The sequence below is a fragment of the Psittacula echo genome (genome assembly GCF_963264785.1).
Source record: "Psittacula echo genome assembly, chromosome: 21".
NCBI classification, from domain to species: domain Eukaryota; kingdom Metazoa; phylum Chordata; class Aves; order Psittaciformes; family Psittacidae; genus Psittacula; species Psittacula echo.
Genome location: NC_137757.1, coordinates 2611185 through 2681226, shown reverse-complemented (window position 1 = coordinate 2681226; position 70042 = coordinate 2611185).

The following is a 70042-nucleotide window of genomic DNA, read 5'->3' as shown; positions in this document are numbered from 1 at the left end:
GCCTCTTCTGCAGAAAGTCAGCTTTGCAACGGTGCCATCCGCATTGCTGTCGCTCCTCGATTTCCCAACTCAAAGTCCATTACAATGGAACCTCTTTGGCACCATTCTCGGTTGCCCAGCATCCCAGAGAGTAGAGCACGAATGGTTGGCCTCTGCTCCCACAGCCGAAGAGCCAGGGCAAAAAGCTTGAGCTGTGCCTCTTCTGCAGAAAGTCAGCTTTGCAACGGTGCCATCCGCATTGCTGTCGCTCCTCGATTTCCCAACTCAAAGTCCATTACAATCGAACATCTTTGGCACCCGTGATCGGCTGCCCAGCATCGCAGGGAGTAGAGCACGAACGGCTGTCCTCTGCTCCCACAGCCGAAGAGCCAGGGCAAAAAACTTGATCTGTGCCTCTTCTGCAGAAAGTCAGCTTTGCAACGGTGCCATCCGCATTGCTGTCGCTCCTCGATTTCCCAACTCAAAGTCCATTACAATGGAACAGCTTTGGCACCCGTGCTGGGCAGCCCAGCATCCCAGGGAGTAGAGCACGAACGTCTGTCCTCTGCTTCCACAGCCGAAGAGCCAGGGCAAAAAACTTGATCTGTGCCTCTTCTGCAGAAAGTCAGCTTTGCAACGGTGCCATCCGCATTGCTGTCGCTCCTCGATTTCCCAACTCAAAGTCCATTAAAATGGAACCTCTTTGGCACCCGTGCTGGGCTGCCCAGCATCCCAGGGAGTAGAGCACGAACGGTTGGCCTCTGCTCCCACAGCCGAAGAGCCAGGGCAAAAAACTTGAGGTGTGCATCTTCTGCAGAAAGTCAGCTTTGCAACGGTGCCATCCGCATTGCTGTCGCTCCTCGATTTCCCAACTCAAAGTCCATTACAATGGAACCTCTTTGGCACCCGTGCTGGGCTGCCCAGCATCCCAGGGAGTAGAGCACGAACGTCTGTCCTCTGCTTCCACAGCCGAAGAGCCAGGGCAAAAAACTTGAGCTGTGCCTCTTCTGCAGAAAGTCAGCTTTGCAACGGTGCCATCCGCATTGCTGTCGCTCCTCGATTTCCCAACTCAAAGTCCATTACAATGGAACCTCTTTGGCACCCGTGCTGGGCTGCCCAGCATCCCAGGGAGTAGAGCACGAACGTCTGTCCTCTGCTTCCACAGCCGAATAGCCAGGTCAGAAAACTTGAGCTGTGCCTCTTCTGCAGAAAGTCAGCTTTGCAACGGTGCCATCCGCATTGCTGTCGCTCCTCGATTTCCCAACTCAAAGTCCATTACAATGGAACCTCTTTGGTACCCGTGCTGTGCTGCTCAGCATCCCAGGGAGTAGAGCACGAACGGTTGGCCTCTGCTCCCACTGCCAAAGAGCCAGGGCAAAAAACTTGAGCTGTGCCTCTTCTGCAGAAAGTCAGCTTTGCAACGGTGCCATCCGCATTGCTGTCGCTCCTTGATTTCCCATCTCAAAGTCCATTACAATGGAACCTCTTTGGCACCATTCTCGGTTGCCCAGCATCCCAGGGAGTAGAGCACGAACGTTTGGGCTCTGCTCCCACAGCCGAAGAGCCAGGGCAAAAAACTTGAGGTGTGCCTCTTCTGCAGAAAGTCAGCTTTGCAACGGTGCCATCCGCATTGCTGTCGCTCCTCGATTTCCCAACTCAAAGTCCATTACAATGGAACCTCTTTGGCACCCGTGCTGGGCTGCCCAGCATTCCAGGGAGTAGAGCACGAACGGTTGGCCTCTGCTCCCACTGCCGAAGAGCCAGGGCAAAAAACTTGAGCTGTGCCTCTTCTGCAGAAAGTCAGCTTTGCAACGGTGCCATCCGCATTGCTGTCGCTCCTCGATTTCCCAACTCAAAGTCCATTACAATGGAACCTCTTTGGCACCCGTGCTGGGCTGCCCAGCATCCCAGGGAGTAGAGCACGAACGTTTGGGCTCTGCTCCCACTGCCGAAGAGCCAGGGCAAAAAACTTGAGGTGTGCCTCTTCTGCAGAAAGTCAGCTTTGCAACGGTGCCATCCGCATTGCTGTCGCTCCTCGATTTCCCAACTCAAAGTCCATTACAATGGAACCTCTTTGGCACCCGTGCTGGGCTGCCCAGCATCCCAGGGAGTAGAGCACGAACGGTTGGCCTCTGCTCCCACAGCCGAAGAGGCAGGGCAAAAAACTTGAGCTGTGCCTCTTCTGCAGAAAGTCAGCTTTGCAACGGTGCCATCCGCATTGCTGTCGCTCCTCGATTTCCCAACTCAAAGTCCATTACAATGGAACCTCTTTGGCACCCGTGCTGGGCTGCCCAGCATCCCAGGGAGTAGAGCACGAACGGTTGGAGTCTGCTCCCACAGCCGAAGAGCCAGGGCAAAAAACTTGAGGTGTGCCTCTTCTGCAGAAAGTCAGCTTTGCAACGGTGCCATCCGCATTGCTGTCGCTCCTCGATTTCCCAACTCAAAGTCCATTACAATGGAACCTCTTTGGCACCCATGCTCGGCTGCCCAGCATCCCAGGGAGTAGAGCACGAACGGTTGGCCTCTGCTCCCACAGCCGAAGAGGCAGGGCAAAAAACTTGAGCTGTGCCTCTTCTGCAGAAAGTCAGCTTTGCAACGGTGCCATCCGCATTGCTGTCGCTCCTCGATTTCCCAACTCAAAGTCCATTACAATGGAACCTCTTTGGCACCCGTGCTGGGCTGCCCAGCATCCCAGGGAGTAGAGCACGAACGGTTGGCCTCTGCTCCCACAGCCGAAGAGCCAGGGCAAAAAACTTGAGCTGTGCCTCTTCTGCAGAAAGTCAGCTTTGCAACGGTGCCATCCGCATTGCTGTCGCTCCTCGATTTCCCAACTCAAAGTCCATTACAATGGAACCTCTTTGGCACCCGTGCTGGGCTGCCCAGCATCCCAGGGAGTAGAGCACGAACGGTTGGCCTCTGCTCCCACTGCCGAAGAGCCAGGGCAAAAAACTTGAGCTGTGCCTCTTCTGCAGAAAGTCAGCTTTGCAACGGTGCCATCCGCATTGCTGTCGCTCCTCGATTTCCCAACTCAAAGTCCATTAGAATGGAACCTCTTTGGCACCCGTGCTGGGCTGCCCAGCATCCCAGGGAGTAGAGCACGAACGTTTGGGCTCTGCTCCCACTGCCAAAGAGCCAGGGCAAAAAACTTGAGGTGTGCCTCTTCTGCAGAAAGTCAGCTTTGCAACGGTGCCATCCGCATTGCTGTCGCTCCTCGATTTCCCAACTCAAAGTCCATTACAATGGAACCTCTTTGGCACCATTCTCGGTTGCCCAGCATCCCAGAGAGTAGAGCACGAATGGTTGGCCTCTGCTCCCACAGCTGAAGAGCCAGGGCAAAAAGCTTGAGCTGTGCCTCTTCTGCAGAAAGTCAGCTTTGCAACGGTGCCATCCGCATTGCTGTCGCTCCTCGATTTCCCAACTCAAAGTCCATTACAATGGAACCTCTTTGGCACCCGTGCTGGGCTGCCCAGCATCCCAGGGAGTAGAGCACGAACGTCTGTCCTCTGCTTCCACAGCCGAAGAGCCAGGGCAAAAAACTTGAGGTGTGCCTCTTCTGCAGAAAGTCAGCTTTGCAACGGTGCCATCCGCATTGCTGTCGCTCCTCGATTTCCCAACTCAAAGTCCATTACAATGGAACCTCTTTGGCACCCGTGCTGGGCTGCCCAGCATCCCAGGGAGTAGAGCACGAACGTCTGTCCTCTGCTTCCACAGCCGAATAGCCAGGTCAGAAAACTTGAGCTGTGCCTCTTCTGCAGAAAGTCAGCTTTGCAACGGTGCCATCCGCATTGCTGTCGCTCCTCGATTTCCCAACTCAAAGTCCATTACAATGGAACCTCTTTGGTACCCGTGCTGTGCTGCTCAGCATCCCAGGGAGTAGAGCACGAACGGTTGGCCTCTGCTCCCACTGCCAAAGAGCCAGGGCAAAAAACTTGAGCTGTGCCTCTTCTGCAGAAAGTCAGCTTTGCAACGGTGCCATCCTCATTGCTGTCGCTCCTTGATTTCCCATCTCAAAGTCCATTACAATGGAACCTCTTTGGCACCATTCTCGGTTGCCCAGCATCCCAGGGAGTAGAGCACGAACGTTTGGGCTCTGCTCCCACAGCCGAAGAGCCAGGGCAAAAAACTTGAGGTGTGCCTCTTCTGCAGAAAGTCAGCTTTGCAACGGTGCCATCCGCATTGCTGTCGCTCCTCGATTTCCCAACTCAAAGTCCATTACAATGGAACCTCTTTGGCACCCGTGCTGGGCTGCCCAGCATTCCAGGGAGTAGAGCACGAACGGTTGGCCTCTGCTCCCACTGCCGAAGAGCCAGGGCAAAAAACTTGAGCTGTGCCTCTTCTGCAGAAAGTCAGCTTTGCAACGGTGCCATCCGCATTGCTGTCGCTCCTCGATTTCCCAACTCAAAGTCCATTACAATGGAACCTCTTTGGCACCCGTGCTGGGCTGCCCAGCATCCCAGGGAGTAGAGCACGAACGTTTGGGCTCTGCTCCCACTGCCAAAGAGCCAGGGCAAAAAACTTGAGGTGTGCCTCTTCTGCAGAAAGTCAGCTTTGCAACGGTGCCATCCGCATTGCTGTCGCTCCTCGATTTCCCAACTCAAAGTCCATTACAATGGAACCTCTTTGGCACCCGTGCTGGGCTGCCCAGCATCCCAGGGAGTAGAGCACGAACGGTTGGCCTCTGCTCCCACAGCCGAAGAGCCAGGGCAAAAAACTTGAGCTGTGCCTCTTCTGCAGAAAGTCAGCTTTGCAACGGTGCCATCCGCATTGCTGTCGCTCCTCGATTTTCCAACTCAAAGTCCATTACAATGGAACCTCTTTGGCACCCGTGCTGTGCTGCCCAGCATCCCAGGGAGTAGAGCACGAACGGTTGGCCTCTGCTCCCACAGCCGAAGAGCCAGGGCAAAAAACTTGAGCTGTGCCTCTTCTGCAGAAAGTCAGCTTTGCAACGGTGCCATCCGCATTGCTGTCGCTCCTCGATTTCCCAACTCAAAGTCCATTACAATGGAACCTCTTTGGCACCCGTGCTGGGCTGCCCAGCATCGCAGGGAGTAGAGCACGAACGGTTGGCCTCTGCTCCCACAGCCGAAGAGCCAGGGCAAAAAACTTGAGCTGTGCCTCTTCTGCAGAAAGTCAGCTTTGCAACGGTGCCATCCGCATTGCTGTCGCTCCTCGATTTCCCAACTCAAAGTCCATTACAATGGAACCTCTTTGGCACCCGTGCTGGGCTGCCCAGGGTCCCAGGGAGTAGAGCACGAACGGTTGGCCTCTGCTCCCACAGCTGAAGAGCCAGGGCAAAAAACTTGAGCTGTGCCTCTTCTGCAGAAAGTCAGCTTTGCAACGGTGCCATCCGCATTGCTGTCGCTCCTCGATTTCCCAACTCAAAGTCCATTACAATGGAACCTCTTTGGCACCATTCTCGGTTGCCCAGCATCCCAGGGAGTAGAGCACGAACGTTTGGCCTCTGCTCCCACAGCTGAAGAGCCAGGGCAAAAAACTTGAGCTGTGCCTCTTCTGCAGAAAGTCAGCTTTGCAACGGTGCCATCCACATTGCTGTCGCTGCTCGATTTCCCAACTCAAAGTCCATTAGAATGGAACCTCTTTGGCACCCGTGCTGGGCTGCCCAGCATCCCAGGCAGTAGAGCACGAACGGTTGGCCTCTGCTCCCACAGCCGAAGAGCCAGGGCAAAAAACTTGAGCTGTGCCTCTTCTGCAGAAAGTCAGCTTTGCAACGGTGCCATCCGCATTGCTGTCGCTCCTCGATTTCCCAACTCAAAGTCCATTACAATGGAACCTCTTTGGCACCCGTGCTGGGCTGCCCAGCATCCCAGGGAGTAGAGCACGAACGGTTGGCCTCTGCTCCCACAGCCGAAGAGCCAGGGCAAAAAGCTTGAGCTGTGCCTCTTCTGCAGAAAGTCAGCTTTGCAACGGTGCCATCCGCATTGCTGTCGCTCCTCGATTTCCCAACTCAAAGTCCATTACAATGGAACCTCTTTGGCACCCGTGCTGGGCTGCCCAGCATTCCAGGGAGTAGAGCACGAACGGTTGGCCTCTGCTCCCACTGCCGAAGAGCCAGGGCAAAAAACTTGAGCTGTGCCTCTTCTGCAGAAAGTCAGCTTTGCAACGGTGCCATCCGCATTGCTGTCGCTCCTCGATTTCCCAACTCAAAGTCCATTACAATGGAACCTCTTTGGCACCCGTGCTGGGCTGCCCAGCATCCCAGGGAGTAGAGCACGAACGTTTGGGCTCTGCTCCCACTGCCAAAGAGCCAGGGCAAAAAACTTGAGGTGTGCCTCTTCTGCAGAAAGTCAGCTTTGCAACGGTGCCATCCGCATTGCTGTCGCTCCTCGATTTCCCAACTCAAAGTCCATTACAATGGAACCTCTTTGGCACCCGTGCTGGGCTGCCCAGCATCCCAGGGAGTAGAGCACGAACGGTTGGCCTCTGCTCCCACAGCCGAAGAGCCAGGGCAAAAAACTTGAGCTGTGCCTCTTCTGCAGAAAGTCAGCTTTGCAACGGTGCCATCCGCATTGCTGTCGCTCCTCGATTTTCCAACTCAAAGTCCATTACAATGGAACCTCTTTGGCACCCGTGCTGTGCTGCCCAGCATCCCAGGGAGTAGAGCACGAACGTTTGGGCTCTGCTCCCACTGCCGAAGAGGCAGGGCAAAAAACTTGAGCTGTGCCTCTTCTGCAGAAAGTCAGCTTTGCAACGGTGCCATCCGCATTGCTGTCGCTCCTCGATTTCCCAACTCAAAGTCCATTAAAATGGAACCTCTTTGGCACCCGTGCTGGGCTGCCCAGCATTCCAGGGAGTAGAGCACGAACGGTTGGCCTCTGCTCCCACTGCCGAAGAGCCAGGGCAAAAAACTTGAGCTGTGCCTCTTCTGCAGAAAGTCAGCTTTGCAACGGTGCCATCCGCATTGCTGTCGCTCCTCGATTTCCCAACTCAAAGTCCATTACAATGGAACCTCTTTGGCACCCGTGCTGGGCTGCCCAGCATCCCAGGGAGTAGAGCACGAACGGTTGGCTCTGCTCCCACTGCCGAAGAGCCAGGGCAAAAAACTTGAGCTGTGCCTCTTCTGCAGAAAGTCAGCTTTGCAATGGTGCCATCCGCATTGCTGTCGCTCCTCGATTTCCCAACTCAAAGTCCATTACAATGGAACCTCTTTGGCACCCGTGCTGGGCTGCCCAGCATCCCAGGGAGTAGAGCACGAACGGTTGGCCTCTGCTCCCACAGCCGAAGAGCCAGGGCAAAAAACTTGAGCTGTGCCTCTTCTGCAGAAAGTCAGCTTTGCAACGGTGCCATCCGCATTGCTGTCGCTCCTCGATTTCCCAACTCAAAGTCCATTACAATGGAACCTCTTTGGCACCCGTGCTGGGCTGCCCAGCATCGCAGGGAGTAGAGCACGAACGGTTGGCCTCTGCTCCCACTGCCGAAGAGCCAGGGCAAAAAACTTGAGCTGTGCCTCTTCTGCAGAAAGTCAGCTTTGCAACGGTGCCATCCGCATTGCTGTCACTCCTCGATTTCCCAACTCAAAGTCCATTACAATGGAACCTCTTTGGCACCCGTGCTGGGCTGCCCAGCATCCCAGGGAGTAGAGCACGAACGGTTGGCCTCTGCTCCCACAGCCGAAGAGCCAGGGCAAAAAACTTGAGCTGTGCCTCTTCTGCAGAAAGTCAGCTTTGCAACGGTGCCATCCGCATTGCTGTCGCTCCTCGATTTCCCAACTCAAAGTCCATTACAATGGAATCTCTTTGGCACCATTCTCGGTTGCCCAGCATCCCAGGGAGTAGAGCACGAACGTTTGGCCTCTGCTCCCACAGCTGAAGAGCCAGGGCAAAAAACTTGAGCTGTGCCTCTTCTGCAGAAAGTCAGCTTTGCAACGGTGCCATCCACATTGCTGTCGCTGCTCGATTTCCCAACTCAAAGTCCATTAGAATGGAACCTCTTTGGCACCCGTGCTGGGCTGCCCAGCATCCCAGGGAGTAGAGCACGAACGGTTGGCCTCTGCTCCCACAGCCGAAGAGCCAGGGCAAAAAACTTGAGCTGTGCCTCTTCTGCAGAAAGTCAGCTTTGCAACGGTGCCATCCGCATTGCTGTCGCTCCTCGATTTCCCAACTCAAAGTCCATTACAATGGAACCTCTTTGGCACCCGTGCTGGGCTGCCCAGCATCCCAGGGAGTAGAGCACGAACGGTTGGCCTCTGCTCCCACAGCCGAAGAGCCAGGGCAAAAAGCTTGAGCTGTGCCTCTTCTGCAGAAAGTCAGCTTTGCAATGGTGCCATCCGCATTGCTGTCACTCCTCGATTTCCCAACTCAAAGTCCATTACAATGGAACCTCTTTGGCACCCGTGCTCGGCTGCCCAGCATCCCAGGGAGTAGAGCACGAACGGTTGGCCTCTGCTCCCACAGCCAAAGAGCCAGGGCAAAAAACTTGAGGTGTGCCTCTTCTGCAGAAAGTCAGCTTTGCAACGGTGCCATCCGCATTGCTGTCGCTCCTCGATTTCCCAACTCAAAGTCCATTACAATGGAACCTCTTTGGCACCCGTGCTGGGCTGCCCAGCATCCCAGGGAGTAGAGCACGAACGGTTGGCCTCTGCTCCCACAGCCGAAGAGCCATGGCAAAAAACTTGATCTGTTCCTCTTCTGCAGAAAGTCAGCTTTGCAACGGTGCCATCCGCATTGCTGTCGCTCCTCGATTTTCCAACTCAAAGTCCATTACAATGGAACCTCTTTGGCACCCGTGCTGGGCTGCCCAGCATCCCAGGGAGTAGAGCACGAACGGTTGGCCTCTGCTCCCACTGCCGAAGAGCCAGGGCAAAAAACTTGAGGTGTGCCTCTTCTGCAGAAAGTCAGCTTTGCAACGGTGCCATCCGCATTGCTGTCGCTCCTCGAATTCCCAACTCAAAGTCCATTACAATGGAACCTCTTTGGCACCCGTGCTGGGCAGCCCAGCATCCCAGGGAGCAGAGCAGGAACGTCTGTCCTCTGCTCCCACAGCCGAAGAGCCAGGGCAAAAAACTTGAGGTGTGCCTCTTCTGCAGAAAGTCAGCTTTGCAACGGTGCCATCCGCATTGCTGTCGCTCCTCGATTTCCCAACTCAAAGTCCATTACAATGGAACCTCTTTGGCACCATTCTCAGCTGCACAGCATCCCAGGGAGTAGAGCACGAACGGTTGGGCTCTGCTCCCACTGCCGAAGAGCCAGGGCAAAAAACTTGATCTGTGCCTCTTCTGCAGAAAGTCAGCTTTGCAACGGTGCCATCCGCATTGCTGTCACTCCTCGATTTCCCAACTCAAAGTCCATTACAATGGAACCTCTTTGGCACCCGTGCTGGGCTGCCCAGCATCCCAGGGAGTAGAGCACGAACGGTTGGCCTCTGCTCCCACAGCCGAAGAGCCAGGGCAAAAAACTTGAGCTGTGCCTCTTCTGCAGAAAGTCAGCTTTGCAACGGTGCCATCCGCATTGCTGTCGCTCCTCGATTTCCCAACTCAAAGTCCATTACAATGGAACCTCTTTGGCACCATTCTCGGTTGCCCAGCATCCCAGGGAGTAGAGCACGAACGTTTGGCCTCTGCTCCCACAGCCGAAGAGGCAGGGCAAAAAACTTGAGCTGTGCCTCTTCTGCAGAAAGTCAGCTTTGCAACGGTGCCATCCGCATTGCTGTCGCTCCTCGATTTCCCAACTCAAAGTCCATTAGAATGGAACCTCTTTGGCACCCGTGCTGGGCTGCCCAGCATCCCAGGGAGTAGAGCACGAACGGTTGGCCTCTGCTCCCACAGCCGAAGAGCCAGGGCAAAAAACTTGAGCTGTGCCTCTTCTGCAGAAAGTCAGCTTTGCAACGGTGCCATCCGCATTGCTGTCGCTCCTCGATTTCCCAACTCAAAGTCCATTACAATGGAACCTCTTTGGCACCCGTGCTGGGCTGCCCAGCATCCCAGGGAGTAGAGCACGAACGGTTGGCCTCTGCTCCCACAGCCGAAGAGCCAGGGCAAAAAGCTTGAGCTGTGCCTCTTCTGCAGAAAGTCAGCTTTGCAATGGTGCCATCCGCATTGCTGTCACTCCTCGATTTCCCAACTCAAAGTCCATTACAATGGAACCTCTTTGGCACCCGTGCTCGGCTGCCCAGCATCCCAGGGAGTAGAGCACGAACGGTTGGCCTCTGCTCCCACAGCCAAAGAGCCAGGGCAAAAAACTTGAGGTGTGCCTCTTCTGCAGAAAGTCAGCTTTGCAACGGTGCCATCCGCATTGCTGTCGCTCCTCGATTTCCCAACTCAAAGTCCATTACAATGGAACCTCTTTGGCACCCGTGCTGGGCTGCCCAGCATCCCAGGGAGTAGAGCACGAACGGTTGGCCTCTGCTCCCACAGCCGAAGAGCCATGGCAAAAAACTTGATCTGTTCCTCTTCTGCAGAAAGTCAGCTTTGCAACGGTGCCATCCGCATTGCTGTCGCTCCTCGATTTTCCAACTCAAAGTCCATTACAATGGAACCTCTTTGGCACCCGTGCTGGGCTGCCCAGCATCCCAGGGAGTAGAGCACGAACGGTTGGCCTCTGCTCCCACTGCCGAAGAGCCAGGGCAAAAAACTTGAGGTGTGCCTCTTCTGCAGAAAGTCAGCTTTGCAACGGTGCCATCCGCATTGCTGTCGCTCCTCGAATTCCCAACTCAAAGTCCATTACAATGGAACCTCTTTGGCACCCGTGCTGGGCAGCCCAGCATCCCAGGGAGCAGAGCAGGAACGTCTGTCCTCTGCTCCCACAGCCGAAGAGCCAGGGCAAAAAACTTGAGGTGTGCCTCTTCTGCAGAAAGTCAGCTTTGCAACGGTGCCATCCGCATTGCTGTCGCTCCTCGATTTCCCAACTCAAAGTCCATTACAATGGAACCTCTTTGGCACCATTCTCAGCTGCACAGCATCCCAGGGAGTAGAGCACGAACGGTTGGGCTCTGCTCCCACTGCCGAAGAGCCAGGGCAAAAAACTTGATCTGTGCCTCTTCTGCAGAAAGTCAGCTTTGCAACGGTGCCATCCGCATTGCTGTCACTCCTCGATTTCCCAACTCAAAGTCCATTACAATGGAACATCTTTGGCACCCGTGCTGGGCAGCCCAGCATCCCAGGGAGTAGAGCACGAACGGTTGGCCTCTGCTCCCACAGCCGAAGAGCCAGGGCAAAAAACTTGAGGTGTGCCTCTTCTGCAGAAAGTCAGCTTTGCAACGGTGCCATCCGCATTGCTGTCGCTCCTCGATTTCCCAACTCAAAGTCCATTACAATGGAACCTCTTTGGCACCCGTGCTGGGCTGCCCAGCATCCCAGGGAGTAGAGCACGAACGCTTGGCCTCTGCTCCCACAGCCGAAGAGGCAGGGCAAAAAACTTGAGCTGTGCCTCTTCTGCAGAAAGTCAGCTTTGCAACGGTGCCATCCGCATTGCTGTCGCTCCTCGATTTCCCAACTCAAAGTCCATTACAATGGAACCTCTTTGGCACCCGTGCTGGGCTGCCCAGCATCCCAGGGAGTAGAGCACGAACGGTTGGCCTCTGCTCCCACAGCCAAAGAGCCAGGGCAAAAAACTTGAGGTGTGCCTCTTCTGCAGAAAGTCAGCTTTGCAACGGTGCCATCCGCATTGCTGTCGCTCCTCGATTTCCCAACTCAAAGTCCATTACAATGGAACCTCTTTGGCACCCGTGCTGGGCTGCCCAGCATCCCAGGGAGTAGAGCACGAACGCTTGGAGTCTGCTCCCACAGCCGAAGAGCCAGGGCAAAAAACTTGAGCTGTGCCTCTTCTGCAGAAAGTCAGCTTTGCAACGGTGCCATCCGCATTGCTGTCGCTCCTCGATTTCCCAACTCAAAGTCCATTACAATGGAACCTCTTTGGCACCCGTGCTGGGCTGCCCAGCATCCCAGGGAGTAGAGCACGAACGGTTGGCCTCTGCTCCCACAGCCGAAGAGCCAGGGCAAAAAACTTGAGCTGTGCCTCTTCTGCAGAAAGTCAGCTTTGCAACGGTGCCATCCGCATTGCTGTCGCTCCTCGATTTCCCAACTCAAAGTCCATTAAAATGGAACCTCTTCGGCACCATTCTCGGCTGCACAGCATCCCAGGGAGTAGAGCACGAACGGTTGGCCTCTGCTCCCACAGCCGAAGAGCCAGGGCAAAAAACTTGAGCTGTGCCTCTTCTGCAGAAAGTCAGCTTTGCAACGGTGCCATCCGCATTGCTGTCGCTCCTCGATTTCCCAACTCAAAGTCCATTAAAATGGAACCTCTTCGGCACCATTCTCGGCTGCCCAGCATCCCAGGGAGTAGAGCACGAACGGTTGGCCTCTGCTCCCACAGCCGAAGAGCCAGGGCAAAAAACTTGATCTGTGCCTCTTCTGCAGAAAGTCAGCTTTGCAACGGTGCCATCCGCATTGCTGTCGCTCCTCGATTTCCCAACTCAAAGTCCATTACAATGGAACCTCTTTGGCACCCGTGCTGGGCTGCCCAGCATCCCAGGGAGTAGAGCACGAACGGTTGGCCTCTGCTCCCACTGCCGAAGAGCCAGGGCAAAAAACTTGAGCTGTGCCTCTTCTGCAGAAAGTCAGCTTTGCAACGGTGCCATCCACATTGCTGTCGCTCCTCGATTTCCCAACTCAAAGTCCATTACAATGGAACCTCTTTGGCACCCGTGCTGGGCTGCCCAGCATCCCAGGGAGTAGAGCACGAACGTTTGGGCTCTGCTCCCACTGCCAAAGAGCCAGGGCAAAAAACTTGAGGTGTGCCTCTTCTGCAGAAAGTTAGCTTTGCAACGGTGCCATCCGCATTGCTGTCGCTCCTCGATTTCCCAACTCAAAGTCCATTACAATGGAACCTCTTTGGCACCCGTGCTGGGCTGCCCAGCATCCCAGGGAGTAGAGCACGAACGTTTGGGCTCTGCTCCCACTGCCAAAGAGCCAGGGCAAAAAACTTGAGCTGTGCCTCTTCTGCAGAAAGTCAGCTTTGCAACGGTGCCATCCGCATTGCTGTCGCTCCTCGATTTCCCAACTCAAAGTCCATTACAATGGAACCTCTTTGGCACCATTCTCGGTTGCCCAGCATCCCAGAGAGTAGAGCACGAATGGTTGGCCTCTGCTCCCACAGCCGAAGAGCCAGGGCAAAAAGCTTGAGCTGTGCCTCTTCTGCAGAAAGTCAGCTTTGCAACGGTGCCATCCGCATTGCTGTCGCTCCTCGATTTCCCAACTCAAAGTCCATTACAATGGAACCTCTTTGGCACCCGTGATCGGCTGCCCAGCATCGCAGGGAGTAGAGCACGAACGGCTGTCCTCTGCTCCCACAGCCGAAGAGCCAGGGCAAAAAACTTGAGGTGTGCCTCTTCTGCAGAAAGTCAGCTTTGCAACGGTGCCATCCGCATTGCTGTCGCTCCTCGATTTCCCAACTCAAAGTCCATTACAATGGAACCGCTTTGGCACCCGTGCTGGGCAGCCCAGCATCCCAGGGAGTAGAGCACGAACGTCTGTCCTCTGCTTCCACAGCCGAAGAGGCAGGGCAAAAAACTTGATCTGTGCCTCTTCTGCAGAAAGTCAGCTTTGCAACGGTGCCATCCGCATTGCTGTCGCTCCTCGATTTCCCAACTCAAAGTCCATTACAATGGAACCTCTTTGGCACCCGTGCTGGGCTGCCCAGCATCCCAGGGAGTAGAGCACGAACGGTTGGCCTCTGCTCCCACAGCCGAAGAGCCAGGGCAAAAAACTTGAGCTGTGCCTCTTCTGCAGAAAGTCAGCTTTGCAACGGTGCCATCCGCATTGCTGTCGCTCCTCGATTTCCCAACTCAAAGTCCATTACAATGGAACCTCTTTGGCACCCGTGCTGGGCTGCCCAGCATCCCAGGCAGTAGAGCACGAACGGTTGGCCTCTGCTCCCACAGCCGAAGAGCCAGGGCAAAAAACTTGAGGTGTGCATCTTCTGCAGAAAGTCAGCTTTGCAACGGTGCCATCAGCATTGCTGTCGCTCCTCGATTTCCCAACTCAAAGTCCATTACAATGGAACCTCTTTGGCACCCGTGCTGGGCTGCCCAGCATTCCAGGGAGTAGAGCACGAACGGTTGGCCTCTGCTCCCACAGCCGAAGAGCCAGGGCCAAAAACTTGAGGTGTGCCTCTTCTGCAGAAAGTCAGCTTTGCAACGGTGCCATCCGCATTGCTGTCGCTCCTCGATTTCCCAACTCAAAGTCCATTACAATGGAACCTCTTTGGCACCCGTGCTCGGCTGCCCAGCATCCCAGGGAGTAGAGCACGAACGGTTGGCCTCTGCTCCCACTGCCGAAGAGCCAGGGCAAAAAACTTGATCTGTGCCTCTTCTGCAGAAAGTCAGCTTTGCAACGGTGCCATCCGCATTGCTGTCGCTCCTCGATTTCCCAACTCAAAGTCCATTAAAATGGAACCTCTTTGGCACCCGTGCTCGGCTGCCCAGCATCCCAGGGAGTAGAGCACGAACGGTTGGAGTCTGCTCCCACAGCCGAAGAGCCAGGGCAAAAAACTTGAGGTGTGCCTCTTCTGCAGAAAGTCAGCTTTGCAACGGTGCCATCCGCATTGCTGTCGCTCCTCGATTTCCCAACTCAAAGTCCATTACAATGGAACCTCTTTGGCACCCATGCTCGGCTGCCCAGCATCCCAGGGAGTAGAGCACGAACGGTTGGCCTCTGCTCCCACAGCCGAAGAGCCAGGGCAAAAAGCTTGAGCTGTGCCTCTTCTGCAGAAAGTCAGCTTTGCAACGGTGCCATCCGCATTGCTGTTGCTCCTCGATTTCCCAACTCAAAGTCCATTAAAATGGAACCTCTTTGGCACCCGTGCTGGGCTGCCCAGCATCCCAGGGAGTAGAGCACGAATGTTTGGGCTCTGCTCCCACTGCCAAAGAGCCAGGGCAAAAAACTTGAGGTGTGCCTCTTCTGCAGAAAGTCAGCTTTGCAACGGTGCCATCCGCATTGCTGTCGCTCCTCGATTTCCCAACTCAAAGTCCATTACAATGGAACCTCTTTGGCACCCGTGCTGGGCTGCCCAGCATCCCAGGGAGTAGAGCACGAACGGTTGGCCTCTGCTCCCACTGCCGAAGAGCCAGGGCAAAAAACTTGAGCTGTGCCTCTTCTGCAGAAAGTCAGCTTTGCAACGGTGCCATCCGCATTGCTGTCGCTCCTCGATTTCCCAACTCAAAGTCCATTACAATGGAACCTCTTTGGCACCATTCTCGGTTGCCCAGCATCCCAGAGAGTAGAGCACGAATGGTTGGCCTCTGCTCCCACAGCCGAAGAGCCAGGGCAAAAAGCTTGAGCTGTGCCTCTTCTGCAGAAAGTCAGCTTTGCAACGGTGCCATCCGCATTGCTGTCGCTCCTCGATTTCCCAACTCAAAGTCCATTACAATCGAACCTCTTTGGCACCCGTGATCGGCTGCCCAGCATCGCAGGGAGTAGAGCACGAACGGCTGTCCTCTGCTCCCACAGCCGAAGAGCCAGGGCAAAAAACTTGATCTGTGCCTCTTCTGCAGAAAGTCAGCTTTGCAACGGTGCCATCCGCATTGCTGTCGCTCCTCGATTTCCCAACTCAAAGTCCATTACAATGGAACCGCTTTGGCACCCGTGCTGGGCAGCCCAGCATCCCAGAGAGTAGAGCACGAACGTCTGTCCTCTGCTTCCACAGCCGAAGAGCCAGGGCAAAAAACTTGATCTGTGCCTCTTCTGCAGAAAGTCAGCTTTGCAACGGTGCCATCCGCATTGCTGTCGCTCCTCGATTTCCCAACTCAAAGTCCATTACAATGGAACCTCTTTGGAACCCGTGCTGGGCTGCCCAGCATCCCAGGGAGTAGAGCACGAACGGTTGGCCTCTGCTCCCACAGCCGAAGAGCCAGGGCAAAAAACTTGAGGTGTGCCTCCTCTGCAGAAAGTCAGCTTTGCAACGGTGCCATCCGCATTGCTGTCGCTCCTCGATTTCCCAACTCAAAGTCCATTACAATGGAACCTCTTTGGCACCCGTGCTGGGCTGCCCAGCATCCCAAGGATTAGAGCACGAACGGTTGGCCTCTGCTCCCACAGCCGAAGAGCCAGGGCAAAAAACTTGAGGTGTGCATCTTCTGCAGAAAGTCAGCTTTGCAACGGTGCCATCAGCATTGCTGTCGCTCCTCGATTTCCCAACTCAAAGTCCATTAAAATGGAACCTCTTTGGCACCCGTGCTGGGCTGCCCAGCATTCCAGGGAGTAGAGCACGAACGGTTGGCCTCTGCTCCCACAGCCGAAGAGCCAGGGCAAAAAACTTGAGCTGTGCCTCTTCTGCAGAAAGTCAGCTTTGCAACGGTGCCATCCGCATTGCTGTCGCTCCTCGATTTCCCAACTCAAAGTCCATTACAATGGAACCTCTAAGGCACCCGTGCTCGGCTGCCCAGCATCCCAGGGAGTAGAGCACGAACGGTTGGCCTCTGCTCCCACAGGCGAAGAGCCAGGGCAAAAAACTTGATCTGTGCCTCTTCTGCAGAAAGTCAGCTTTGCAACGGTGCCATCCGCATTGCTGTCGCTCCTCGATTTCCCAACTCAAAGTCCATTACAATGGAACCTCTTTGGCACCCGTGCTGGGCTGCCCAGCATCCCAGGGAGTAGAGCACGAACGGTTGGAGTCTGCTCCCACAGCCGAAGAGGCAGGGCAAAAAACTTGATCTGTGCCTCTTCTGCAGAAAGTCAGCTTTGCAACGGTGCCATCCGCATTGCTGTCGCTCCTCGATTTCCCAACTCAAAGTCCATTACAATGGAACCTCTTTGGCACCCATGCTCGGCTGCCCAGCATCCCAGGGAGTAGAGCACGAACGGTTGGCCTCTGCTCCCACAGCCGAAGAGCCAGGGCAAAAACTTGAGCTGTGCCTCTTCTGCAGAAAGTCAGCTTTGCAACGGTGCCATCCGCATTGCTGTTGCTCCTCGATTTCCCAACTCAAAGTCCATTACAATGGAACCTCTTCGGCACCATTCTCGGCTGCACAGCATCCCAGGGAGTAGAGCATGAACGTTTGCCCTCTGCTCCCACTGCCAAAGAGCCAGGGCAAAAAACTTGAGCTGTGCCTCTTCTGCAGAAAGTCAGCTTTGCAACGGTGCCATCCGCATTGCTGTCGCTCCTCGATTTCCCAACTCAAAGTCCATTACAATGGAACCTCTTTGGCACCCGTGCTCGGCTGCCCAGCATCCCAGGGAGTAGAGCACGAACGGTTGGCCTCTGCTCCCACTGCCGAAGAGCCAGGGCAAAAAACTTGAGCTGTGCCTCTTCTGCAGAAAGTCAGCTTTGCAACGGTGCCATCCGCATTGCTGTCGCTCCTCGATTTCCCAACTCAAAGTCCATTACAATGGAACCTCTTTGGCACCATTCTCGGTTGCCCAGCATCCCAGAGAGTAGAGCACGAACGGTTGGCCTCTGCTCCCACAGCCGAAGAGCCAGGGCAAAAAGCTTGAGCTGTGCCTCTTCTGCAGAAAGTCAGCTTTGCAACGGTGCCATCCGCATTGCTGTCGCTCCTCGATTTCCCAACTCAAAGTCCATTACAATCGAACCTCTTTGGCACCAGTGATCGGCTGCCCAGCATCGCAGGGAGTAGAGCACGAACGGCTGTCCTCTGCTCCCACAGCCGAAGAGCCAGGGCAAAAAACTTGATCTGTGCCTCTTCTGCAGAAAGTCAGCTTTGCAACGGTGCCATCCGCATTGCTGTCGCTCCTCGATTTCCCAACTCAAAGTCCATTACAATGGAACTGCTTTGGCACCCGTGCTGGGCAGCCCAGCATCCCAGGGATTAGAGCACGAACGGTTGGCCTCTGCTCCCACAGCCGAAGAGCCAGGGCAAAAAACTTGAGGTGTGCATCTTCTGCAGAAAGTCAGCTTTGCAACGGTGCCATCAGCATTGCTGTCGCTCCTCGATTTCCCAACTCAAAGTCCATTAAAATGGAACCTCTTTGGCACCCGTGCTGGGCTGCCCAGCATTCCAGGGAGTAGAGCACGAACGGTTGGCCTCTGCTCCCACAGCCGAAGAGCCAGGGGAAAAAACTTGAGCTGTGCCTCTTCTGCAGAAAGTCAGCTTTGCAACGGTGCCATCCGCATTGCTGTCGCTCCTCGATTTCCCAACTCAAAGTCCATTACAATGGAACCTCTAAGGCACCCGTGCTCGGCTGCCCAGCATCCCAGGGAGTAGAGCACGAACGGTTGGCCTCTGCTCCCACAGGCGAAGAGCCAGGGCAAAAAACTTGATCTGTGCCTCTTCTGCAGAAAGTCAGCTTTGCAACGGTGCCATCCGCATTGCTGTCGCTCCTCGATTTCCCAACTCAAAGTCCATTACAATGGAACCTCTTTGGCACCCGTGCTGGGCTGCCCAGCATCCCAGGGAGTAGAGCACGAACGGTTGGAGTCTGCTCCCACAGCCGAAGAGGCAGGGCAAAAAACTTGATCTGTGCCTCTTCTGCAGAAAGTCAGCTTTGCAACGGTGCCATCTGCATTGCTGTCGCTCCTCGATTTCCCAACTCAAAGTCCATTACAATGGAACCTCTTTGGCACCCATGCTCGGCTGCCCAGCATCCCAGGGAGTAGAGCACGAACGGTTGGCCTCTGCTCCCACAGCCGAAGAGCCAGGGCAAAAAATTGAGCTGTGCCTCTTCTGCAGAAAGTCAGCTTTGCAACGGTGCCATCCGCATTGCTGTTGCTCCTCGATTTCCCAACTCAAAGTCCATTACAATGGAACCTCTTCGGCACCATTCTCGGCTGCACAGCATCCCAGGGAGTAGAGCATGAACGTTTGCCCTCTGCTCCCACTGCCAAAGAGCCAGGGCAAAAAACTTGAGCTGTGCGTCTTCTGCAGAAAGTCAGCTTTGCAACGGTGCCATCCGCATTGCTGTCTCTCCTCGATTTCCCAACTCAAAGTCCATTACAATGGAACCTCTTTGGCACCCGTGCTGGGCTGCCCAGCATCCCAGGGAGTAGAGCACGAACGGTTGGCCTCTGCTCCCACTGCCGAAGAGCCAGGGCAAAAAACTTGAGCTGTGCCTCTTCTGCAGAAAGTCAGCTTTGCAACGGTGCCATCCGCATTGCTGTCGCTCCTCGATTTCCCAACTCAAAGTCCATTAAAATGGAACCTCTTTGGCACCATTCTCGGTTGCCCAGCATCCCAGAGAGTAGAGCACGAACGGTTGGCCTCTGCTCCCACAGCCGAAGAGCCAGGGCAAAAAGCTTGAGCTGTGCCTCTTCTGCAGAAAGTCAGCTTTGCAACGGTGCCATCCGCATTGCTGTCGCTCCTCGATTTCCCAACTCAAAGTCCATTACAATCGAACCTCTTTGGCACCAGTGATCGGCTGCCCAGCATCGCAGGGAGTAGAGCACGAACGGCTGTCCTCTGCTCCCACAGCCGAAGAGCCAGGGCAAAAAACTTGATCTGTGCCTCTTCTGCAGAAAGTCAGCTTTGCAACGGTGCCATCCGCATTGCTGTCGCTCCTCGATTTCCCAACTCAAAGTCCATTACAATGGAACTGCTTTGGCACCCGTGCTGGGCAGCCCAGCATCCCAGGGAGTAGAGCACGAACGTCTGACCTCTGCTTCCACAGCCGAAGAGCCAGGGCAAAAAACTTGAGGTGTGCCTCTTCTGCAGAAAGTCAGCTTTGCAACGGTGCCATCCGCATTGCTGTCGCTCCTCGATTTCCCAACTCAAAGTCCATTACAATGGAACCTCTTTGGCACCCGTGCTGGGCTGCCCAGCATCCCAGGGAGTAGAGCACGAACGGTTGGCCTCTGCTCCCACAGCCGAAGAGCCAGGGCAAAAAACTTGAGCTGTGCCTCTTCTGCAGAAAGTCAGCTTTGCAACGGTGCCATCCGCATTGCTGTCGCTCCTCGATTTCCCAACTCAAAGTCCATTACAATGGAACCTCTTTGGCACCCGTGCTGGGCTGCCCAGCATCCCAGGGAGTAGAGCACGAACGGTTGGCCTCTGCTCCCACAGCCGAAGAGCCAGGGCAAAAAACTTGAGGTGTGCATCTTCTGCAGAAAGTCAGCTTTGCAACGGTGCCATCAGCATTGCTGTCGCTCCTCGATTTCCCAACTCAAAGTCCATTAAAATGGAACCTCTTTGGCACCCGTGCTGGGCTGCCCAGCATTCCAGGGAGTAGAGCACGAACGGTTGGCCTCTGCTCCCACAGCCGAAGAGCCAGGGGAAAAAACTTGAGCTGTGCCTCTTCTGCAGAAAGTCAGCTTTGCAACGGTGCCATCCGCATTGCTGTCGCTCCTCGATTTCCCAACTCAAAGTCCATTACAATGGAACCTCTAAGGCACCCGTGCTGGGCTGCCCAGCATCCCAGGGAGTAGAGCACGAACGGTTGGCCTCTGCTCCCACAGGCGAAGAGCCAGGGCAAAAAACTTGATCTGTGCCTCTTCTGCAGAAAGTCAGCTTTGCAACGGTGCCATCCGCATTGCTGTCGCTCCTCGATTTCCCAACTCAAAGTCCATTACAATGGAACCTCTTTGGCACCCGTGCTGGGCTGCCCAGCATCCCAGGGAGTAGAGCACGAACGGTTGGAGTCTGCTCCCACAGCCGAAGAGCCAGGGCAAAAAATTTGAGGTGTGCCTCTTCTGCAGAAAGTCAGCTTTGCAACGGTGCCATCCGCATTGCTGTCGCTCCTCGATTTCCCAACTCAAAGTCCATTACAATGGAACCTCTTTGGCACCCATGCTCGGCTGCCCAGCATCCCAGGGAGTAGAGCACGAACGGTTGGCCTCTGCTCCCACAGCCGAAGAGCCAGGGCAAAAAATTGAGCTGTGCCTCTTCTGCAGAAAGTCAGCTTTGCAACGGTGCCATCCGCATTGCTGTTGCTCCTCGATTTCCCAACTCAAAGTCCATTAAAATGGAACCTCTTCGGCACCATTCTCGGCTGCACAGCATCCCAGGGAGTAGAGCATGAACGTTTGCCCTCTGCTCCCACTGCCAAAGAGCCAGGGCAAAAAACTTGAGCTGTGCCTCTTCTGCAGAAAGTCAGCTTTGCAACGGTGCCATCCGCATTGCTGTCGCTCCTCGATTTCCCAACTCAAAGTCCATTACAATGGAACCTCTTTGGCACCCGTGCTGGGCTGCCCAGCATCCCAGGGAGTAGAGCACGAACGGTTGGCCTCTGCTCCCACTGCCGAAGAGCCAGGGCAAAAAACTTGAGCTGTGCCTCTTCTGCAGAAAGTCAGCTTTGCAACGGTGCCATCCGCATTGCTGTCGCTCCTCGATTTCCCAACTCAAAGTCCATTACAATGGAACCTCTTTGGCACCATTCTCGGTTGCCCAGCATCCCAGAGAGTAGAGCACGAACGGTTGGCCTCTGCTTCCACAGCCGAAGAGCCAGGGCAAAAAACTTGAGCTGTGCCTCTTCTGCAGAAAGTCAGCTTTGCAACGGTGCCATCCGCATTGCTGTCGCTCCTCGATTTCCCATCTCAAAGTCCATTACAATGGAACCTCTTTGGCACCCGTGCTGGGCAGCCCAGCATCCCAGGGAGTAGAGCACGAACGTCTGTTCTCTGCTTCCACAGCCGAAGAGCCAGGGCAAAAAACTTGAGCTGTGCCTCTTCTGCAGAAAGTCAGCTTTGCAACGGTGCCATCCGCATTACTGTCGCTCCTCGATTTCCCATCTCAAAGTCCATTACAATGGAACCTCTTTGGCACCCGTGCTGGGCAGCCCAGCATCCCAGGGAGTAGAGCACGAACGTCTGTCCTCTGCTTCCACAGCCGAAGAGCCAGGGCAAAAAACTTGATCTGTGCCTCTTCTGCAGAAAGTCAGCTTTGCAACGGTGCCATCCGCATTGCTGTCGCTCCTCGATTTCCCAACTCAAAGTCCATTACAATGGAACCTCTTTGGCACCCGTGCTGGGCTGCCCAGCATCCCAGGGAGTAGAGCACGAACGGTTGGCCTCTGCTCCCACAGCCGAAGAGCCAGGGCAAAAAACTTGAGCTGTGCCTCTTCTGCAGAAAGTCAGCTTTGCAACGGTGCCATCCGCATTGCTGTCGCTCCTCGATTTCCCAACTCAAAGTCCATTACAATGGAACCTCTTTGGCACCCGTGCTGGGCTGCCCAGCATCCCAGGGAGTAGAGCACGAACGGTTGGCCTCTGCTCCCACAGCCGAAGAGGCAGGGCAAAAAACTTGAGGTGTGCATCTTCTGCAGAAAGTCAGCTTTGCAACGGTGCCATCCGCATTGCTGTCGCTCCTCGATTTCCCAACTCAAAGTCCATTACAATGGAACCTCTTTGGCACCCGTGCTGGGCTGCCCAGCATCCCAGGGAGTAGAGCACGAACGTTTGGGCTCTGCTCCCACTGCCAAAGAGCCAGGGCAAAAAACTTGAGCTGTGCCTCTTCTGCAGAAAGTCAGCTTTGCAACGGTGCCATCCGCATTGCTGTCGCTCCTCGATTTCCCAACTCAAAGTCCATTGCAATGGAAGCTCTTTGGCACCCGTGCTCGGCTGCCCAGCATCCCAGGGAGTAGAGCACGAACGGTTGGGTTCTGCTCCCACTGCCGAAGAGGCAGGGCAAAAAACTTGATCTGTGCCTCTTCTGCAGAAAGTCAGCTTTGCAACGGTGCCATCCGCATTGCTGTCGCTCCTCGATTTCCCAACTCAAAGTCCATTACAATGGAACCTCTTTGGCACCCGTGCTGGGCTGCCCAGCATCTCAGGGAGTAGAGCACGAACGGCTGTCCTCTGCTCCCACAGCCGAAGAGCCAGGGCAAGAAACTTGAGCTGTGCCTCTTCTGCAGAAAGTCAGCTTTGCAACGGTGCCATCCGCATTGCTGTCGCTCCTCGATTTCCCAACTCAAAGTCCATTACAATGGAACCTCTTTGGCACCCGTGCTGGGCTGCCCAGCATCCCAGGTAGTGGAGCACGAACGGTTGGCCTCTGCTCCCACAGCCGAAGAGCCAGGGCAAAAAACTTGATCTGTGCCTCTTCTGCAGAAAGTCAGCTTTGCAACGGTGCCATCCTCATTGCTGTCGCTCCTCGATTTCCCATCTCAAAGTCCATTACAATGGAACCTCTTTGGCACCCGTGCTGGGCTGCCCAGCATCCCAGGGAGTAGAGCACGAACGTCTGTCCTCTGCTTCCACAGCCGAAGAGCCAGGGCAAAAAACTTGAGCTGTGCCTCTTCTGCAGAAAGTCAGCTTTGCAACGGTGCCATCCGCATTGCTGTCGCTCCTCGATTTCCCAACTCAAAGTCCATTACAATGGAACCTCTTTGGCACCCGTGCTGGGCTGCCCAGCATCCCAGGGAGTAGAGCACGAACGTCTGTCCTCTGCTTCCACAGCCGAAGAGCCAGGGCAAAAAACTTGAGGTGTGCCTCTTCTGCAGAAAGTCAGCTTTGCAACGGTGCCATCCGCATTGCTGTCGCTCCTCGATTTCCCAACTCAAAGTCCATTACAATGGAACCTCTTTGGCACCCGTGCTGGGCTGCCCAGCATCCCAGCGAGTAGAGCACGAACGGTTGGGCTCTGCTCCCACAGGCGAAGAGCCAGGGCAAAAAACTTGAGGTGTGCCTCTTCTGCAGAAAGTCAGCTTTGCAACGGTGCCATCCGCATTGCTGTCACTCCTCGATTTTCCAACTCAAAGTCCATTACAATGGAACCTCTTTGGCACCCGTGCTGGGCTGCCCAGCATCCCAGGGAGTAGAGCACGAATGGTTGGCCTCTGCTCCCACAGGCGAAGAGCCAGGGCAAAAAACTTGATCTGTGCGTCTTCTGCAGAAAGTCAGTTTTGCAACGGTGCCATCCACATTGCTGTCGCTCCTCGATTTCCCATCTCAAAGTCCATTACAATGGAACCTCTTTGGCACCCGTGCTCGGCTGCCCAGCATCCCAGGGAGTAGAGCACGAACGGTTGGCCTCTGCTCCCACAGCCGAAGAGCCAGTCCAAAAAACTTGAGCTGTGCCTCTTCTGCAGAAAGTCAGCTTTGCAACGGTGCCATCCGCATTGCTGTCGCTCCTCGATTTCCCAACTCAAAGTCCATTACAATGGAACCTCTTTGGCACCCGTGCTCGGCTGCCCAGCATCCCAGGGAGTAGAGCACGAACGGTTGGCCTCTGCTCCCACTGCCAAAGAGCCAGGGCAAAAAACTTGAGCTGTGCCTCTTCTGCAGAAAGTCAGCTTTGCAACGGTGCCATCCGCATTGCTGTCGCTCCTCGATTTCCCAACTCAAAGTCCATTACAATGGAACCTCTTTGGCACCCGTGCTGGGCTGCCCAGCATCCCAGGGAGTAGAGCACGAACGTTTGGGCTCTGCTCCCACTGCCGAAGAGCCAGGGCAAAAAACTTGATCTGTGCCTCTTCTGCAGAAAGTCAGCTTTGCAACGGTGCCATCCTCATTGCTGTCGCTCCTCCATTTCCCATCTCAAAGTCCATTACAATGGAACCTCTTTGGCACCCGTGCTGGGCAGCCCAGCATCCCAGGGAGTAGAGCACGAACGTTTGGGATCTGCTCCCACAGCCGAAGAGCCAGGGCAAAAAATTTGAGCTGTGCGTCTTCTGCAGAAAGTCAGCTTTGCAACGGTGCCATCCGCATTGCTGTCGCTCCTCGATTTCCCAACTCAAAGTCCATTACAATGGAACCTCTTTGGCACCCGTGCTGGGCTGCCCAGCATCCCAGGGAGTAGAGCACGAACGGTTGGCCTCTGCTCCCACAGCCGAAGAGCCAGGGCAAAAAACTTGAGCTGTGCCTCTTCTGCAGAAAGTCAGCTTTGCAACGGTGCCATCCGCATTGCTGTCGCTCCTCGATTTCCCAACTCAAAGTCCATTACAATGGAACCTCTTTGGCACCCGTGCTGTGCTGCTCAGCATCCCAGGGAGTAAGCACGAACGGTTGGCCTCTGCTGCCACTGCCAAAGAGCCAGGGCAAAAAACTTGAGCTGTGCCTCTTCTGCAGAAAGTCAGCTTTGCAACGGTGCCATCCGCATTGCTGTCGCTCCTCGATTTCCCAACTCAAAGTCCATTACAATGGAACCTCTTTGGCACCCGTGCTGGGCTGCCCAGCATCCCAGGGATTAGAGCACGAACGTTTGGGCTCTGCTCCCACTGCCAAAGAGCCAGGGCAAAAAACTTGAGGTGTGCCTCTTCTGCAGAAAGTCAGCTTTGCAACGGTGCCATCCGCATTGCTGTCGCTCCTCGATTTCCCAACTCAAAGTCCATTACAATGGAACCTCTTTGGCACCCGTGCTGGGCTGCCCAGCATCCCAGCGAGTAGAGCACGAACGGTTGGCCTCTGCTCCCACTGCCAAAGAGCCAGGGCAAAAAACTTGAGCTGTGCCTCTTCTGCAGAAAGTCAGCTTTGCAACGGTGCCATCCGCATTGCTGTCGCTCCTCGATTTCCCAACTCAAAGTCCATTAGAATGGAACCTCTTTGGCACCCGTGCTGGGCTGCCCAGCATCCCAGGGAGTAGAGCACGAACGTTTGGGCTCCGCTCCCACTGCCGAAGAGCCAGGGCAAAAAACTTGATCTGTGCCTCTTCTGCAGAAAGTCAGCTTTGCAACGGTGCCATCCTCATTGCTGTCGCTCCTCCATTTCCCATCTCAAAGTCCATTACAATGGAACATCTCTGGCACCCGTGCTGGGCAGCCCAGCATCCCAGGGAGTAGAGCACGAACGTTTGGGATCTGCTCCCACAGCCGAAGAGCCAGGGCAAAAAATTTGAGCTGTGCGTCTTCTGCAGAAAGTCAGCTTTGCAACGGTGCCATCCGCATTGCTGTCGCTCCTCGATTTCCCAACTCAAAGTCCATTACAATGGAAGCTCTTTGGCACCCGTGCTGGGCTGCCCAGCATCCCAGGGAGTAGAGCACGAACGGTTGGCCTCTGCTCCCACAGCCGAAGAGCCAGGGCAAAAAACTTGAGCTGTGCCTCTTCTGCAGAAAGTCAGCTTTGCAACGGTGCCATCCGCATTGCTGTCGCTCCTCGATTTCCCAACTCAAAGTCCATTACAATGGAACCTCTTTGGCACCCGTGCTGTGCTGCTCAGCATCCCAGGGAGTAAGCACGAACGGTTGGCCTCTGCTCCCACTGCCAAAGAGCCAGGGCAAAAAACTTGAGCTGTGCCTCTTCTGCAGAAAGTCAGCTTTGCAACGGTGCCATCCGCATTGCTGTCGCTCCTTGATTTCCCATCTCAAAGTCCATTACAATGGAACCTCTTTGGCACCCGTTCTCGGTTGCCCAGCATCCCAGGGAGTAGAGCACGAACGTTTGGGCTCTGCTCCCACAGCCGAAGAGCCAGGGCAAAAAACTTGAGCTGTGCCTCTTCTGCAGAAAGTCAGCTTTGCAATGGTGCCATCCGCATTGCTGTCGCTCCTCGATTTCCCAACTCAAAGTCCATTACAATGGAACCTCTTTGGCACCCGTGCTGGGCTGCCCAGCATCCCAGGGAGTAGAGCACGAACGGTTGGCCTCTGCTCCCACTGCCGAAGAGCCAGGGCAAAAAACTTGAGCTGTGCCTCTTCTGCAGAAAGTCAGCTTTGCAACGGTGCCATCCGCATTGCTGTCGCTCCTCGATTTCCCAACTCAAAGTCCATTACAATGGAACCTCTTTGGCACCCGTGCTGGGCTGCCCAGCATCCCAGGGATTAGAGCACGAACGTTTGGGCTCTGCTCCCACTGCCAAAGAGCCAGGGCAAAAAACTTGAGGTGTGCCTCTTCTGCAGAAAGTCAGCTTTGCAACGGTGCCATCCGCATTGCTGTCGCTCCTCGATTTCCCAACTCAAAGTCCATTACAATGGAACCTCTTTGGCACCCGTGCTGGGCTGCCCAGCATCCCAGGGAGTAGAGCACGAACGGTTGGCCTCTGCTCCCACAGCCGAAGAGCCAGGGCAAAAAACTTGAGCTGTGCCTCTTCTGCAGAAAGTCAGCTTTGCAACGGTGCCATCCGCATTGCTGTCGCTCCTCGATTTTCCAACTCAAAGTCCATTACAATGGAACCTCTTTGGCACCCGTGCTGGGCTGCCCAGCATCCCAGGGAGTAGAGCACGAACGGTTGGGCTCTGCTCCCACTGCCGAAGAGGCAGGGCAAAAAACTTGAGCTGTGCCTCTTCTGCAGAAAGTCAGCTTTGCAACGGTGCCATCCGCATTGCTGTCGCTCCTCGATTTCCCAACTCAAAGTCCATTACAATGGAACCTCTTTGGCACCCGTGCTGGGCTGGCCAGCATTCCAGGGAGTAGAGCACGAACGGTTGGCCTCTGCTCCCACTGCCGAAGAGCCAGGGCAAAAAACTTGAGCTGTGCCTCTTCTGCAGAAAGTCAGCTTTGCAACGGTGCCATCCGCATTGCTGTCGCTCCTCGATTTCCCAACTCAAAGTCCATTACAATGGAACCTCTTTGGCACCCGTGCTGGGCTGCCCAGCATCCCAGGGAGTAGAGCACGAACGTTTGGCCTCTGCTCCCACTGCCGAAGAGCCAGGGCAAAAAACTTGAGCTGTGCCTCTTCTGCAGAAAGTCAGCTTTGCAACGGTGCCATCCGCATTGCTGTCACTCCTCGATTTCCCAACTCAAAGTCCATTACAATGGAACCTCTTTGGCACCCGTGCTGGGCTGCCCAGCATCCCAGGGAGTAGAGCACGAACGGTTGGCCTCTGCTCCCACTGCCAAAGAGCCAGGGCAAAAAACTTGAGCTGTGCCTCTTCTGCAGAAAGTCAGCTTTGCAACGGTGCCATCCGCATTGCTGTCGCTCCTCGATTTCCCAACTCAAAGTCCATTACAATGGAACCTCTTTGGCACCATTCTCGGTTGCCCAGCATTCCAGGGAGTAGAGCACGAACGGTTGGCCTCTGCTCCCACAGCCAAAGAGCCAGGGCAAAAAACTTGAGCTGTGCCTCTTCTGCAGAAAGTCAGCTTTGCAACGGTGCCATCCGCATTGCTGTCGCTCCTCGATTTCCCAACTCAAAGTCCATTACAATGGAACCTCTTTGGCACCCGTGCTGGGCTGCCCAGCATCGCAGGGAGTAGAGCACGAACGGTTGGCCTCTGCTCCCACTGCCGAAGAGCCAGGGCAAAAAACTTGAGGTGTGCCTCTTCTGCAGAAAGTCAGCTTTGCAACGGTGCCATCCGCATTGCTGTCACTCCTCGATTTCCCAACTCAAAGTCCATTACAATGGAACCTCTTTGGCACCCGTGCTGGGCTGCCCAGCATCCCAGGGAGTAGAGCACGAACGGTTGGCCTCTGCTCCCACTGCCGAAGAGGCAGGGCAAAAAACTTGAGCTGTGCCTCTTCTGCAGAAAGTCAGCTTTGCAACGGTGCCATCCGCATTGCTGTCGCTCCTCGATTTCCCAACTCAAAGTCCATTACAATGGAACCTCTTTGGCACCCGTGCTGGGCTGCCCAGCATCCCAGGGAGTAGAGCACGAACGTTTGGCCTCTGCTCCCACAGCTGAAGAGCCAGGGCAAAAAACTTGAGCTGTGCCTCTTCTGCAGAAAGTCAGCTTTGCAACGGTGCCATCCACATTGCTGTCGCTCCTCGATTTCCCAACTCAAAGTCCATTAGAATGGAACCTCTTTGGCACCCGTGCTGGGCTGCCCAGCATCCCAGGGAGTAGAGCACGAACGGTTGGCCTCTGCTCCCACAGCCGAAGAGCCAGGGCAAAAAACTTGATCTGTGCCTCTTCTGCAGAAAGTCAGCTTTGCAACGGTGCCATCCGCATTGCTGTCGCTCCTCGATTTTCCAACTCAAAGTCCATTACAATGGAACCTCTTTGGCACCCGTGCTGGGCTGCCCAGCATCCCAGGGAGTAGAGCACGAACGGTTGGCCTCTGCTCCCACAGCCGAAGAGCCAGGGCAAAAAACTTGAGCTGTGCCTCTTCTGCAGAAAGTCAGCTTTGCAACGGTGCCATCCGCATTGCTGTCGCTCCTCGATTTCCCAACTCAAAGTCCATTACAATGGAACCTCTTTGGCACCCGTGCTGGGCAGCCCAGCATCCCAGGGAGCAGAGCAGGAACGTCTGTCCTCTGCTCCCACAGCCGAAGAGCCAGGGCAAAAAACTTGAGGTGTGCCTCTTCTGCAGAAAGTCAGCTTTGCAACGGTGCCATCCGCATTGCTGTCGCTCCTCGATTTCCCAACTCAAAGTCCATTAAAATGGAACCTCTTTGGCACCATTCTCGGCTGCACAGCATCCCAGGGAGTAGAGCACGAACGGTTGGGCTCTGCTCCCACTGCCGAAGAGCCAGGGCAAAAAACTTGAGCTGTGCCTCTTCTGCAGAAAGTCAGCTTTGCAACGGTGCCATCCGCATTGCTGTCACTCCTCGATTTCCCAACTCAAAGTCCATTACAATGGAACCTCTTTGGCACCCGTTCTCGGTTGCCCAGCATCCCAGGGAGTAGAGCACGAACGGTTGGCCTCTGCTCCCACAGCCGAAGAGCCAGGGCAAAAAACTTGAGGTGTGCCTCTTCTGCAGAAAGTCAGCTTTGCAACGGTGCCATCCGCATTGCTGTCGCTCCTCGATTTCCCAACTCAAAGTCCATTACAATGGAACCTCTTTGGCACCCGTGCTGGGCTGCCCAGCATCCCAGGGAGTAGAGCACGAACGGTTGGCCTCTGCTCCCACTGCCGAAGAGCCAGGGCAAAAAGCTGGAGCTGTGCCTCTTCTGCAGAAAGTCAGCTTTGCAACGGTGCCATCCGCATTGCTGTCACTCCTCGATTTCCCAACTCAAAGTCCATTACAATGGAACCTCTTTGGCACCATTCTCGGCTACACAGCATCCCAGGGAGTAGAGCACGAACGTTTGGGCTCTGCTCCCACTGCCAAAGAGCCAGGGCAAAAAACTTGAGGTGTGCCTCTTCTGCAGAAAGTCAGCTTTGCAACGGTGCCATCCGCATTGCTGTCGCTCCTCGATTTCCCAACTCAAAGTCCATTACAATGGAACCTCTTTGGCACCCGTGCTCGGCTGCCCAGCATCCCAGGGAGTAGAGCACGAACGGTTGGCCTCTGCTCCCACTGCCGAAGAGCCAGGGCAAAAAACTTGAGCTGTGCCTCTTCTGCAGAAAGTCAGCTTTGCAACGGTGCCATCCGCATTGCTGTCGCTCCTCGATTTTCCAACTCAAAGTCCATTACAATGGAACCTCTTTGGCACCCGTGCTGGGCTGCCCAGCATCCCAGGGAGTAGAGCACGAACGGTTGGCCTCTGCTCCCACTGCCGAAGAGCCAGGGCAAAAAACTTGAGCTGTGCCTCTTCTGCAGAAAGTCAGCTTTGCAACGGTGCCATCCGCATTGCTGTCGCTCCTCGATTTCCCATCTCATATTCCATTACAATGGAACCTCTTTGGCACCCGTGCTGGGCAGCCCAGCATCCCAGGGAGTAGAGCAGGAACGTCTGTCCTCTGCTCCCACAGCCGAAGAGCCAGGGCTAAAAACATGAGCTGTGCCTCTTCTGCAGAAAGTCAGCTTTGCAACGGTGCCATCCGCATTGCTGTCGCTCCTCGATTTCACAACTCAAAGTCCATTAGAATGGAACCTCTTTGGCACCCGTGCTGGGCTGCCCAGCATCCCAGGGATTAGAGCACGAACGTTTGGGCTCTGCTCCCACAGCCGAAGAGCCAGGGCAAAAAACTTGAGGTGTGCCTCTTCTGCAGAAAGTCAGCTTTGCAACGGTGCCATCCGCATTGCTGTCGCTCCTCGATTTCCCATCTCAAAGTCCATTACAATGGAACCTGTTTGGCACCCGTGCTCGGTTGCCCAGCATCCCAGGGAGTAGAGCACGAACGGCTGACCTCTGCTCCCACAGCCGAAGAGCCAGGGCAAAAAACTTGAGCTGTGCCTCTTCTGCAGAAAGTCAGCTTTGCAACGGTGCCATCCGCATTGCTGTCGCTCCTCGATTTCCCAACTCAAAGTCCATTACAATGGAACCTCTTTGGCACCCGTGCTGGGCTGCCCAGCATCCCAGGGAGTAGAGCACGAACGGTTGGCCTCTGCTCCCACAGCTGAAGAGCCAGGGCAAAAAACTTGAGCTGTGCCTCTTTTGCAGAAAGTCAGCTTTGCAACGGTGCCATCCGCATTGCTGTCGCTCCTCGATTTCCCAACTCAAAGTCCATTACAATGGAACCTCTTTGGCACCCGTGCTGGGCTGCCCAGCATCCCAGGGAGTAGAGCACGAACGGTTGGCCTCTGCTCCCACAGCCGAAGAGCCAGGGCAAAAAACTTGAGGTGTGCCTCTTCTGCAGAAAGTCAGCTTTTCAACGGTGCCATCCGCATTGCTGTCGCTCCTCAATTTCCCATCTCAAAGTCCATTACAATGGAACCTCTTTGGCACCTGTGTTCGGTTGCCCAGCATCCCAGGGAGTAGAGCACGAACGGCTGACCTCTGCTCCCACAGCCGAAGAGCCAGGGCAAAAAACTTGAGCTATGCCTCTTCTGCAGAAAGTCAGCTTTGCAACGGTGCCATCCGCATTGATGTCGCTCCTCGATTTCCCAACTCAAAGTCCATTACAATGGAACCTCTTTGGCACCCGTGCTGGGCTGCCCAGCATCCCAGGGAGTAGAGCACGAACGGTTGGCCTCTGCTCCCACAGCTGAAGAGCCAGGGCAAAAAACTTGATCTGTGCCTCTTCTGCAGAAAGTCAGCTTTGCAACGGTGCCATCCGCATTGCTGTCGCTCCTCGATTTCCCAACTCAAAGTCCATTACAATGGAACCTCTTTGGCACCCGTGCTGGGCTGCCCAGCATCCCAGGGAGTAGAGCACGAACGGTTGGCCTCTGCTCCCACAGCTGAAGAGCCAGGGCAAAAAACTTGAGCTGTGCCTCTTCTGCAGAAAGTCAGCTTTGCAACGGTGCCATCCGCATTGCTGTCGCTCCTCGATTTCACAACTCAAAGTCCATTACAATGGAACCTCTTTGGCACCCGTGCTGGGCTGCCCAGCATCCCAGGGAGTAGAGCACGAACGGCTGGCCTCTGCTCCCACTGCCGAAGAGCCAGGGCAAAAAACTTGAGCTGTGCCTCTTCTGCAGAAAGTCAGCTTTGCAACGGTGCCATCCGCATTGCTGTCGCTCCTCGATTTCCCAACTCAACGTCCATTACAATGGAACCTCCTTGGCACCCGTGCTGGGCAGCCCAGCATCCCAGGGAGTAGAGCACGAACGTCTGTCCTCTGCTCCCACAGCCGAAGAGCCAGGGCAAAAAACTTGAGGTGTGCCTCTTCTGCAGAAAGTCAGCTTTGCAACGGTGCCATCCGCATTGCTGTCGCTCCTCCATTTCCCAACTCAAAGTCCATTACAGTGGAACCTCTTTGGCACCCGTGCTGGGCTGCCCAGCATCCCAGGGAGTAGAGCACGAACGGTTGGCCTCTGCTCCCACAGCTGAAGAGCCAGGGCAAAAAGCTGGAGCTGTGCCTCTTCTGCAGAAAGTCAGCTTTGCAACGGTGCCATCCGCATTGCTGTCACTCCTCGATTTCCCAACTCAAAGTCCATTAGAATGGAACCTCTTTGGCACCCGTGCTCGGCTGCCCAGCATCCCAGGGAGTAAAGCACGAACGTTTGGGCTCTGCTCCCACTGCCAAAGAGCCAGGGCAAAAAACTTGAGGTGTGCCTCTTCTGCAGAAAGTCAGCTTTGCAACGGTGCCATCCGCATTGCTGTCGCTCCTCGATTTCCCAACTCAAAGTCCATTACAATGGAACCTCTTTGGCACCCGTGCTGAGCTGCCCAGCATCCCAGGGAGTAGAGCACGAACGGTTGGCCTCTGCTCCCACAGCCGAAGAGCCAGGGCAAAAAACTTGAGGTGTGCCTCTTCTGCAGAAAGTCAGCTTTGCAACGGTGCCATCCGCATTGCTGTCGCTCCTCGATTTTCCAACTCAAAGTCCATTACAATGGAACCTCTTTGGCACCCGTGCTGGGCTGCCCAGCATCCCAGCGAGTAGAGCACGAACGGTTGGCCTCTGCTCCCACTGCCGAAGAGCCAGGGCAAAAAACTTGAGCTGTGCCTCTTCTGCAGAAAGTCAGCTTTGCAACGGTGCCATCCGCATTGCTGTCGCTCCTCGATTTCCCATCTCAAAGTCCATTACAATGGAACCTCTTTGGCACCCGTGCTGGGCAGCCCAGCATCCCAGGGAGTAGAGCACGAACGTCTGTCCTCTGCTCCCACAGCCGAAGAGCCAGGGCAAAAAACATGAGCTGTGCCTCTTCTGCAGAAAGTCAGCTTTGCAACGGTGCCATCCGCATTGCTGTCGCTCCTCGATTTCCCAACTCAAAGTCCATTACAATGGAACCTCTTTGGCACCCGTGCTGGGCTGCCCAGCATCCCAGGGATTAGAGCACGAACGTTTCGGCTCTGCTCCCACAGCCGAAGAGCCAGGGCAAAAAACTTGAGCTCTGCCTCTTCTGCAGAAAGTCAGCTTTGCAACGGTGCCATCCGCATTGCTGTCGCTCCTCGATTTCCCATCTCAAAGTCCATTAAAATGGAACCTCTTTGGCACCTGTGCTCGGTTGCCCAGCATCCCAGGGAGTAGAGCACGAACGGCTGACCTCTGCTCCCACAGCCGAAGAGCCAGGGCAAAAAACTTGAGCTATGCCTCTTCTGCAGAAAGTCGGCTTTGCAACGGTGCCATCCGCATTGCTGTCGCTCCTCGATTTCCCAACTCAAAGTCCATTACAATGGAACCTCTTTGGCACCCGTGCTGGGCTGCCCAGCATCCCAGGGAGTAGAGCACGAACGGTTGGCCTCTGCTCCCACAGCTGAAGAGCCAGGGCAAAAAACTTGAGCTGTGCCTCTTCTGCAGAAAGTCAGCTTTGCAACGGTGCCATCCGCATTGCTGTCGCTCCTCGATTTCCCAACTCAAAGTCCATTACAATGGAACCTCTTTGGCACCCGTGCTCGACTGCCCAGCATCCCAGGGATTAGAGCACGAACGTTTGGGCTCTGCTCCCACAGCCGAAGAGCCAGGGCAAAAAACTTGAGCTGTGCCTCTTCTGCAGAAAGTCAGCTTTGCAACGGTGCCATCCGCATTGCTGTCGCTCCTCGATTTCCCAACTCAAAGTCCATTAAAATGGAACCTCTTTGGCACCATTCTCGGCTGCCCAGCATCCCAGGGAGTAGAGCACGAACGGTTGGCCTCTGCTCCCACTGCCGAAGAGGCAGGGCAAAAAACTTGAGCTGTGCCTCTTCTGCAGAAAGTCAGCTTTGCAACGGTGCCATCCGCATTGCTGTCGCTCCTCGATTTCCCAACTCAAAGTCCATTACAATGGAACCTCTTTGGTACCCGTGCTGGGCTGCCCAGCATCCCAGGGATTAGAGCACGAACGTTTGGGCTCTGCTCCCACAGCCGAAGAGCCAGGGCAAAAAACTTGAGCTGTGCCTCTTCTGCAGAAAGTCAGCTTTGCAACGGTGCCATCCGCATTGCTGTCGCTCCTGAATTTCCCATCTCAAAGTCCATTACAATGGAACCTCTTTGGCACCTGTGCTCGGTTGCCCAGCATCCCAGGGAGTAGAGCACGAACGGCTGACCTCTGCTCCCACAGCCGAAGAGCCAGGGCAAAAAACTTGAGCTATGCCTCTTCTGCAGAAAGTCAGCTTTGCAACGGTGCCATCCGCATTGCTGTCGCTCCTCGATTTCCCAACTCAAAGTCCATTACAATGGAACCTCTTTGGCACCCGTGCTGGGCTGCCCAGCATCCCAGGGAGTAGAGCACGAACGGTTGGCCTCTGCTCCCACAGCTGAAGAGCCAGGGCAAAAAACTTGAGCTGTGCCTCTTCTGCAGAAAGTCAGCTTTGCAACGGTGCCATCCGCATTGCTGTCGCTCCTCGATTTCACAACTCAAAGTCCATTACAATGGAACCTCTTTGGCACCCGTGCTGGGCTGCCCAGCATCCCAGGGAGTAGAGCACGAACGGTTGGCCTCTGCTCCCACAGCAGAAGAGCCAGGGCAAAAAACTTGAGGTGTGCCTCTTCTGCAGAAAGTCAGCTTTGCAACGGTGCCATCCGCATTGCTGTCGCTCCTCGATTTCCCAACTCAAAGTCCATTACAATGGAACCTCCTTGCCACCCGTGCTGGGCAGCCCAGCATCCCAGGGAGTAGAGCACGAACGTCTGTCCTCTGCTCCCACAGCCGAAGAGCCAGGGCAAAAAACTTGAGCTGTGCCTCTTCTGCAGAAAGTCAGCTTTGCAACGGTGCCATCCGCATTGCTGTCGCTCCTCGATTTCCCAACTCAAAGTCCATTACAATGGAACCTCTTTGGCACCCGTGCTCGGCTGCCCAGCATCCCAGGGAGTAGAGCACGAACGGTTGGCCTCTGCTCCCACAGCCAAAGAGCCAGGGCAAAAAGCTGGAGCTGTGCCTCTTCTGCAGAAAGTCAGCTTTGCAACGGTGCCATCCGCATTGCTGTCACTCCTCGATTTCCCAACTCAAAGTCCATTAGAATGGAACCTCTTTGGCACCCGTGCTGGGCTGCCCAGCATCCCAGGGAGTAGAGCACGAACGGTTGGCCTCTGCTCCCACTGCCAAAGAGCCAGGGCAAAAAACTTGAGGTGTGCCTCTTCTGCAGAAAGTCAGCTTTGCAACGGTGCCATCCGCATTGCTGTCGCTCCTCGATTTCCCAACTCAAAGTCCATTACAATGGAACCTCTTTGGCACCCGTGCTCGGCTGCCCAGCATCCCAGGGAGTAGAGCACGAACGGTTGGCCTCTGCTCCCACTGCCGAAGAGGCAGGGCAAAAAACTTGAGCTGTGCCTCTTCTGCAGAAAGTCAGCTTTGCAACGGTGCCATCCGCATTGCTGTCGCTCCTCGATTTCCCAACTCAAAGTCCATTACAATGGAACAGCTTTGGCACCCGTGCTGGGCAGCCCAGCATCCCAGGGAGTAGAGCACGAACGTGTGTCCTCTGCTCCCACAGCCGAAGAGCCAGGGCAAAAAACATGAGCTGTGCCTCTTCTGCAGAAAGTCAGCTTTGCAACGGTGCCATCCGCATTGCTGTCGCTCCTCGATTTCCCAACTCAAAGTCCATTACAATGGAACCTCTTTGGCACCCGTGCTGGGCTGCCCAGCATCCCAGGGATTAGAGCACGAACGTTTGGGCTCTGCTCCCACAGCCGAAGAGGCAGGGCAAAAAACTTGAGCTCTGCCTCTTCTGCAGAAAGTCAGCTTTGCAACGGTGCCATCCGCATTGCTGTCGCTCCTCGATTTCCCATCTCAAAGTCCATTAAAATGGAACCTCTTTGGCACCTGTGCTCGGTTGCCCAGCATCCCAGGGAGTAGAGCACGAACGGCTGACCTCTGCTCCCACAGCCGAAGAGCCAGGGCAAAAAACTTGAGCTATGCCTCTTCTGCAGAAAGTCAGCTTTGCAACGGTGCCATCCGCATTGCTGTCGCTCCTCGATTTCCCAACTCAAAGTCCATTACAATGGAACCTCTTTGGCACCCGTGCTGGGCTGCCCAGCATCCCAGGGAGTAGAGCACGAACGGTTGGCCTCTGCTCCCACAGCTGAAGAGCCAGGGCAAAAAACTTGAGCTGTGCCTCTTCTGCAGAAAGTCAGCTTTGCAACGGTGCCATCCGCATTGCTGTCGCTCCTCGATTTCACAACTCAAAGTCCATTACAATGGAACCTCTTTGGCACCCGTGCTCGACTGCCCAGCATCCCAGGGATTAGAGCACGAACGTTTGGGCTCTGCTCCCACAGCCGAAGAGCCAGGGCAAAAAACTTGAGCTGTGCCTCTTCTGCAGAAAGTCAGCTTTGCAACGGTGCCATCCGCATTGCTGTCGCTCCTCGATTTCCCAACTCAAAGTCCATTAAAATGGAACCTCTTTGGCACCATTCTCGGCTGCCCAGCATCCCAGGGAGTAGAGCACGAACGGTTGGCCTCTGCTCCCACTGCCGAAGAGGCAGGGCAAAAAACTTGAGCTGTGCCTCTTCTGCAGAAAGTCAGCTTTGCAACGGTGCCATCCGCATTGCTGTCGCTCCTCGATTTCCCAACTCAAAGTCCATTACAATGGAACCTCTTTGGTACCCGTGCTGGGCTGCCCAGCATCCCAGGGATTAGAGCACGAACGTTTGGGCTCTGCTCCCACAGCCGAAGAGCCAGGGCAAAAAACTTGAGCTATGCCTCTTCTGCAGAAAGTCAGCTTTGCAACGGTGCCATCCGCATTGCTGTCGCTCCTGAATTTCCCATCTCAAAGTCCATTACAATGGAACCTCTTTGGCACCTGTGCTCGGTTGCCCAGCATCCCAGGGAGTAGAGCACGAACGGCTGACCTCTGCTCCCACAGCCGAAGAGCCAGGGCAAAAAACTTGAGCTATGCCTCTTCTGCAGAAAGTCAGCTTTGCAACGGTGCCATCCGCATTGATGTCGCTCCTCGATTTCCCAACTCAAAGTCCATTACAATGGAACCTCTTTGGCACCCGTGCTGGGCTGCCCAGCATCCCAGGGAGTAGAGCACGAACGGTTGGCCTCTGCTCCCACAGCTGAAGAGCCAGGGCAAAAAACTTGATCTGTGCCTCTTCTGCAGAAAGTCAGCTTTGCAACGGTGCCATCCGCATTGCTGTCGCTCCTCGATTTCCCAACTCAAAGTCCATTACAATGGAACCTCTTTGGCACCCGTGCTGGGCTGCCCAGCATCCCAGGGAGTAGAGCACGAACGGTTGGCCTCTGCTCCCACAGCTGAAGAGCCAGGGCAAAAAACTTGAGCTGTGCCTCTTCTGCAGAAAGTCAGCTTTGCAACGGTGCCATCCGCATTGCTGTCGCTCCTCGATTTCCCAACTCAAAGTCCATTACAATGGAACCTCTTTGGCACCCGTGCTGGGCTGCCCAGCATCCCAGGGAGTAGAGCACGAACGGTTGGCCTCTGCTCCCACAGCCGAAGAGCCAGGGCAAAAAACTTGAGGTGTGCCTCTTCTGCAGAAAGTCAGCTTTGCAACGGTGCCATCCGCATTGCTGTCGCTCCTCGATTTCCCAACTCAAAGTCCATTACAATGGAACCTCCTTGGCACCCGTGCTGGGCAGCCCAGCATCCCAGGGAGTAGAGCACGAACGTCTGTCCTCTGCTCCCACAGCCGAAGAGCCAGGGCAAAAAACTTGAGCTGTGCCTCTTCTGCAGAAAGTCAGCTTTGCAACGGTGCCATCCGCATTGCTGTCGCTCCTCGATTTCCCAACTCAAAGTCCATTACAATGGAACCTCTTTGGCACCCGTGCTGGGCTGCCCAGCATCCCAGGGAGTAGAGCACGAACGGTTGGCCTCTGCTCCCACTGCCAAAGAGCCAGGGGAAAAAGCTGGAGCTGTGCCTCTTCTGCAGAAAGTCAGCTTTGCAACGGTGCCATCCGCATTGCTGTCACTCCTCGATTTCCCAACTCAAAGTCCATTAGAATGGAACCTCTTTGGCACCCGTGCTCGGCTGCCCAGCATCCCAGGGAGTAGAGCACGAACGGTTGGCCTCTGCTCCCACTGCCAAAGAGCCAGGGCAAAAAACTTGAGGTGTGCCTCTTCTGCAGAAAGTCAGCTTTGCAACGGTGCCATCCGCATTGCTGTCGCTCCTCGATTTCCCAACTCAAAGTCCATTACAATGGAACCTCTTTGGCACCCGTGCTGGGCTGCCCAGCATCCCAGGGAGTAGAGCACGAACGGTTGGCCTCTGCTCCCACAGGCGAAGAGGCAGGGCAAAAAACTTGAGGTGTGCCTCTTCTGCAGAAAGTCAGCTTTGCAACGGTGCCATCCGCATTGCTGTCGCTCCTCGATTTCCCAACTCAAAGTCCATTACAATGGAACCTCTTTGGCACCCGTGCTGGGCTGCCCAGCATCCCAGCGAGTAGAGCACGAACGGTTGGCCTCTGCTCCCACTGCCGAAGAGCCAGGGCAAAAAACTTGAGCTGTGCCTCTTCTGCAGAAAGTCAGCTTTGCAACGGTGCCATCCGCATTGCTGTCGCTCCTCGATTTCCCATCTCAAAGTCCATTACAATGGAACCTCTTTGGCACCCGTGCTGGGCAGCCCAGCATCCCAGGGAGTAGAGCACGAACGTCTGTCCTCTGCTCCCAGAGCCGAAGAGCCAGGGCAAAAAACATGAGCTGTGCCTCTTCTGCAGAAAGTCAGCTTTGCAACGGTGCCATCCGCATTGCTGTCGCTCCTCGATTTCCCAACTCAAAGTCCATTACAATGGAACCTCTTTGGCACCCGTGCTGGGCTGCCCAGCATCCCAGGGATTAGAGCACGAACGTTTGGGCTCTGCTCCCACAGCCGAAGAGCCAGGGCAAAAAACTTGAGGTGTGCCTCTTCTGCAGAAAGTCAGCTTTGCAACGGTGCCATCCGCATTGCTGTCGCTCCTCGATTTCCCAACTCAAAGTCCATTACAATGGAACCTCTTTGGCACCATTCTCGGCTGCACAGCATGCCAGGGAGTAGAGCACGAACGGTTGGCCTCTGCTCCCACTGCCGAAGTGCCAGGGCAAAAAACTTGAGCTGTGCCTCTTCTGCAGAAAGTCAGCTTTGCAACGGTGCCATCCGCATTGCTGTAGCTCCTCGATTTCACAACTCAAAGTCCATTACAATGGAACCTCTTTGGCACCCGTGCTCGGCTGCCCAGCATCGCAGGGATTAGAGCACGAACGTTTGGGCCTCTGCTCCCACAGCCGAAGAGCCAGGGCAAAAAACTTGAGCTGTGCCTCTTCTGCAGAAAGTCAGCTTTGCAACGGTGCCATCCGCATTGCTGTCGCTCCTCGATTTCCCAACTCAAAGTCCATTACAATGGAACCTCTTTGGCACCCGTGCTCGGTTGCCCAGCATCCCAGGGAGTAGAGCACGAATGGCTGTCCTCTGCTCCCACAGCCGAAGAGCCAGGGCAAAAAACTTGAGCTGTGCCTCTTCTGCAGAAAGTCAGCTTTGCAACGGTGCCATCCGCATTGCTGTTGCTCCTCGATTTCCCAACTCAAAGTCCATTACAATGGAACCTGTTTGGCACCATTCTCGGCTGCACAGCATCCCAGGGAGTAGAGCACGAACGTTTGCCCTCTGCTCCCACAGCCGAAGAGCCAGGGCAAAAAACTTGAGCTGTGCCTCTTCTGCAGAAAGTCAGCTTTGCAACGGTGCCATCCGCATTGCTGTCGCTCCTCGATTTCCCAACTCAAAGTCCATTAAAATGGAACCTCTTTGGCACCCGTGCTCGGCTGCCCAGCATCCCAGGGAGTAGAGCACGAACGGTTGGCCTCTGCTCCCACAGCCGAAGAGGCAGGGCAAAAAACTTGAGCTGTGCCTCTTCTGCAGAAAGTCAGCTTTGCAACGGTGCCATCCGCATTGCTGTCGCTCCTCGATTTCCCAACTCAAAGTCCATTAAAATGGAACCTCTTTGGCACCCGTGCTCGGCTGCCCAGCATCCCAGGGAGTAGAGCACGAACGGTTGGCCTCTGCTCCCACAGCTGAAGAGGCAGGGCAAAAAGCTTGAGCTGTGCCTCTTCTGCAGAAAGTCAGCTTTGCAACGGTGCCATCCGCATTGCTGTCACTCCTCGATTTCCCAACTCAAAGTCCATTACAATGGAACCTCTTTGGCACCCGTGCTCGGCTGCCCAGCATCCCAGGGAGTAGAGCACGAACGTTTGGGCTCTGCTCCCACTGCCAAAGAGCCAGGGCAAAAAACTTGAGGTGTGCCTCTTCTGCAGAAAGTCAGCTTTGCAACGGTGCCATCCGCATTGCTGTCGCTCCTCGATTTCCCAACTCAAAGTCCATTACAATGGAACCTCTTTGGCACCCGTGCTCGGCTGCCCAGCATCCCAGGGAGTAGAGCACGAACGGTTGGCCTCTGCTCCCACAGCCGAAGAGCCAGGGCAAAAAACTTGAGCTGTGCCTCTTCTGCAGAAAGTCAGCTTTGCAACGGTGCCATCCGCATTGCTGTCGCTCCTCGATTTCCCAACTCAAAGTCCATTACAATGGAACCTCTTTGGCACCCGTGCTGAGCTGCCCAGCATCCCAGGGAGTAGAGCATGAACGGTTGGCCTCTGCTCCCACAGCCGAAGAGCCAGGGCAAAAAACTTGAGGTGTGCCTCTTCTGCAGAAAGTCAGCTTTGCAACGGTGCCATCCGCATTGCTGTCGCTCCTCGATTTCCCATCTCAAAGTCCATTACAATGGAACCTCTTTGGCACCCGTGCTGGGCTGCCCAGCATCCCAGGGAGTAGAGCAGGAACGTCTGTCCTCTGCTCCCACATCCGAAGAGCCAGGGCAAAAAACTTGAGCTGTGCCTCTTCTGCAGAAAGTCAGCTTTGCAACGGTGCCATCCGCATTGCTGTCGCTCCTCGATTTCCCAACTCAAAGTCCATTACAATGGAACCTCTTTGGCACCCGTGCTCGGCTGCCCAGCATCCCAGGGAGTAGAGCACGAACGGTTGGCCTCTGCTCCCACAGCCGAAGAGCCAGTGCAAAAAACTTGAGCTGTGCCTCTTCTGCAGAAAGTCAGCTTTGCAACGGTGCCATCCGCATTGCTGTCGCTCCTCGATTTCCCAACTCAAAGTCCATTACAATGGAACATCTTTGGCACCCGTGCTGGGCTGCCCAGCATCCCAGGGAGTAGAGCACGAACGGCTGTCTTCTGCTCCCACAGCCGAAGAGCCAGGGCAAAAAACTTGAGCTGTGCCTCTTCTGCAGAAAGTCAGCTTTGCAACGGTGCCATCTGCATTGCTGTCGCTCCTCGATTTCCCAACTCAAAATCCATTACAATGGAACCTCTTTGGCACCCATGCTCGGTTGCCCAGTATTCCAGGGAGTGGAGCACGAACGGTTGGCCTCTGCTCCCACTGCCGAAGAGCCAGGGCAAAAAACTTGATCTGTGCCTCTTCTGCAGAAAGTCAGCTTTGCAACGGTGCCATCCGCATTGCTGTCGCTCCTCGATTTCCCAACTCAAAGTCCATTACAATGGAACCTCTTTGGCACCCGTGCTGGGCTGCCCAGCATCCCAGGCAGTAGAGCACGAACGTTTGGGCTCTGCTCCCACAGCCGAAGAGCCAGGGCAAAAAACTTGAGCTGTGCCTCTTCTGCAGAAAGTCAGCTTTGCAACGGTGCCATCCGCATTGCTGTCGCTCCTCTATTTCCCAACTCAAAGTCCATTACAATGGAACCTCTTTGGCACCCGTGCTCGGCTGCCCAGCATCCCAGGGAGTAGAGCACGAACGGTTGGCCTCTGCTCCCACAGCCGAAGAGCCAGTTCAAAAAACTTGAGGTGTGCCTCTTCTGCAGAAAGTCAGCTTTGCAACGGTGCCATCCGCATTGCTGTCGCTCCTCGATTTCCCAACTCAAAGTCCATTAAAATGGAACCTCTTTGGCACCATTCTCGGCTGCCCAGCATCCCAGGGAGTAGAGCACGAACGTTTGGCCTCTGTTCCCACAGCCGAAGAGCCAGGGCAAAAAAATTGATCTGTGCCTCTTCTGCAGAAAGTCAGCTTTGCAACGGTGCCATCCGCATTGCTGTCGCTCCTCGATTTCCCAACTCAAAGTCCATTAAAATGGAACCTCTTTGGCACCATTCTCGGCTGCCCAGCATCCCAGGGAGTAGAGCATGAACGTTTGGCCTCTGCTCCCACAGCCAAAGAGCCAGGGCAAAAAACTTGAGCTGTGCCTCTTCTGCAGAAAGTCAGCTTTGCAATGGTGCCATCCGCATTGCTGTCGCTCCTCGAGTTCCCAAATCAAAGTCCATTACAATGGAACCTCTTTGGCACCCGTGCTCGGCTGCCCAGCATCCCAGGGAGTAGGGCACGAACGGTTGGCCTCTGCTCCCACAGCTGAAGAGCCAGGGCAAAAAACTTGAGGTGTGCCACTTCTGCAGAAAGTCAGCTTGGTAACGGTGCCATCCGCATTGCTGTCGCTCCTTGATTTCCCAACTCAAAGTCCATTAAAATGGAACCTCTTTGGCACCATTCTCGGCTGCCCATCATCCCAGGGAGTAGAGCATGAACGTTTGCCCTCTGCTCCCACAGCCGAAGAGCCAGGGCAAAAAACTTGAGGTGTGCCTCTTCTGCAGAAAGTCAGCTTTGCAACGGTGCCATCCGCATTGCTGTCGCTCCTCGATTTCCCAACTCAAAGTCCATTACAATGGAACCTCTTTGGCACCCGTGCTGGGCTGCCCAGCATCCCAAGGATTAGAGCACGAACGGTTGGCCTCTGCTCCCACAGCCGAAGAGCCAGGGCAAAAAACTTGAGCTGTGCCTCTTCTGCAGAAAGTCAGCTTTGCAACGGTGCCATCCGCATTGCTGTCGCTCCTCGATTTCCCAACTCAAAGTCCATTACAATGGAACCTCTTTGGCACCCGTGCTGGGCTGCCCAGCATCCCAGGGAGTAGAGCACGAACGTTTGGGCTCTGCTCCCACTGCCAAAGAGCTAGGGCAAAATACTGGAGCTGTGCCTCTTCTGCAGAAAGTCAGCTTTGCAACGGTGTCATCCGCATTGCTGTCTCTCCTCGATTTCCCAACTCAAAGTCCATTACAATGGAACCTCTTTGGCACCCGTGCTGGGCTGCCCAGCATCCCAGGGAGTAGAGCACGAACGGTTGGCCTCTGCTCCCACAGCCGAAGAGCCAGGGCAAAAAACTTGAGCTGTGCCTCTTCTGCAGAAAGTCAGCTTTGCAACGGTGCCATCCGCATTGCTGTCGCTCCTCGATTTCCCATCTCAAAGTCCATTACAATGGAACCTCTTTGGCACCCGTGCTGGGCAGCCCAGCATCCCAGGGATTAGAGCACGAACGTCTGTCCTCTGCTCCCACAGCCGAAGAGCCAGGGCAAAAAACTTGAGCTGTGCCTCTTCTGCAGAAAGTCAGCTTTGCAACGGTGCCATCCGCATTGCTGTCGCTCCTCGATTTCCCATCTCAAAGTCCATTACAATGGAACCTCTTTGGCACCCGTGCTGGGCTGCCCAGCATCCCAGGGAGTAGAGCACGAACGGTTGGCCTCTGCTCCCACTGCCGAAGAGCCAGGGCAAAAAACTTGAGGTGTGCCTCTTCTGCAGAAAGTCAGCTTTGCAACGGTGCCATCCTCATTGCTGTCGCTCCTCGATTTCCCAACTCAAAGTCCATTACAATGGAACCTCTTTGGCACCCGTGCTGGGCTGCCCAGCATCGCAGGGAGTAGAGCACGAACGGTTGTCCTCTGCTCCCACAGCCGAAGAGCCAGGGCAAAAAACTTCAGGTGTGCCTCTTCTGCAGAAAGTCAGCTTTGCAACGGTGCCATCCGCATTGCTGTCGCTCCTCGATTTCCCATCTCAAAGTCCATTACAATGGAACCTCTTTGGCACCCGTGCTGGGCTGCCCAGCATCCCAGGGAGTAGAGCACGAACGGTTGGCCTCTGCTCCCACAGCCGAAGAGCCAGGGCAAAAAACTTGAGCTGTGCCTCTTCTGCAGAAAGTCAGCTTTGCAACGGTGCCATCCGCATTGCTGTCGCTCCTCGATTTCCCAACTCAAAGTCCATTAGAATGGAACCTCTTTGGCACCCGTGCTGGGCTGCCCAGCATCCCAGGGAGTAGAGCACGAATGTTTGGGCTCTGCTCCCACAGCCGAAGAGCCAGGGCAAAAAACTTGAGCTGTGCCTCTTCTGCAGAAAGTCAGCTTTGCAACGGTGCCATCCGCATTGCTGTCGCTCCTCTATTTCCCAACTCAAAGTCCATTACAATGGAACCTCTTTGGCACCCGTGCTCGGCTGCCCAGCATCCCAGGGAGTAGAGCACGAACGTTTGGGCTCTGCTCCCACAGCCGAAGAGGCAGGGCAAAAAACTTGAGGTGTGCCTCTTCTGCAGAAAGTCAGCTTTGCAACGGTGCCATCCGCATTGCTGTCGCTCCTCGATTTCCCAACTCAAAGTCCATTACAATGGAACCTCTTTGGCACCCGTGCTGGGCAGCCCAGCATCCCAGGGAGTAGAGCACGAACGTCTGTCCTCTGCTCCCACAGCCGAAGAGCCAGGGCAAAAAACTTGAGGTGTGCCTCTTCTGCAGAAAGTCAGCTTTGCAACGGTGCCATCCGCATTGCTGTCGCTCCTCGATTTCCCAACTCAAAGTCCATTACAATGGAACCTCTTTGGCACCCGTGCTGGGCTGCCCAGCATCCCAGGGAGTAGAGCACGAACGGTTGGCCTCTGCTCCCACAGCCGAAGAGGCAGGGCAAAAAACTTGAGGTGTGCCTCTTCTGCAGAAAGTCAGCTTTGCAACGGTGCCATCCGCATTGCTGTCGCTCCTCGATTTCCCAACTCAAAGTCCATTACAATGGAACCTCTTTGGCGCCCGTGCTCGGCTGCCTAGCATCCCAGGGAGTAGAGCACGAACGTTTGGGCTCTGCTCCCACAGCCGAAGAGCCAGGGCAAAAAACTTGAGCTGTGCCTCTTCTGCAGAAAGTCAGCTTTGCAACGGTGCCATCCGCATTGCTGTCGCTCCTCGATTTCCCATCTCAAAGTCCATTACAATGGAATCTCTTTGACACCCGTGCTGGGCAGCCTAGCATCCCAGGGAGTAGAGCACGAACGTTTGGGCTCTGCTCCCACAGCCGAAGAGCCAGGGCAAAAAACTTGAGCTGTGCCTCTTCTGCAGAAAGTCAGCTTTGCAACGGTGCCATCCGCATTGCTGTCGCTCCTCGATTTCCCAACTCAAAGTCCATTAAAATGGAACCTCTTTGGCACCATTCTCGGCTGCCCAGCATCCCAGGGAGTAGAGCACGAACGGTTGGCCTCTGCTCCCACTGCCGAAGAGCCAGTCCAAAAAACTTGAGCTGTGCCTCTTCTGCAGAAAGTCAGCTTTGCAACGGTGCCATCCGCATTGCTGTAGCTCCTCGATTTCCCAACTCAAAGTCCATTACAATGGAACCTCTTTGGCACCCGTGCTCGGCTGCCCAGCATCGCAGGGAGTAGAGCACGAACGTTTGGGCTCTGCTCCCACAGCCGAAGAGCCAGGGCAAAAAACTTGAGGTGTGCCTCTTCTGCAGAAAGTCAGCTTTGCAACGGTGCCATCCGCATTGCTGTCGCTCCTCGATTTCCCAACTCAAAGTCCATTACAATGGAACCTCTTTGGCACCATTCTCGGCTGCACAGCATCCCAGGGAGTAGAGCACGAACGGTTGGCCTCTGCTCCCACAGGCGAAGAGGCAGGGCAAAAAACTTGAGCTGTGCCTCTTCTGCAGAAAGTCAGCTTTGCAACAGTGCCATCCGCATTGCTGTCGCTCCTCGATTTCCCAACTCAAAGTCCATTAAAATGGAACCTCTTTGGCACCCGTGCTCGGATGCCCAGTATTCCAGGGAGTAGAGCACGAACGGTTGGCCTCTGCTCCCACAGCCGAAGAGCCAGGGCAAAAAACTTGAGCTGTGCCTCTTCTGCAGAAAGTCAGCTTTGCAACGGTGCCATCCGCATTGCTGTCGCTCCTCGATTTCCCAACTCAAAGTCCATTAGAATGGAACCTCTTTGGCACCCGTGCTGGGCTGCCCAGCATCCCAGGGAGTAGAGCACGAATGTTTGGGCTCTGCTCCCACAGCCGAAGAGCCAGGGCAAAAAACTTGAGCTGTGCCTCTTCTGCAGAAAGTCAGCTTTGCAACGGTGCCATCCGCATTGCTGTCGCTCCTCTATTTCCCAACTCAAAGTCCATTACAATGGAACCTCTTTGGCACCCGTGCTCGGCTGCCCAGCATCCCAGGGAGTAGAGCACGAACGTTTGGGCTCTGCTCCCACAGCCGAAGAGGCAGGGCAAAAAACTTGAGGTGTGCCTCTTCTGCAGAAAGTCAGCTTTGCAACGGTGCCATCCGCATTGCTGTCGCTCCTCGATTTCCCAACTCAAAGTCCATTACAATGGAACCTCTTTGGCACCCGTGCTGGGCAGCCCAGCATCCCAGGGAGTAGAGCACGAACGTCTGTCCTCTGCTCCCACAGCCGAAGAGCCAGGGCAAAAAACTTGAGGTGTGCCTCTTCTGCAGAAAGTCAGCTTTGCAACGGTGCCATCCGCATTGCTGTCGCTCCTCGATTTCCCAACTCAAAGTCCATTACAATGGAACCTCTTTGGCACCCGTGCTGGGCTGCCCAGCATCCCAGGGAGTAGAGCACGAACGGTTGGCCTCTGCTCCCACAGCCGAAGAGGCAGGGCAAAAAACTTGAGGTGTGCCTCTTCTGCAGAAAGTCAGCTTTGCAACGGTGCCATCCGCATTGCTGTCGCTCCTCGATTTCCCAACTCAAAGTCCATTACAATGGAACCTCTTTGGCGCCCGTGCTCGGCTGCCTAGCATCCCAGGGAGTAGAGCACGAACGTTTGGGCTCTGCTCCCACAGCCGAAGAGCCAGGGCAAAAAACTTGAGCTGTGCCTCTTCTGCAGAAAGTCAGCTTTGCAACGGTGCCATCCGCATTGCTGTCGCTCCTCGATTTCCCATCTCAAAGTCCATTACAATGGAATCTCTTTGACACCCGTGCTGGGCAGCCTAGCATCCCAGGGAGTAGAGCACGAACGTTTGGGCTCTGCTCCCACAGCCGAAGAGCCAGGGCAAAAAACTTGAGCTGTGCCTCTTCTGCAGAAAGTCAGCTTTGCAACGGTGCCATCCGCATTGCTGTCGCTCCTCGATTTCCCATCTCAAAGTCCATTAAAATGGAACCTCTTTGGCACCATTCTCGGCTGCCCAGCATCCCAGGGAGTAGAGCACGAACGGTTGGCCTCTGCTCCCACTGCCGAAGAGCCAGTCCAAAAAACTTGAGCTGTGCCTCTTCTGCAGAAAGTCAGCTTTGCAACGGTGCCATCCGCATTGCTGTCGCTCCTCGATTTCCCAACTCAAAGTCCATTACAATGGAACCTCTTTGGCACCCGTGCTCGGCTGCCCAGCATCGCAGGGAGTAGAGCACGAATGGCTGTCCTCTGCTCCCACAGCCGAAGAGCCAGGGCAAAAAACTTGAGGTGTGCCTCTTCTGCAGAAAGTCAGCTTTGCAACGGTGCCATCCGCATTGCTGTCGCTCCTCGATTTCCCAACTCAAAGTCCATTACAATGGAACCTCTTTGGCACCCGTGCTGGGCTGCCCAGCATCCCAGGGAGTAGAGCACGAACGGTTGGCCTCTGCTCCCACAGGCGAAGAGGCAGGGCAAAAAACTTGAGCTGTGCCTCTTCTGCAGAAAGTCAGCTTTGCAACAGTGCCATCCGCATTGCTGTCGCTCCTCGATTTCCCAACTCAAAGTCCATTAAAATGGAACCTCTTTGGCACCCGTGCTCGGATGCCCAGTATTCCAGGGAGTAGAGCACGAACGGTTGGCCTCTGCTCCCACAGCCGAAGAGCCAGGGCAAAAAACTTGAGCTGTGCCTCTTCTGCAGAAAGTCAGCTTTGCAACGGTGCCATCCGCATTGCTGTCGCTCCTCGATTTCCCAACTCAAAGTCCATTACAATGGAACCTCTTTGGCACCCGTGCTGGGCTGCCCAGCATCCCAGGCAGTAGAGCACGAACGTTTGCCCTCTGCTCCCACTGCCAATGAGCCAGGGCAAAAAACTTGAGGTGTGCCTCTTCTGCAGAAAGTCAGCTTTGCAACGGTGCCATCCGCATTGCTGTCGCTCCTCGATTTCCCAACTCAAAGTCCATTAAAATGGAAGCTCTTTGGCACCCGTGCTGGGCTGCCCAGCATCCCAGGGAGTAGAGCACGAACGGTTGGCCTCTGCTCCCACTGCCGAAGAGCCAGTCCAGAAAACTTGAGCTGTGCCTCTTCTGCAGAAAGTCAGCTTTGCAACGGTGCCATCCGCATTGCTGTAGCTCCTCGATTTCCGAACTCAAAGTCCATTACAATGGAACCTCTTTGGCACCCGTGCTCGGCTGCCCAGCATCCCAGGGAGTAGAGCACGAACGGTTGGCCTCTGCTCCCACAGCCGAAGAGCCAGGGCAAAAAACTTGAGGTGTGCCTCTTCTGCAGAAAGTCAGCTTTGCAACGGTGCCATCCGCATTGCTGTCGCTCCTCGATTTCCCAACTCAAAGTCCATTAAAATGGAACCTCTTTGGCACCCGTGCTCGGCTGCCCAGTATTCCAGGGAGTAGAGCACGAACGGTTGGCCTCTGCTCCCACAGCCGAAGAGCCAGGGCAAAAAACTTGAGCTGTGCCTCTTCTGCAGAAAGTCAGCTTTGCAACGGTGCCATCCGCATTGCTGTCGCTCCTCGATTTCCCAACTCAAAGTCCATTACAATGGAACCTCTTTGGCACCCGTGCTGGGCTGCCCAGCATCCCAGGCAGTAGAGCACGAACGTTTGCCCTCTGCTCCCACTGTCAATGAGCCAGGGCAAAAAACTTGAGGTGTGCCTCTTCTGCAGAAAGTCAGCTTTGCAACGGTGCCATCCGCATTGCTGTCGCTCCTCGATTTCCCAACTCAAAGTCCATTACAATGGAACCTCTTTGGCACCCGTGCTCGGCTGCCCAGCATCCCAGGGAGTAGAGCACGAACGGTTGGCCTCTGCTCCCACTGCCGAAGAGCCAAGGCAAAAAACTTGATCTGTGCCTCTTCTGCAGAAAGTCAGCTTTGCAACGGTGCCATCCGCATTGCTGTCGCTCCTCGATTTCCCAACTCAAAGTCCATTACAATGGAACCTCTTTGGCACCCGTGCTCGGCTGCCCAGCATCCCAGGGAGTAGAGCACGAACGGTTGGCCTCTGCTCCCACAGCCGAAGAGCCAGGGCAAAAAACTTGAGGTGTGCCTCTTCTGCAGAAAGTCAGCTTTGCAACGGTGCCATCCGCATTGCTGTCGCTCCTCGATTTCCCAACTCAAAGTCCATTACAATGGAACCTCTTTGGCACCATTCTCGGTTGCCTAGCATCCCAGGGAGTAGAGCACGAACGTTTGGGCTCTGCTCCCACTGCCAAAGAGCCAGGGCAAAAAACTTGAGCTGTGCCTCTTCTGCAGAAAGTCAGCTTTGCAACGGTGCCATCCGCATTGCTGTCGCTCCTCGATTTCCCAACTCAAAGTCCATTACAATGGAACCTCTTTGGCACCCGTGCTGGGCTGCCCAGCATCCCAGGGAGTAGAGCACGAACGGTTGGCCTCTGCTCCCACAGCCGAAGAGCCAGGGCAAAAAACTTGAGGTGTGCCTCTTCTGCAGAAAGTCAGCTTTGCAACGGTGCCATCCGCATTGCTGTCGCTCCTCGATTTCCCAACTCAAAGTCCATTACAATGGAACCTCTTTGGCACCCGTGCTGGGCTGCCCAGCATCCCAGCGAGTAGAGCACGAACGGCTGTCCTCTGCTCCCACTGCCGAAGAGCCAGGGCAAAAAACTTGAGGTGTGCCTCTTCTGCAGAAAGTCAGCTTTGCAACGGTGCCATCCGCATTGCTGTCGCTCCTCGATTTCACAACTCAAAGTCCATTACAATGGAACCTCTTTGGCACCCGTGCTCGGCTGCCCAGCATCCCAGGGATTAGAGCACGAACGTTTGGGCTCTGCTCCCACTGCCAAAGAGGCAGGGCAAAAAACTTGAGGTGTGCCTCTTCTGCAGAAAGTCAGCTTTGCAACGGTGCCATCCGCATTGCTGTCGCTCCTCGATTTCCCATCTCAAAGTCCATTACAATGGAACATCTTTGGCACCCGTGCTCGGTTGCCCAGCATCCCAGCGAGTAGAGCACGAACGGCTGACCTGTGCTTCCACAGCCGAAGAGCCAGGGCAAAAAACTTGAGGTGTGCCTCTTCTGCAGAAAGTCAGCTTTGCAACGGTGCCATCCGCATTGCTGTCGCTCCTCGATTTCCCAACTCAAAGTCCATTACAATGGAACCTCTTTGGCACCCGTGCTGGGCTGCCCAGCATCGCAGGGAGTAGAGCACGAACGGATGGCCTCTGCTCCCACAGCCGAAGAGCCAGGGCAAAAAACTTGAGGTGTGCCTCTTCTGCAGAAAGTCAGCTTTGCAACGGTGCCATCCGCATTGCTGTCGCTCCTCGATTTCCCAACTCAAAGTCCATTACAATGGAATCTCTTTGGCACCCGTGCTGGGCTGCCCAGCATCCCAGGGAGTAGAGCACGAACGGTTGGCCTCTGCTCCCACAGCCGAAGAGCCAGGGCAAAAAACTTGAGCTGTGCCTCTTCTGCAGAAAGTCAGCTTTGCAACGGTGCCATCCGCATTGCTGTCGCTCCTCGATTTCCCATCTCAAAGTCCATTACAATGGAACCTCTTTGGCACCATTCTCGGGTGCCCAGCATCCCAGGGAGTAGAGCACGAACGTTTGGGCTCTGCTCCCACGGCCAAAGATCCAGGGCAAGAAACTTGAGCTGTGCCTCTTCTGCAGAAAGTCAGCTTTGCAACGGTGCCATCCGCATTGCTGTCGCTCCTCGATTTCCCAACTCAAAGTCCATTACAATGGAACCTCTTTGGCACCCGTGCTCGGCTGCCCAGCATCCCAGGGAGTAGAGCACGAACGGCTGTCTTCTGCTCCCACAGCCGAAGAGCCAGGGCAAAAAACTTGAGCTGTGCCTCTTCTGCAGAAAGTCAGCTTTGCAACGGTGCCATCCGCATTGCTGTCGCTCCTCGATTTCCCAACTCAAAGTCCATTACAATGGAACCTCTTTGGCACCCGTGCTGGCCTGCCCAGCATCCCAGGGAGTAGAGCACAAACGGTTGGCCTCTGCTCCCACAGCCGAAGAGCCAGGGCAAAAAACTTGAGGTGTGCCTCTTCTGCAGAAAGTCAGCTTTGCAACGGTGCCATCCGCATTGCTGTCGCTCCTCGATTTCACAACTCAAAGTCCATTAAAATGGAACCTCTTTGGCACCATTCTCGGCTGCCCAGCATCCCAGGGAGTAGAGCATGAAGGTTTGGCCTCTGCTCCCACAGCCGAAGAGCCAGGGCAAAAAACTTGAGGTGTGCCTCTTCTGCAGAAAGTCAGCTTTGCAACGGTGCCATCCGCATTGCTGTCGCTCCTCGATTTCCCAACTCAAAGTCCATTAAAATGGAACCTCTTTGGCACCATTCTCGGCTGCCCAGCATCCCAGGGAGTAGAGCATGAACGTTTGGCCTCTGCTCCCACAGCCAAAGAGCCAGGGCAAAAAACTTGAGCTGTGCCTCTTCTGCAGAAAGTCAGCTTTGCAACAGTGCCATCCGCATTGCTGTCGCTCCTCGATTTCCCAAATCAAAGTCCATTACAATGGAACCTCTTTGGCACCCGTGCTGGGCTGCCCAGCATCCCAGGGAGTAGAGCACGAACGGTTGGCCTCTGCTCCCACAGCTGAAGAGCCAGGGCAAAAAACTTGAGGTGTGCCACTTCTGCAGAAAGTCAGCTTTGTAACGGTGCCATCCGCATTGCTGTCGCTCCTTGATTTCCCAACTCAAAGTCCATTAAAATGGAACCTCTTTGGCACCATTCTCGGCTGCCCATCATCCCAGGGAGTAGAGCATGAACGTTTGCCCTCTGCTCCCACAGCCGAAGAGCCAGGGCAAAAAACTTGAGCTGTGCCTCTTCTGCAGAAAGTCAGCTTTGCAACGGTGCCATCCGCATTGCTGTCGCTCCTCGATTTCCCAACTCAAAGTCCATTACAATGGAACCTCTTTGGCACCCGTGCTGGGCTGCCCAGCATCCCAAGGATTAGAGCACGAACGGTTGGCCTCTGCTCCCACAGCCGAAGAGCCAGGACAAAAAACTTGAGCTGTGCCTCTTCTGCAGAAAGTCAGCTTTGCAATGGTGCCATCCGCATTGCTGTCGCTCCTCGATTTCCCAACTCAAAGTCCATTACAATGGAACCTCTTTGGCACCCGTGCTGGGCTGCCCAGCATCCCAGGGAGTAGAGCACGAACGTTTGGGCTCTGCTCCCACTGCCAAAGAGCCAGGGCAAAAAACTGGAGCTGTGCCTCTTCTGCAGAAAGTCAGCTTTGCAACGGTGCCATCCGCATTGCTGTCTCTCCTCGATTTCCCAACTCAAAGTCCATTACAATGGAACCTCTTTGGCACCCGTGCTGGGCTGCCCAGCATCCCAGGGAGTAGAGCACGAACGGTTGGCCTCTGCTCCCACTGCCGAAGAGCCAGGGCAAAAAACTTGAGCTGTGCCTCTTCTGCAGAAAGTCAGCTTTGCAACGGTGCCATCCGCATTGCTGTCGCTCCTCGATTTCCCATCTCAAAGTCCATTACAATGGAACCTCTTTGGCACCCGTGCTGGGCAGCCCAGCATCCCAGGGATTAGAGCACGAACGTCTGTCCTCTGCTCCCACAGCCGAAGAGCCAGGGCAAAAAACTTGAGCTGTGCCTCTTCTGCAGAAAGTCAGCTTTGCAACGGTGCCATCCGCATTGCTGTCGCTCCTCGATTTCCCATCTCAAAGTCCATTACAATGGAACCTCTTTGGCACCCGTGCTGGGCAGCCCAGCATCCCAGCGAGTAGAGCACGAACGTCTGTCCTCTGCTCCCACAGCCGAAGAGCCAGGGCAAAAAACTTGAGGTGTGCCTCTTCTGCAGAAAGTCAGCTTTGCAACGGTGCCATCCGCATTGCTGTCGCTCCTCGATTTCCCAACTCAAAGTCCATTACAATGGAACCTCTTTGGCACCCGTGCTGGGCTGCCCAGCATCCCAGGGAGTAGAGCACGAACGTTTGGGCTCTGCTCCCACAGCCGAAGAGCCAGGGCAAAAAACTTGAGCTGTGCCTCTTCTGCAGAAAGTCAGCTTTGCAACGGTGCCATCCGCATTGCTGTCGCTCCTCGATTTCCCAACTCAAAGTCCATTACAATGGAACCTCTTTGGCACCTGTGCTCGGCTGCCCAGCATCCCAGCGAGTAGAGCACGAACGGTTGGCCTCTGCTCCCACAGCCGAAGAGCCAGGGCAAAAAACTTGAGGTGTGCCTCTTCTGCAGAAAGTCAGCTTTGCAACGGTGCCATCCGCATTGCTGTCGCTCCTCGATTTCCCAACTCAAAGTCCATTACAATGGAACCTCTTTGGCACCCGTGCTGGGCTGCCCAGCATCGCAGGGAGTAGAGCACGAACGGTTGTCCTCTGCTCCCACAGCCGAAGAGCCAGGGCAAAAAACTTGAGGTGTGCCTCTTCTGCAGAAAGTCAGCTTTGCAACGGTGCCATCCGCATTGCTGTCGCTCCTCGATTTCCCAACTCAAAGTCCATTAAAATGGAACCTCTTTGGCACCATTCTCGGCTGCCCAGCATCCCAGGGAGTAGAGCATGAACGTTTGGCCTCTGCTCCCACAGCCGAAGAGCCAGGCAAAAAACTTGAGCTCTTCCTCTTCTGCAGAAAGTCAGCTTTGCAACGGTGCCATCCACATTGCTGTCGCTCCTCGATTTCCCAACTCAAAGTCCATTACAATGGAAGCTCTTTGGCACCCGTGCTGGGCTGCCCAGCATCCCAGGGAGTAGAGCACGAACGGTTGGCCTCTGCTCCCACAGCTGAAGAGCCAGGGCAAAAAACTTGAGCTGTGCCACTTCTGCAGAAAGTCAGCTTTGTAACCGTGCCATCCGCATTGCTGTCGCTCCTTGATTTCCCAACTCAAAGTCCATTAAAATGGAACCTCTTTGGCACCATTCTCGGCTGCCCATCATCCCAGGGAGTAGAGCATGAACGTTTGCCCTCTGCTCCCACAGCCGAAGAGCCAGGGCAAAAAACTTGAGCTGTGCCTCTTCTGCAGAAAGTCAGCTTTGCAACGGTGCCATCCGCATTGCTGTCGCTCCTCGATTTCCCAACTCAAAGTCCATTACGATGGAACCTCTTTGGCACCCGTGCTGGGCTGCCCAGCATCCCAAGGATTAGAGCACGAACGGTTGGCCTCTGCTCCCACAGCCGAAGGGCCAGGACAAAAAACTTGAGCTGTGCCTCTTCTGCAGAAAGTCAGCTTTGCAACGGTGCCATCCGCATTGCTGTCGCTCCTCGATTTCCCAACTCAAAGTCCATTACAATGGAACCTCTTTGGCACCCGTGCTCGGCTGCCCAGTATTCCAGGGAGTAGAGCACGAACGGTTGGCCTCTGCTCCCACAGCCGAAGAGGCAGGGCAAAAAACTTGAGCTGTGCCTCTTCTGCAGAAAGTCAGCTTTGCAACGGTGCCATCCGCATTGCTGTCGCTCCTCGATTTCCCAACTCAAAGTCCATTACAATGGAACCTCTTTGGCACCCGTGCTCGGCTGCCCAGCATCCCAGGGAGTAGAGCACGAACGGCTGTCTTCTGCTCCCACAGCCGAAGAGCCAGGGCAAAAAACTTGATCTGTGCCTCTTCTGCAGAAAGTCAGCTTTGCAACGGTGCCATCCGCATTGCTGTCGCTCCTCGATTTCCCAACTCAAAGTCCATTAAAATGGAACCTCTTTGGCACCATTCTCGGCTGCCCAGCATCCCAGGGAGTAGAGCATGAACGTTTGGCCTCTGCTCCCACAGCCGAAGAGCCAGGGCAAAAAACTTGAGGTGTGCCTCTTCTGCAGAAAGTCAGCTTTCCAACGGTGCCATCCGCATTGCTGTCGCTCCTCGATTTCCCAACTCAAAGTCCATTAAAATGGAACCTCTTTGGCACCATTCTCGGCTGCCCAGCATCCCAGGGAGTAGAGCATGAACGTTTGGCCTCTGCTCCCACAGCCAAAGAGCCAGGGCAAAAAACTTGAGCTGTGCCTCTTCTGCAGAAAGTCAGCTTTGCAACGGTGCCATCCGCATTGCTGTCGCTCCTCGATTTCCCAAATCAAAGTCCATTACAATGGAACCTCTTTGGCACCCGTGCTGGGCTGCCCAGCATCCCAGGGAGTAGAGCACGAACGGTTGGCCTCTGCTCCCACAGCTGAAGAGCCAGGGCAAAAAACTTGAGGTGTGCCACTTCTGCAGAAAGTCAGCTTTGTAACGGTGCCATCCGCATTGCTGTCGCTCCTTGATTTCCCAACTCAAAGTCCATTAAAATGGAACCTCTTTGGCACCATTCTCGGCTGCCCATCATCCCAGGGAGTAGAGCATGAACGTTTGCCCTCTGCTCCCACAGCCGAAGAGCCAGGGCAAAAAACTTGAGCTGTGCCTCTTCTGCAGAAAGTCAGCTTTGCAACGGTGCGATCCGCATTGCTGTCCCTCCTCGATTTCCCAACTCAAAGTCCATTACAATGGAACCTCTTTGGCACCCGTGCTGGGCTGCCCAGCATCCCAAGGATTAGAGCACGAACGGTTGGCCTCTGCTCCCACAGCCGAAGAGCCAGGACAAAAAACTTGAGCTGTGCCTCTTCTGCAGAAAGTCAGCTTTGCAATGGTGCCATCCGCATTGCTGTCGCTCCTCGATTTCCCAACTCAAAGTCCATTACAATGGAACCTCTTTGGCACCCGTGCTGGGCTGCCCAGCATCCCAGGGAGTAGAGCACGAACGTTTGGGCTCTGCTCCCACTGCCAAAGAGCCAGGGCAAAAAACTGGAGCTGTGCCTCTTCTGCAGAAAGTCAGCTTTGCAACGGTGCCATCCGCATTGCTGTCTCTCCTCGATTTCCCAACTCAAAGTCCATTACAATGGAACCTCTTTGGCACCCGTGCTGGGCTGCCCAGCATCCCAGGGAGTAGAGCACGAACGGTTGGCCTCTGCTCCCACTGCCGAAGAGGCAGGGCAAAAAACTTGAGCTGTGCCTCTTCTGCAGAAAGTCAGCTTTGCAACGGTGCCATCCGCACTGCTGTCGCTCCTCGATTTCCCATCTCAAAGTCCATTACAATGGAACCTCTTTGGCACCCGTGCTGGGCAGCCCAGCATCCCAGGGATTAGAGCACGAACGTCTGTCCTCTGCTCCCACAGCCGAAGAGCCAGGGCAAAAAACTTGAGCTGTGCCTCTTCTGCAGAAAGTCAGCTTTGCAACGGTGCCATCCGCATTGCTGTCGGTCCTCGATTTCCCATCTCAAAGTCCATTACAATGGAACCTCTTTGGCACCCGTGCTGGGCAGCCCAGCATCTCAGCGAGTAGAGCACGAACGTCTGTCCTCTGCTCCCACAGCCGAAGAGCCAGGGCAAAAAACTTGAGCTGTGCCTCTTCTGCAGAAAGTCAGCTTTGCAACGGTGCCATCCGCATTGCTGTCGCTCCTCGATTTCCCAACTCAAAGTCCATTACAATGGAACCTCTTTGGCACCCGTGCTGGGCTGCCCAGCATCGCAGGGAGTAGAGCACGAACGGTTGTCCTCTGCTCCCACAGCCGAAGAGCCAGGGCAAAAAACTTGAGGTGTGCCTCTTCTGCAGAAAGTCAGCTTTGCAACGGTGCCATCCGCATTGCTGTCGCTCCTCGATTTCCCATCTCAAAGTCCATTACAATGGAACCTCTTTGGCACCCGTGCTGGGCTGCCCAGCATCCCAGGGAGTAGAGCACGAACGGTTGGCCTCTGCTCCCACTGCCGAAGAGCCAGTCCAAAAAACTTGAGGTGTGCCTCTTCTGCAGAAAGTCAGCTTTGCAACGGTGCCATCCGCATTGCTGTCGCTCCTCGATTTCCCAACTCAAAGTCCATTACAATGGAACCTCTTTGGCACCCGTGCTGGGCTGCCCAGCATCCCAGGGAGTAGAGCACGAACGTTTGGGCTCTGCTCCCACAGCCGAAGAGCCAGGGCAAAAAACTTGAGGTGTGCCTCTTCTGCAGAAAGTCAGCTTTGCAACGGTGCCATCCGCATTGCTGTCGCTCCTCGATTTCCCAACTCAAAGTCCATTACAATGGAACCTCTTTGGCACCCGTGCTCGGCTGCCCAGCATCGCAGGGAGTAGAGCACGAACGGTTGGCCTCTGCTCCCACAGCCGAAGAGGCAGGGCAAAAAACTTGAGGTGTGCCTCTTCTGCAGAAAGTCAGCTTTGCAACGGTGCCATCCGCATTGCTGTCGCTCCTCGATTTCCCAACTCAAAGTCCATTACAATGGAACCTCTTTGGCACCCGTGCTCGGCTGCCCAGCATCCCAGGGAGTAGAGCACGAACGATTGGCCTCTGCTCCCACTGCCAAAGAGCCAGGGCAAAAAACTTGAGCTGTGCCTCTTCTGCAGAAAGTCAGCTTTGCAACGGTGCCATCCGTATTGCTGTCGCTCCTCGATTTCCCAACTCAAAGTCCATTAAAATGGAACCTCTTTGGCGCCATTCTCGGCTGCCCAGCATCCCAGGGAGTAGAGCATGAACGTTTGGCCTCTGCTCCCACAGCCAAAGAGCCAGGGCAAAAAACTTGAGCTGTGCCTCTTCTGCAGAAAGTCAGCTTTGCAGCGGTGCCATCCGCATTGCTGTCGCTCCTCGATTTCCCAAATCAAAGTCCATTACAATGGAACCTCTTTGGCACCCGTGCTGGGCTGCCCAGCATCCCAGGGAGTAGAGCACGAACGGTTGGCCTCTGCTCCCACAGCCGAAGAGCCAGGGCAAAAAACTTGAGGTGTGCCACTTCTGCAGAAAGTCAGCTTTGTAACGGTGCCATCCGCATTGCTGTCGCTCCTTGATTTCCCAACTCAAAGTCCATTAAAATGGAACCTCTTTGGCACCATTCTCGGCTGCCCATCATTCCAGGGAGTAGAGCATGAACGTTTGCCCTCTGCTCCCACAGCCGAAGAGCCAGGGCAAAAAACTTGAGGTGTGCCTCTTCTGCAGAAAGTCAGCTTTGCAACGGTGCCATCCGCATTGCTGTCGCTCCTCGATTTCCCAACTCAAAGTCCATTACAATGGAACCTCTTTGGCACCCGTGCTGGGCTGCCCAGCATCCCAAGGATTAGAGCACGAACGGTTGGCCTCTGCTCCCACAGCCGAAGAGCCAGGGCAAAAAACTTGAGGTGTGCCTCTTCTGCAGAAAGTCAGCTTTGCAACGGTGCCATCCGCATTGCTGTCGCTCCCCGATTTCCCATCTCAAAGTCCATTACAATGGAACCTCTTTGGCGCCCGTGCTCGGCTGCCTAGCATCCCAGGGAGTAGAGCACGAACGGTTGGCCTCTGCTCCCACAGCCGAAGAGCCAGGGCAAAAAACTTGAGCTGTGCCTCTTCTGCAGAAAGTCAGCTTTGCAACGGTGCCATCCGCATTGCTGTCGCTCCTCGATTTCCCAACTCAAAGTCCATTAAAATGGAACCTCTTTGGCACCCGTGCTGGGCTGCCCAGCATCCCAGGGAGTAGAGCACGAACGGTTGGCCTCTGCTCCCACTGCCGAAGAGCCAGTCCAAAAAACTTGAGCTGTGCCTCTTCTGCAGAAAGTCAGCTTTGCAACGGTGCCATCCGCATTGCTGTCGCTCCTCGATTTCCCAACTCAAAGTCCATTACAATGGAACCTCTTTGGCACCCGTGCTCGGCTGCCCAGCATCGCAGGGAGTAGAGCACGAATGGCTGTCCTCTGCTCCCACAGCCGAAGAGCCAGGGCAAAAAACTTGAGGTGTGCCTCTTCTGCAGAAAGTCAGCTTTGCAACGGTGCCATCCGCATTGCTGTCGCTCCTCGATTTCCCAACTCAAAGTCCATTACAATGGAACCTCTTTGGCACCCGTGCTGGGCTGCCCAGCATCCCAGGCAGTAGAGCACGAACGTTTGCCCTCTGCTCCCACAGCCGAAGAGCCAGGTCAAAAAACTTGAGCTGTGCCTCTTCTGCAGAAAGTCAGCTTTGCAACGGTGCCATCCGCATTGCTGTCGCTCCTCGATTTCCCAACTCAAAGTCCATTACAATGGAACCTCTTTGGCACCTGTGCTCGGCTGCCCAGCATCCCAGGGAGTAGAGCACGAACGGTTGGCCTCTGCTCCCACAGCCGAAGAGCCAGGGCAAAAAACTTGAGGTGTGCCTCTTCTGCAGAAAGTCAGCTTTGCAACGGTGCCATCCGCATTGCTGTCGCTCCTCGATTTCCCATCTCAAAGTCCATTACAATGGAACCTCTTTGGCACCCGTGCTGGGCTGCCCAGCATCCCAGGGAGTAGAGCACGAACGGTTGGCCTCTGCTCCCACAGCCGAAGAGCCAGGGCAAAAAACTTGAGCTGTGCCTCTTCTGCAGAAAGTCAGCTTTGCAACGGTGCCATCCGCATTGCTGTCGCTCCTCGATTTCCCAACTCAAAGTCCATTACAATGGAACCTCTTTGGCACCCTTGCTGGGCTGCCCAGCATCCCAGGGAGTAGAGCACGAACGTTTGGGCTCTGCTCCCACAGCCGAAGAGCCAGGGCAAAAAACTTGAGGTGTGCCTCTTCTGCAGAAAGTCAGCTTTGCAACGGTGCCATCCGCATTGCTGTCGCTCCTCGATTTCCCAACTCAAAGTCCATTACAATGGAACCTCTTTGGCACCCGTGCTCGGCTGCCCAGCATCCCAGGGAGTAGAGCACGAACGGTTGGCCTCTGCTCCCACAGCCGAAGAGGCAGGGCAAAAAACTTGAGGTGTGCCTCTTCTGCAGAAAGTCAGCTTTGCAACGGTGCCATCCGCATTGCTGTCGCTCCTCGATTTCCCAACTCAAAGTCCATTACAATGGAACCTCTTTGGCACCCGTGCTGGGCTGCCCAGCATCCCAGGGAGTAGAGCACGAACGATTGGCCTCTGCTCCCACTGCCAAAGAGCCAGGGCAAAAAACTTGAGCTGTGCCTCTTCTGCAGAAAGTCAGCTTTGCAACGGTGCCATCCGCATTGCTGTCGCTCCTCAATTTCCCATCTCAATGTCCATTAGAATGGAACCTCTTTGGCACCCGTGCTCGGCTGCCCAGCATCCCAGGCAGTAGAGCACGAACGTTTGGCCTCTGCTCCCACTGCCGAAGAGCCAGGGCAAAAAACTTGAGGTGTGCCTCTTCTGCAGAAAGTCAGCTTTGCAACGGTGCCATCCGCATTGCTGTCGCTCCTCGATTTCCCATCTCAAAGTCCATTACAATGGAACCTCTTTGGCACCCGTGCTGGGCAGCCCAGCATCCCAGGGAGTAGAGCACGAACGTCTGTCCTCTGCTCCCACAGCCGAAGAGCCAGGGCAAAAAACATGAGCTGTGCCTCTTCTGCAGAAAGTCAGCTTTGCAACGGTGCCATCCGCATTGCTGTCGCTCCTCGATTTCCCAACTCAAAGTCCATTACAATGGAACCTCTTTGGCACCCGTGCTCGGCTGCCCAGCATCCCAGGGATTAGAGCACGAACGTTTGGGCTCTGCTCCCACAGCCGAAGAGCCAGGGCAAAAAACTTGAGGTGTGCCTCTTCTGCAGAAAGTCAGCTTTGCAACGGTGCCATCCGCATTGCTGTCGCTCCCCGATTTCCCATCTCAAAGTCCATTACAATGGAACCTCTTTGGCGCCCGTGCTCGGCTGCCTAGCATCCCAGGGAGTAGAGCACGAACGGTTGGCCTCTGCTCCCACAGCCGAAGAGCCAGGGCAAAAAACTTGAGGTGTGCCTCTTCTGCAGAAAGTCAGCTTTGCAACAGTGCCATCCGCATTGCTGTCGCTCCTCGATTTCCCAACTCAAAGTCCATTAAAATGGAACCTCTTTGGCACCATTCTCGGCTGCCCAGCATCCCAGGGAGTAGAGCACGAACGGTTGGCCTCTGCTCCCACTGCCGAAGAGCCAGGGCAAAAAACTTGAGCTGTGCCTCTTCTGCAGAAAGTCAGCTTTGCAACGGTGCCATCCGCATTGCTGTCGCTCCTCGATTTCCCAACTCAAAGTCCATTACAATGGAACCTCTTTGGCACCCGTGCTCGGCTGCCCAGCATCCCAGGGAGTAGAGCACGAATGGCTGTCCTCTGCTCCCACAGCCGAAGAGCCAGGGCAAAAAACTTGAGCTGTGCCTCTTCTGCAGAAAGTCAGCTTTGCAACGGTGCCATCCGCATTGCTGTCGCTCCTCGATTTCCCAACTCAAAGTCCATTACAATGGAACCTCTTTGGCACCATTCTCGGCTGCCCAGCATTACAGGGAATAAAGCACGAACGGTTGGCCTCTGCTCCCACAGCCGAAGAGCCAGGGCAAAAAACTTGAGCTGTGCCTCTTCTGCAGAAAGTCAGCTTTGCAACGGTGCCATCCGCATTGCTGTCGCTCCTCGATTTCCCAACTCAAAGTCCATTAAAATGGAACCTCTTTGGCACCCGTGCTCGGCTGCCCAGTATTCCAGGGAGTAGAGCACGAACGGTTGGCCTCTGCTCCCACAGCCGAAGAGCCAGGGCAAAAAACTTGAGGTGTGCCTCTTCTGCAGAAAGTCAGCTTTGCAACGGTGCCATCCGCATTGCTGTCGCTCCTCGATTTCCCAACTCAAAGTCCATTACAATGGAACCTCTTTGACACCCTTGCTGGGCTGCCCAGCATCCCAGGCAGTAGAGCACGAACGTTTGCCCTCTGCTCCCACTGCCAATGAGCCAGGGCAAAAAACTTGAGGTGTGCCTCTTCTGCAGAAAGTCAGCTTTGCAACGGTGCCATCCGCATTGCTGTCGCTCCTCGATTTCCCAACTCAAAGTCCATTACAATGGAACCTCTTTGGCACCCGTGCTCGGCTGCCCAGCATCCCAGCGAGTAGAGCACGAACGGTTGGCCTCTGCTCCCACTGCCGAAGAGCCAGGGCAAAAAACTTGAGCTGTGCCTCTTCTGCAGAAAGTCAGCTTTGCAACGGTGCCATCCGCATTGCTGTCGCTCCTCGATTTCCCAACTCAAAGTCCATTACAATGGAACCTCTTTGGCACCCGTGCTGGGCTGCCCAGCATCCCAGGGAGTAGAGCACGAACGGTTGGCCTCTGCTCCCACTGCCGAAGAGCCAGTCCAAAAAACTTGAGCTGTGCCTCTTCTGCAGAAAGTCAGCTTTGCAACGGTGCCATCCGCATTGCTGTCGCTCCTCGATTTCCCAACTCAAAGTCCATTACAATGGAACCTCTTTGGCACCCGTGCTCGGCTGCCCAGCATCGCAGGGAGTAGAGCACGAATGGCTGTCCTCTGCTCCCACAGCCGAAGAGGCAGGGCAAAAAACTTGAGGTGTGCCTCTTCTGCAGAAAGTCAGCTTTGCAACGGTGCCATCCGCATTGCTGTCGCTCCTCGATTTCCCAACTCAAAGTCCATTACAATGGAACCTCTTTGGCACCCGTGCTGGGCTGCCCAGCATCCCAGGCAGTAGAGCACGAACGTTTGCCCTCTGCTCCCACAGCCGAAGAGCCAGGGCAAAAAACTTGAGCTGTGCCTCTTCTGCAGAAAGTCAGCTTTGCAACGGTGCCATCCGCATTGCTGTCGCTCCTCGATTTCCCAACTCAAAGTCCATTACAATGGAACCTCTTTGGCACCCGTGCTGGGCTGCCCAGCATCCCAGGGAGTAGAGCACGAACGGTTGGGCTCTGATCCCACAGCCGAAGAGCCAGGGCAAAAAACTTGAGCTGTGCCTCTTCTGCAGAAAGTCAGCTTTGCAACGGTGCCATCCGCATTGCTGTCGCTCCTCGATTTCCCAACTCAAAGTCCATTACAATGGAACCTCTTTGGCACCCGTGCTGGGCTGCCCAGCATCCCAGGGAGTAGAGCACGAACGGTTGGCCTCTGCTCCCACTGCCGAAGAGCCAGGGCAAAAAACTTGAGCTGTGCCTCTTCTGCAGAAAGTCAGCTTTGCAACGGTGCCATCCGCATTGCTGTCACTCCTCGATTTCCCAACTCAAAGTCCATTACAATGGAACCTCTTTGGCACCCGTGCTCGGCTGCCCAGCATCCCAGGGAGTAGAGCACGAACGGTTGGCCTCTGCTCCCACTGCCAAAGAGGCAGGGCAAAAAACTTGAGGTGTGCCTCTTCTGCAGAAAGTCAGCTTTGCAACGGTGCCATCCGCATTGCTGTCGCTCCTCGATTTCCCAACTCAAAGTCCATTACAATGGAACCTCTTTGGCACCCGTGCTCGGCTGCCCAGCATCGCAGGGAGTAGAGCACGAACGGTTGGGCTCTGCTCCCACAGCCGAAGAGCCAGGGCAAAAAACTTGAGCTGTGCCTCTTCTGCAGAAAGTCAGCTTTGCAACGGTGCCATCCGCATTGCTGTCGCTCCTCGATTTTCCAACTCAAAGTCCATTACAATGGAACCTCTTTGGCACCCGTGCTGGGCTGCCCAGCATCCCAGCGAGTAGAGCACGAACGGCTGTCCTCTGCTCCCACTGCCGAAGAGCCAGGGCAAAAAACTTGAGCTGTGCCTCTTCTGCAGAAAGTCAGCTTTGCAACGGTGCCATCCGCATTGCTGTCGCTCCTCGATTTCCCAACTCAAAGTCCATTAGAAAGGAACCTCTTTGGCACCCGTGCTGGGCTGCCCAGCATCCCAGGGATTAGAGCACGAACGTTTGGGCTCTGCTCCCACTGCCAAAGAGCCAGGGCAAAAAACTTGAGGTGTGCCTCTTCTGCAGAAAGTCAGCTTTGCAACGGTGCCATCCGCATTGCTGTCGCTCCTCGATTTCCCATCTCAAAGTCCATTACAATGGAACCTCTTTGGCACCCGTGCTCGGTTGCCCAGCATCCCAGGGAGTAGAGCACGAACGGCTGACCTGTGCTTCCAGAGCCGAAGAGCCAGGGCAAAAAACTTGATCTGTGCCTCTTCTGCAGAAAGTCAGCTTTGCAACGGTGCCATCCGCATTGCTGTCGCTCCTCGATTTCCCAACTCAAAGTCCATTACAATGGAACCTCTTTGGCACCCGTGCTGGGCTGCCCAGCATCCCAGGGAGTAGAGCACGAACGGTTGGCCTCTGCTCCCACTGCCGAAGAGACAGGGCAAAAAACTTGAGGTGTGCCTCTTCTGCAGAAAGTCAGCTTTGCAACGGTGCCATCCGCATTGCTGTCGCTCCTCGATTTCCCAACTCAAAGTCCATTACAATCGAACCTCTTTGGCCCCCATGCTGGGCTGCCCAGTATTCCAGGGAGTAGAGCACGAACGGTTGGCCTCTGCTCCCACAGCCGAAGAGCCAGGGCAAAAAACTTGAGGTGTGCCTCTTCTGCAGAAAGTCAGCTTTGCAACGATGCCATCCGCATTGCTGTTGCTCCTCGATTTCCCAACTCAAAGTCCATTAAAATGGAACGTCTTTGGCACCCATGCTGGGTTGCCCAGCATCCCAGGCAGTAGAGCACGAACGTTTGCCCTCTGCTCCCACTGCCAATGAGCCAGGGCAAAAAACTTGAGCTGTGCCTCTTCTGCAGAAAGTCAGCTTTGCAACGGTGCCATCCGCATTGCTGTCGCTCCTCGAATTCCCAACTCAAAGTCCATTACAATGGAACCTCTTTGGCACCCGTGCTGGGCTGCCCAGCATCCCAGGGAGTAGAGCACGAACGGTTGGCCTCTGCTCCCACAGCCGAAGAGCCAGGGCAAAAAACTTGAGGTGTGCCTCTTCTGCAGAAAGTCAGCTTTGCAACGGTGCCATCCGCATTGCTGTCGCTCCTCGATTTCCCAACTCAAAGTCCATTAAAATGGAACCTCTTTGGCACCATTCTCGGCTGCCCAGCATCCCAGGGAGTAGAGCATGAACGTTTGGCCTCTGCTCCCACAGCCGAAGAGCCAGGGCAAAAAACTTGAGGTGTGCCTCTTCTGCAGAAAGTCAGCTTTGCAACGGTGCCATCCGCATTGCTGTCGCTCCTCGATTTCCCAACTCAAAGTCCATTAAAATGGAACCTCTTTGGCACCATTCTCGGCTGCCCAGCATCCCAGGGAGTAGAGCATGAACGTTTGGCCTCTGCTCCCACAGCCGAAGAGCCAGGGCAAAAAACTTGAGCTGTGCCTCTTCTGCAGAAAGTCAGCTTTGCAACGGTGCCATCCGCATTGCTGTCGCTCCTCGATTTCCCAACTCAAAGTCCATTACAATGGAACCTCTTTGGCACCCGTGCTGGGCTGCCCAGCATCCCAGGGAGTAGAGCACGAACGGTTGGCCTGTGCTCCCACAGCTGAAGAGCCAGGGCAAAAAACTTGAGCTGTGCCACTTCTGCAGAAAGTCAGCTTTGTAACGGTGCCATCCGCATTGCTGTCGCTCCTCGATTTCCCATCTCAAAGTCCATTACAATGGAACCTCTTTGGCACCCGTGCTGGGCTGCCCAGCATCCCAGGGAGTAGAGCACGAACGGTTGGCCTCTGCTCCCACTGCCGAAGAGCCAGGGCAAAAAACTTGAGCTGTGCCTCTTCTGCAGAAAGTCAGCTTTGCAACGGTGCCATCCGCATTGCTGTCGCTCCTCGATTTCCCAACTCAAAGTCCATTACAATGGAACCTCTTTGGCACCCGTGCTGGGCTGCCCAGCATCCCAAGGATTAGAGCACGAACGGTTGGCCTCTGCTCCCACAGCCGAAGAGCCAGGACAAAAAACTTGAGCTGTACCTCTTCTGCAGAAAGTCAGCTTTGCAATGGTGCCATCCGCATTGCTGTCGCTCCTCGATTTCCCAACTCAAAGTCCATTACAATGGAACCTCTTTGGCACCCGTGCTGGCCTGCCCAGCATCCCAGGGAGTAGAGCACGAACGTTTGGGCTCTGCTCCCACTGCCAAAGAGCCAGGGCAAAAAACTTGAGCTGTGCCTCTTCTGCAGAAAGTCAGCTTTGCAACGGTGCCATCCGCATTGCTGTCGCTCCTCGATTTCCCATCTCAAAGTCCATTACAATGGAACCTCTTTGGCACCCGTGCTGGGCTGCCCAGCATCCCAGGGAGTAGAGCACGAACGGTTGGCCTCTGCTCCCACTGCCGAAGAGCCAGGGCAAAAAACTTGAGCTGTGCCTCTTCTGCAGAAAGTCAGCTTTGCAACGGTGCCATCCGCATTGCTGTCGCTCCTCGATTTCCCAACTCAAAGTCCATTACAATGGAACCTCTTTGGCACCTGTGCTCGGCTGCCCAGCATCCCAGGGAGTAGAGCACGAACGCTTGGCCTCTGCTCCCACAGCCGAAGAGCCAGGGTAAAAAGCTTGAGGTGTACCTCTTCTGCAGAAAGTCAGCTTTGCAACGGTGCCATCCTCATTGCTGTCGCTCCTCGATTTCCCAACTCAAAGTCCATTACAATGGAACCTCTTTGGCACCCGTGCTGGGCTGCCCAGCATCGCAGGGAGTAGAGCACGAAAGGCTGTCCTCTGCTCCCACAGCCGAAGAGCCAGGGCAAAAAACTGGAGCTGTGCCTCTTCTGCAGAAAGTCAGCTTTGCAACGGTGCCATCCGCATTGCTGTCGCTCCTCGATTTCCCATCTCAAAGTCCATTACAATGGAACCTCTTTGGCACCCGTGCTGGGCTGCCCAGCATCCCAGGGAGTAGAGCACGAACGGTTGGCCTCTGCTCCCACTGCCGAAGAGCCAGGGCAAAAAACATGAGCTGTGCCTCTTCTGCAGAAAGTCAGCTTTGCAACAGTGCCATCCGCATTGCTGTCGCTCCTCGATTTCCCAACTCAAAGTCCATTACAATGGAACCTCTTTGTCACCATTCTCGGCTGCCCAGCATCCCAGGCAGTAGAGCATGAATGTTTGCCCTCTGCTCCAACTGCCAAAGAGCCAGGGCAAAAAACTTGAGGTGTGCCTCTTCTGCAGAAAGTCAGCTTTGCAACGGTGCCATCCGCATTGCTGTCGCTCCTCGATTTCCCAACTCAAAGTCCATTACAATGGAACCTCTTTGGCACCCGTGCTGGGCTGCCCAGCATCCCAGGGAGTAGAGCACGAACGTTTGGGCTCTGCTCCCACAGCCGAAGAGCCAGGGCAAAAAACTTGAGGTGTGCCTCTTCTGCAGAAAGTCAGCTTTGCAACGGTGCCATCCGCATTGCTGTCGCTCCTCGATTTCCCAACTCAAAGTCCATTACAATGGAACCTCTTTGGCACCCGTGCTGGGCTGCCCAGCATCCCAGGGAGTAGAGCACGAACGGTTGGCCTCTGCTCCCACAGCCGAAGAGCCAGGGCAAAAAACTTGAGGTGTGCCTCTTCTGCAGAAAGTCAGCTTTGCAACGGTGCCATCCGCATTGCTGTCGCTCCTCGATTTCCCAACTCAAAGTCCATTACAATGGAACCTCTTTGGCACCCGTGCTCGGATGCCCAGCATCCCAGGGAGTAGAGCACGAACGATTGGCCTCTGCTCCCACTGCCAAAGAGCCAGGGCAAAAAACTTGAGCTGTGCCTCTTCTGCAGAAAGTCAGCTTTGCAACGGTGCCATCCGCATTGCTGTCGCTCCTCGATTTCCCATCTCAAAGTCCATTACAATGGAACCTCTTTGGCACCCGTGCTGGGCTGCCCAGCATCCCAGGGAGTAGAGCACGAACGGTTGGCCTCTGCTCCCACTGCCAAAGAGGCAGGGCAAAAAACTTGAGCTGTGCCTCTTCTGCAGAAAGTCAGCTTTGCAACGGTGCCATCCGCATTGCTGTCGCTCCTCGATTTCCCAACTCAAAGTCCATTACAATGGAACCTCTTTGGCACCCATGCTCGGTTGCCCAGCATCCCAGGCAGTAGAGCACGAACGGCTGGCCTCTGCTCCCACTGCCAAAGAGCCAGGGCAAAAAACTTGAGCTGTGCCTCTTCTGCAGAAAGTCAGCTTTGCAACGGTGCCATCCGCATTGCTGTCGCTCCTCGATTTCCCAACTCAAAGTCCATTACAATGGAACCTCTTTGGCACCCGTGCTGTGCTGCCCAGCATCCCAGCGAGTAGAGCACGAACGGCTGCCCTCTGCTCCCACTGCCGAAGAGCCAGGGCAAAAAACTTGAGCTGTGCCTCTTCTGCAGAAAGTCAGCTTTGCAACGGTGCCATCCGCATTGCTGTCGCTCCTCGATTTCACAACTCAAAGTCCATTACAATGGAACCTCTTTGTCACCCGTGCTCGGCTGCCCAGCATCCCAGGGATTAGAGCACGAACGTTTGGGCTCTGCTCCCACTGCCAAAGAGCCAGGGCAAAAAACTTGAGGTGTGCCTCTTCTGCAGAAAGTCAGCTTTGCAACGGTGCCATCCGCATTGCTGTCGCTCCTCGATTTCCCATCTCAAAGTCCATTACAATGGAACATCTTTGGCACCCGTTCTCGGATGCCCAGCATCCCAGGGAGTAGAGCACGAACGGCTGACCTGTGCTCCCACAGCCGAAGAGCCAGGGCAAAAAACTTGAGCTGTGCCTCTTCTGCAGAAAGTCAGCTTTGCAACGGTGCCATCCGCATTGCTGTCGCTCCTCGATTTCCCAACTCAAAGTCCATTACAATGGAACCTCTTTGGCACCCGTTCTCGGCTGCCCAGCATCCCAGGGAGTAGAGCACGAATGGTTGGCCTCTGCTCCCACAGCCGAAGAGCCAGGGCAAAAAACTTGAGGTGTGCCTCTTCTGCAGAAAGTCAGCTTTGCAACGGTGCCATCCGCATTGCTGTCGCTCCTCGATTTCCCATCTCAAAGTCCATTACAATGGAATCTCTTTGGCACCCGTGCTGGGCAGCCCAGCATCCCAGGGAGTAGAGCACGAACGTCTGTCCTCTGCTCCCACAGCCGAAGAGCCAGGGCAAAAAACTTGAGCTGTGCCTCTTCTGCAGAAAGTCAGCTTTGCAACGGTGCCATCCGCATTGCTGTCGCTCCTCGATTTCCCAACTCAAAGTCCATTACAATGGAACCTCTTTGGCACCATTCTCGGCTGCACAGCATCCCAGGGAGTAGAGCACGAACGGTTGGGCTCTGCTCCCACTGCCGAAGAGCCAGGGCAAAAAACTTGAGCTCTGCCTCTTCTGCAGAAAGTCAGCTTTGCAACGGTGCCATCCGCATTGCTGTAGCTCCTCGATTTCCCAACTCAAAGTCCATTATAATGGAACCTCTTTGGCACCCGTTCTCGGCAGCCCAGCATCCCAGGGAGTAGAGCACGAACGGCTGTCCTCTGCTCCCACAGCCGAAGAGCCAGGGCAAAAAACTTGATCTGTGCCTCTTCTGCAGAAAGTCAGCTTTGCAACGGTGCCATCCGCATTGCTGTCGCTCCTCGATTTCCCAACTCAAAGTCCATTACAATCGAACCTCTTTGGCACCCGTGCTCGGCTGCCCAGTATTCCAGGGAGTAGAGCACGAACGGTTGGGCTCTGCTCCCACAGCCGAAGAGGCAGGGGAAAAAACTTGAGGTGTGCCTCTTCTGCAGAAAGTCAGCTTTGCAACGGTGCCATCCGCATTGCTGTCGCTCCTCGATTTCCCAACTCAAAGTCCATTAAAATGGAACGTCTTTGGCACCCGTGCTGGGCTGCCCAGCATCCCAGGCAGTAGAGCACCAACGTTTGCCCTCTGCTCCCACTGCCAATGAGCCAGGGCAAAAAACTTGAGCTGTGCCTCTTCTGCAGAAAGTCAGCTTTGCAACGGTGCCATCCGCATTGCTGTCGCTCCTCGATTTCCCAACTCAAAGTCCATTAGAATGGAACCTCTTTGGCACCCGTGCTGGGCTGCCCAGCATCCC